The 62,492-nt window shown below is 39.9% G+C and overlaps 1 protein-coding gene across 2 annotated transcripts; it reads right to left on the bottom strand.

Moving 5' to 3' along the window:
* Nucleotides 1-3,564: 3,564 nt before the first annotated feature.
* On the bottom strand, nt 3,565-61,314 carry runx3 (runt-related transcription factor 3). 2 transcript variants are annotated; one of them, XM_015393062.1, is made up of 8 exons: nt 61,109-61,314; nt 60,722-60,821; nt 34,551-34,792; nt 33,838-33,994; nt 32,218-32,322; nt 17,097-17,243; nt 10,183-10,257; nt 3,565-5,686 (listed from the first exon to the last, which is right to left on the bottom strand). In XM_015393062.1, exons 2-8 carry the CDS (start codon nt 60,777-60,779, stop codon nt 5,202-5,204), a joined length of 1,269 nt encoding a protein of 422 aa, XP_015248548.1. In that variant the 5' UTR covers nt 60,780-60,821; nt 61,109-61,314; the 3' UTR covers nt 3,565-5,201. The 2 variants fall into 2 exon arrangements, with proteins under 2 accessions (XP_015248548.1, XP_015248549.1); XM_015393063.1 differs by lacking the exons at nt 60,722-60,821; nt 61,109-61,314 and having other exon boundaries at nt 3,568-5,686; nt 34,551-35,570.
* Between the last annotated feature and the right edge of the window lie 1,178 nt (nt 61,315-62,492).

The following is a 62,492-nucleotide window of genomic DNA, read 5'->3' as shown; positions in this document are numbered from 1 at the left end:
TACATGTTTGAGCCCTTGCCTCGCAACGCTGCCAGTTCTGTTAGCTCTATGCCTGCCGAAGACACAGACGTCCATCCCCGTGAACACTGGGACTGAAAATTATTCTTATTTCAACTGTTGCATATATCAGCTGCGACATATGAATCAAGATGTTATAACCAAAAAGATTTGATTGACAGATAACCATTGATATATGATTGGCCGAATTTAGGTGTACAGGCTGACGTATAACTAACTGGCCTGCATAAAATAATAAAAAAACCCCCACAGATTTTAAGACAGGATTCTTTAAATAGAATTTTTCTAACTTTTGGGACAATATCCTCTTATAAAGAGTACATTTATATACATGTTTAGGCCAGAATGTGACTTCCCTATGACTTTAAAGGCAGGTGACTGAGAGTAGAATAATGTTAATTTAAAGTTGAGGCTCAGGTTTATTTTTAACTTTAATTTAATGTCCAAACTTTAAAAGTTCATGTCTGATTAAATGTATTTAGTTTTATTTTAGTATTTACTTGCTTTTAAACAGGACCGGATAGAATGCAGATTCAACATTACAATAAATTGTGAAATACATGGTGAGTAAATAATTATTTAATTATAGTGTTTTATTGCCAGCTTTTGAACCCCCTCCAGATTTTTCAACCTTTTTGTTTTCTTTGGAACCTTACTTTAAGAAAACTATATTTTTAAATTCAGCATAATTATCAATATTTGATTTACGACAAGGACTGAAATGAAGGGTGGAATCACTTTAAAGGAAAATAAAACATGGCTGTGTTTTTAATAAGCTGTTTTAATCTGTGTGTGTTCTGGGTAATCCGGTTTATGCATCAGAGCGAGGACCGTTTTCCGATCTCACCATCAGTTTGAGGTTATTTTGGGGATCCTTATTTTTTTCCTACAGGGGACAAATTTGTGTTTTTTTGGAGATAATTTCTTTATTTATTTATTTTTTCTTTTACTCATACTTTGCTCTGTTATCTCTGCATCTCACAGAAGAAATAAAAAACAAAAACAGGCCCTTGATGGACTTAAGTAAATTGTGATGCACTTTTGTCAAATGTTTTTTTTTTAATCAATTAATTTGACATTTACAATTTTGATCGCTTTCATAACTTTGAAATTACTCTTTAAGTTTGTTGTTTCTTTCAATTTTGTGGTTTCTTGCGATAATTGTGTGTGAGGTTTTTCACAGGTCGGATGCATTGGTACACATCAGCATGACTTCACATGAAGCAAAAAACTTTTTCTTCTTTCGTTGACTGCATGTCATTAGTGTTTTTTTCTTGTTTTTTAAAAGGTGACTCACTCAAGATCACAAAAATATCCTCTCTATTTCAGTTGATTCATGTTATTACTTGATAAAATTAAGTATTTTCTTGTTTAGAGAACAAACCAAAAACTTTAAGCCGTTGTTGGTGTTAAAATCTGAGGTTCAGGTTATTTTCAACAGCAACATTAATAAATGTTTTGTTTCACACCGTCTTTATTTAACATGCTATGTTTTTTTTTTCTAGGAACCCAAACATATTTCAGGGTTTCACCTTTATACAGTGTGATTGTGTCATGGTAGGTAAAGCTTATCTCTCTGCTAACATCGTTCAACCTCTAAAACACTCTTTCTTTCTATGTCCACCACATATAGTGGCATTAACATAAACAAATCTTGCAAATTCAGTTTTGTTTATAAGATATTAGTTATCACCTCAACACATTTCAGTTTAAGTTTCCTGTTTATTTTTATTGTCCTTATTGTGCATGTGAAACGCCTAAAATTGTACCTTCTATCAATAGGCATAAAGTCATCTTGTCCAACTTAAAATATCATTAGAATGTCTGTGTTCTTTACCACCTCCTCCGCATTTTCTGTGCAATCCGATGATGGGGAATCACATGCAGAGTGAAAACTTCCTCTCCTCCTGCGTGGGGGTGTCATCTCTGATGGAACCTATCAGGCAGTCCATATTGTGGCCCACGGACCATTTCTGGATCAATTCTGTTTCAAAACCGCTGTTTCAGTGTGGAGCAAATTTGGCTAGTCTGTGCAAAGCATTTATGTGGGTGGACATCTTTGAATTTACCAGCATGAGAAAATTCTAAATTTAAAAAAAAAAGCTAAAGGGGAAAAATATGTTTTTCTTATTCACTCATTAAATTTTCTGGATTTTTGTGGTCCTACAAGCTATAAAATGAGTTTCTGATTGATTATAGTAAAATGTTTGTGGTGCAGTTCTACTTTGAATTGAAATATTTTGACCTCATCAAATATCAAAGCAACTTATGGTCCTATACAGAAGTAAACAACATTACTATAAATGTTATCATTTAATTCTTTTCCAGTTGCATAATGGTTAAACAGCATTTTTATTAAAATAATCGTTCTAAATTCCATAGTTGCTTAATATTATCTGAGAAAATGTGGAAAAACCCATTTGGTGTGGATACCTTTGTAAGGGGCGGTTTAATTACTCTTTATTATCAGTGAAATGCAGCTCTGAAGACAGAAGTGAGGCATATTTTTTTAATTAAAATGATTAAAAACTACATTATCTGCAAACTTTACAAGCACTCATATGGAAGCATTACTGGTTTCAGCACATACACATTTTTTCTTTAAATTAACATATCCGTTTAAGATGTACATGCTTTGAGCATAGAGAGAACCGAGGAGCAAAGAATGACTTAATGAAACGAAAGTGAAACAGGTTCTTTTAAAAAGAAAGTTGATGGAACATTGTGCTCTTTAATTAAACATACAAAATACGTAGCACTGACTTGTACACTGTGGCTTCATGGGTTTTGCATAAACAAGGACAATAAAGTTCATTCAACACACAGATGAGTTGCCACAAATCTCAACATTAAAACAGTTTTACAGGCAGTTTGTGTAGATCTTTGGTTTTCATTTCAAAAAAACACATCAGTATGTGATTTCTCTAGCTGCATGATAGTTTTTTCAGGTTTTTAACCAAGCAGAGGTTTAAGAAGGCTGAGAATACAACATGCTTTTTCTTTGGTAGAAAAGAGAAAACATTTGCGGAATAAAGCGGAAAACTTCTTGCATACATGTATCTCTTCACCTAAGCTCCAAATACAACATCTTTGGATCAGTCTTCACCCCGAGATTAAACCTCAGCTGTGTAGCAACTAGATATTCATCTCTGAGACATAACTATTGTCTTGTAACTTTCAGACACCTGATATGTGTTGTAAATACGTTAGCCCAGCACAGGAGAAAATGATCTGCACAGGCGTGTGAACAAATGCCAGAGCATGATCAGTAAATTAGAGCAAGAGGGACAGTCGTGACCACAAATGCTTCAAAGCATTGCTGATTATTTAGAACAAAGGGACCTGTGCAGAACAAGAGACTGCCCAGAGTGTTGGATAAAAAAGATCCCACCCTCGACCCCTTCTCTTCTTTCTGTCCCCTTAAAAAGGCCCTGGGGACAGTGGGAATGTGCAGACACGCCTGTGCTGCAGGATTGTCATTAACTTTTATTAATTTTTTTTCAAAAGGACACTTGAATTGTGTTTAAACCTGTGCAGAAATATTTCATATTTCACTCTGCACAATTTCAAATAACCAAATAAAATATAAAAAAGTAGAAAAAAGAAATAGTGCAAAAAAATAGCTTTTTTATTTATTTTGTAAGCGCAGGAAGGCAAATTGTAAATAGTTTCAAAGATCATGCACTGGAAAAATTGAAATCTAGATAAGTAATTTTTTTCTTAAAATAAGTGCATTTGTTTTTGGATTGAGGAGGTAAAACAGACATTTTGCCAAGGAAACAAGACAATTTACAATTAAAACAAGAAAACATAATTGCATTGTATTATATCAACGGTCTTAATATATAATTATCTTATTTTAAGAGTAAAAATACTCATTACCTTGGCAAATTATCCAATTTACCTACTCAAATTAAGGGTAAAAACACTTAATTTAAGAAATTTCAACTTATGTCTAGATAGTTTTTTCCAGCGTGGCTCTAGGATCTTTTTGGGCATAGTTCATTTGGAATAAAGGTTTTAGTGCACCAAAGCTACATTGGAAGGCAACAAAGTTACGTTAAAAGTATTTTTTTTTTCATAATTTAGTTGCAATATATTACAAAAACTCCAAATTCATACTTAACAAACATGGTATATATACTGCTTAAATGCTTATAAAAAAAAGGAAGAATGAAAGATAAACGATTAAGGATTTGGGGTATTTGCATACATTTCCCCAAATTTTGGCTCAAATAAATATCAAGAGTTAACCACGTCATCCAGTTAAAATAATAGAGGAAATAAATTCAGACAAGGTCTTTAAAACCTTTCGGGGGAAAAAAAGAAGTAGAGAGAGAAGTTGGAAAATTTCTGAGTACAGACAACAGGACTAGACTTATCTGCAGAAAATAAATCGAACCATATTTGCCTTTGACATTCCTTCAATTATCATATTTTGTCCTGCTCGAACGCGATACACTGATGAAACAGCAGAGAATTCATTTCTGAAACTTGAAAAAAGGCTTCTCTCTAAATAATGCAGCAATTGTTCTGAGACATTTCATCTCTAACCAAAAGGTGAATGTCTCGTTGTGGATAATAAATAGACCAATAGGTTCTGCAGAAGTACTCTGAGCACATGAAACAGCCCTGTATGCTTAGAAAAACATTTTTACATCTGATGCAAATTTTTTACAAAAATGAAAAGCTTAAAAGGACCGATTGCTACAGCAGTGCAGCCATGCTTTGCGAGGAGTCGGTCATGGAGCAGAAAACCAGTCTGACTTCTCTTCTGCAGCAGCCAAATGAGTTGCATCAGTTTGTTTGATGAATGTCTGCTGTGGTTTTCAGCTCATCAGCTGTACTGATTGTTTGTACCTCCACGCTGTTGTTCGTTTGACTTTGAGTACCTGTATACATCACGGCGATGGCTTTCTAAGTATTATTTACAGTCTCCGCTGAATGTCGTCTCCACTCATATGGCTTTAGGTCTTAGAGTACAAGTTTCAGCGCAGTGCAAGAGTTCACTCAGAAATTACAAATTGTCTTTAAAAAGTAAAAGCAATAGTCTTTAAAGCGAGAAAAGAGGCAAACATGCAACATTTTTGTTTTTTTTTTCTTCTTTCAGTGTTCGGCTTTGTTGTTCATCTTTATCTTTCCTTCTCCGCCTTCTCTTCTCCCGATCTTCAGCTCTTTTTCAGTCAATATGGCCTCCAGACGGACTCATCCAAGCGACCCGAAGCGCTCATGGCCGTCGGGGAGTTGCTGTGGCTGCCGTCCGCCTCCACGCCCTCACTTTGGGTGTTCAGGCCCGGGTTCATCAGGCTATTGTTCCCTCCAGTGCCCGTGGCCCCCGAGCACGACAGGAGCCGGGTGGGGGAGCGCTCCCCCCCGGTGTTCCCTGGCGCCACCATAGAGAACTGGTAGGATCCGGAGCCCGTACCATAATACAGGTAAGAGTTGGACTGGAAGTTTTGAGACTGGTTATTTGAGTACGGGGGCGGCAGGTAGGTGTGGTATCTGGAGGAGGCAGACATGCTCAGGCCGCTGATGCCGGTGCTGGAGGTGTTGGCAGGGGAAGGGAAGGCCCCCGGGTAGTAGTGCATACGGTGGTCTGAGAAGCGAGGGTCCGTCAGTGGGGACAGAGACGGAAAGGTGGTCCTCTGTGGGAAGAGATCTGTAGTCCCTGCGTGAGACACAAAGACAAAACTATCATTATTCATCCACGACGGAAAACTGCTGCCAACTCTGATGAAGCGGCAAATCAACCATTTCCCTTCTGCAAGCACCAGAAATCTCCATATTAATACACATTTCCAGAGCAGCAAACCTTTCTAAACCTCAATTCTGTGCTCAAATTTCCTCTGATAAACCACTGTATGGAAATATTTGCTCTAAAGTAATGAACTGAGACATTTTTGGCCTGCTAACAGTCATCAAACATTGACAGCACATCATCCCACAACCTCCTGCACAAGACCCAAGTCATGAAAAGGCCCATCTTGAAACTGCCTCTCACTGGCTGTTCAAAAGGAAATCAACGTACCCTGAGCAATGAAAAGGAGCATTGTCAGTGCTGACGGGTGCTTTGTATAAACACCGACGGCTTGTTTCTGTGTTGTGCAACATGTCATAAATCATGCTTAGGTGAAACAGGCAGACATTCACAATTAGATGGCTTGAAAAAGAGAGTTGGGAGGAGGAAGGAGGAGTTTTCTGCATTTGCCTAAATGTGTATAACAGAAGAGATCCTGTCAAAGTTAAACTGGAAGTGTGAGCTTACAGGTAAAGATCTGAATCCTTCAAGATCTTTACAAATGATTTAACAGCCGCAAAGGAAATGTGAATTAAATGAGAGGCTGTCATGCGTGTCGGAACACCAGAAGTTGACTTGGTTTGCTTAATTATCACTTACTTTGAAAACTTCTCTGTAAGATTGTAACACCAAATCATTTTTTTTCAGCTTAAAATGTCTGTATTGGAAAAACTTTTTTTGTATTAAATATTGTTCACCTTTTTTCTTAGAAAGTAAATTGTTTTTTTCATAAGCTATAATAAAAAAAAACATCAAAATGAACAGAAAGCATTTTAAATTTATTATACTGTGATTCATTATTTTATAAGATTAATTTTTTTTTTACTTAAATAAATAAACTTTCTAATCCTATTTGAGTTTTTTATTTTTATTTTGTTTTGGCCTGTACTTAGAATATAAAAAATAAAATAAAGGTATGACTTCCCATGAAATTCAGCTATTTAAAACTAATATAGACCAAAATGTTTTCTGGCTGTGAAGCATGGGCGGTTCTAGACAGGGGCCAAAGGGGGTCGATGCCCATGTAGATGTCCTGCCTCCTGTACCGAAGATATAATACAAAAATCAGTTCTAATGAAGTTCTAGGCACTGGAACAGACATGGTTACTGATAGGTCCTTTGGATCCATTTCACTTTTTTTCTTCAAAAAATTCAGTTTTACTAATTATTTAAAAACAAAAAGGTGACAGCTTCAGTGGTATTGAGATAGGATTCCAGTTTTTTACTGCTAAATGTTTTTTTTTTTTCAAAACAAATAAAAGAAACATAATTTTTTCCGGTTGATTTGTTCGTTTTTTTTTTTTTATTTTTTTTTTTTTGGAAACTTTTATTTTTACTTTAAGTTAGAAATATGTAAAATTCCTAAATTATAAATGTATATTGACCTAATATTTCAAATAATAGCTTTATTTGATCTTTTAGTTTTTTACATAGCTACGGGATTTTTATTTTGATTTTAACGATAATCCAAATGAACATTTTAGAGCTAAAAATAAATATTTTCAGTGGGAATAAATATCATTTTAATTAAACCTAATTCATGCAGCTCTCTTAATATATTTTAATCCCTTGGGATGTTTTTTTGTTACATGTTGGCCCCCTCTTGGCCCCCTGGTACATTTGGTTTAGAACCGCCAATGCTGTGAAGGTCATCTGGAAGAAGTTGAATTTAAGGGAAAGTTCCTCAGAGCGGCTGTTAGCTTCGGGAGCACCACCTGCTGCCATTTATTTATTTATTCATCCACACAGAGCTCAATCTTTACTTGTTAATGTCCGAATGTGGCATTCTGTGGCTCAATGTGCTCACATGACTGTAAGTGTAAAATAGAGATTTGGATAGCGGAGAAAAGAGAGCTTGTATTTATGAAACAGCAAATGCTTGTAATCTTTCACTCCGGGGTGGGGGGGTGGGGGGGTCAGAAGTACGTGCTGTATGGTCGTTTCAATCTTTCTATCTTTGTCTTGGGAACTGGGTCCATTTTCAGCCACTGAAAATAGAAAATGTTCCTTTGCAATTTCTATATCTGCTGATATACTAGCCTTTTTTTTTATTCTTAACACATTTTTTGCATTTTGTTTTCCTTTTCTTTCATCAAAGCAGAAAGTGTCGCTAGTGGGGGTGCTGTTTCTTTTTCAACAGTCTACCAGATTCAGCAGTCGGGTATGTATCTGATTTCATGCGAGGAAAATCCAAGACATCAGCTGCTGTTGATTCTGGTGAAGTGGAGTCAGATTATTTCCTACCGGACTCCCAAAAAGCCTTTGCTCCCTCTCTGCCTGTGTGTCTGTCTGTCTCTGTGTGTGTGTTCCTTAATCTCTCCCCGCCTGGTCTAAATTTAGGCCTAAAGGAGGGGTGGGGGCACCATGATGGCCGTGGCTGCTGCGCACCCACTCTGCTCAGGATCTCTAGCTTTGATTGGAGTTGGTGGAAACACGTTGCCTAAACTCTGGCTGGGATCGACTCCTGCATCCTGTCAGGGGAAACTGGATTGGACACTTATCACAACACCTTAATGGGTTTGTTCAGGCTCAGGCTCTTGGCTGCAAGCCACAAGGTGTCTGCAGACACCTTTAGGCTCCATGGTAAATTAGCTCCCTCTAGAGGAGAGAGAGAGCTAAACAAACTGTAACTAAGCAGAGCTGTGCTTCTTCTTGCTCCTGCATACCTTTTTGCATCCCCACCCTCCCCCACCCAGTGTAAGTACAGGCCTTGCTGTTGTGGCCGTGGTATCGGCGGTGCATCTCTGGCTGAGATGGTCCTCCCAACCGAGCCCCGCAGTAGTTGCCTGTAACCTCAGCTCCACAAACCCCACACATGATCTCCATTAGACTCATCTGAAACGTGTTGACTAAATTGCAGGGACAGGAGAAGGGATGGAACCCAGAGGGCTCCCTGGCACAGTCTGCTGTCTGTGATGTTCCCAGTCTGTGAAGTGGGTAGGTGGGAATCAGTTATTTTATTGAGAACATTGTGTTCCAGCGCTCCTTCTTTTCCTCCGCTGCTTCTAAGTTCTGCAAACTCTTAAAGGGCGGAGCTTTCCTCCTTTCCACATAGCTCAAGAAGTCCACTAGTCAACACTCAAGCGTGTAACCCAGATATGGATGGAGGTTTGTCTCATTTGCTTACAGGAGAAACTGATTTTGGTTGGCGGGTTCGAGACGATCGCCTCCCTGTGTGTTTGTGCATTTGGGCGTACGTGTGTGTGTGTTTCTGTCCGAATGTGGTAGGTGGCGATGGGAAGATGCAAATCCAAGCGCTCACCTGTGAAATGTTTACTCTGGCTTGATGCAAACTGTGACAGCCAGGGCCCGACGAATGGTGTCTCAGGCAAATAAGGTGGAGGGAAGGAAAAAAGGGCAAAGAGAACTCCAGATGGTGCAGCTACGTGCTGATATCCCCAAAGAGACCTCTCCTCTCCTCAGTATTAAATAATCAGACTGGTTTTGGCGGTTTTAACGGTGGATGCTGTTAATATTAGGAGTCACTTTTGATAACTATGAGTAGGCGGCGGCTGCTGCTGCTGTGCATACCAAAGAATCGGAGACTCAAATGAACACAAATGATTTCCAGGTGTTTATTTAAGCACCAAGCCTTCTCAGTCCCAGCTTCAAGCTGAATGCAAATGACAATCACCTCTGTGCTGTGGAAGCGCGGTCCACAGCCTCCACAGCTTCATCTATGCCAGCGCTTCATCATGTCACAGCAGAGGGGTTTTGCATGTTCTCTACTTGTGACATGCAACACGAGATATGGGAAGTGGAATTTGTGATTGTAGAAAAACCTGAGATTTTACTAATGTATCAACAACCAAGGTGACATGATTACTTTGTTTATTTGTTAAGTAAATCTTTTTACTCAGAGATACATTATTTTTCCCTGTGACTTTCTAATCGCTACTGGTCTTTTGTGTCTATAGCTTATTTCAAATCTTCAAAGCACCAGTTTTGAAAATCATATTTCTATGTTCATCAATTGAGAATGAGGCTCTTAAGCCCCGTCTAAAGGTCTGCTTTGTGTCTGAAAGTGGCTCCTCTTTACAGTGGGAGTGGATGATTCAGCATGTCTGGTGTTGGTGGTTTCTGGGCAAGGCACGGATTAAAGGCAGTGGGGGCTGCTAAGAAAGCACAGACCCGCATCGGCTACAGACAAAGGAAAGAAAGACCGAGTAGGAGGGGAGGAAAAGGGGAGCCTTGGCAGTGGTGTTGGTGGAATGTAATGGGATGTAGTAAGGCTTTTCTCACTAAATAAAAACAGATCTTTGCCCTTATGTTGCATCCATGATGGTTTATTAAAATCCAGCCCCTTTAAGCAGAGTCACACAGTTGTTTTAGTGTAGAAATATGAGGAGCTGATGTTAGTTTCTCACCTGGCCATGACCTCAGATCCTCCTCCACCTTACATGTCTTCAGAGTGGGGGTGTCCATCTGCTCAGGCCACAAACCTGCAATAAAAAACAAATGAACCAACAGATCAATATTGGAATCATCCTGTTATAAGTTACATGCAGTCATTTACTCAATTCCTGTTCATGCAAGATTTTCTTTGTAAAATTATGAATTAAAATAAACTTGTTATGTTTAATATTCTCAACAATAAAAAAATAAGACTTGAAGTAAATGAAAAGCCCAGATTTTTCTCAAATATGTGTCGGTTGTGATTTATGCTTATAGCCGGAAAATCATTGTATTTGGCTTGAGAACATACAACACAATCCAAGTACCCTTTTTATGACAGACTGGCCCAAACTGTCCTGACACATGGCGGTTTGGAGATGTTTGTTCCTGTCACCGGTTGGCATCTGCTGACTGAGCTGTGAAGACTGGGAAGAGAAGGGGTGGGTTTCTCACCACAGTGAGACCAGGCTTGGAAAAACACGCTCCATGGGTGCCTATGAGGTATTTTTGGGACCTTCAGGCCAGACACTGGAGGAGGTGAGATCTCTGAAGGGTAGGACACTCAGTTGCCTGTCCAGCAGAGCTGTCAGGAGGCGAAGAAGAGGTCAAGGACCTGCTGGCCCAACGCGTGGGACCCAGCTTCACACCCGGCAGCTACACCGCAGCAGGCTCAAACAGCTGGTATTTATTCAACGTCTCAGATGGTATATTTTCTACAAGATAACCTGCACAAAGCTCTACGGACACGCGGGCTGTTTAACTCAATTATTAGGCAGCCAAATTAATCCCAAAGTTTTCTGCTTTTTTGTGACCAGAGCAGGTAACCGTGATTGTAATCCCACAAGAAAATTCCCAATCTCTGATTGTGACAACTAGTTCTTCTAATGATGCCAAAGGGCAGAGTGTGGGGGGGTGGGCACTGAGCTTTTCAGCCACAGGTTGTGTAAGATCTTTGCTTCCTCTGGAGCCCCTCTACTTCCTTTGCAAATGTCCAAATCAGCACTCAGCCACCGAGAGGTCCCTCGCTACGCCTCACAATGGCAAATTCTTACACATAAATGGCCTTATTCAGAAAAGCTTGCAAGCAGCTGGTGCGATTCGCTCAAGAAAATAAACATTTCCTTCAAATATTTTGATTGGCCAGCAGACAACATCAATACCAGAGGCACAGATTACCCCTGTTAATAGGAGGACTAGCCCCCTAGGAGGAGCTGAGGAGTGGGGAACGGTGAAGTGTTGACTGCGTCACTAATTAGGCCGCCCTGGGATGGTTTCGGCGCAATTTTGGGGATGACAAGAATTAATCCCCCTGCTTTTGAAGTTTATGTGCAGATGAAAGGGATGGCTGAGATGTTGCTTGAGCCAAAATGGCGTCCCGTCCTCATGACTCCGGATCTAGCAACGCCTCTGAGACATGTAATGCATTTGGCGTAATGAAGCGTGTCATTGAGACACAGTGAATACTGGTCCTTGTGTTGACTTCCTGTTTCGCTCAGGCCTTAGGCGTCGCACAGGGGAGAGAATGTGTGTATGAGAGAGGAAGACAGAAAGAAAGACGCCAAGCAAGGAAAGCAGAGAGAGAAGGAGAGCGTGTTACAGAGGGGAGGAACACGGCCTTGGCTCAGCTATGCGGGATATTTGATATGTCTTTTGAGCCCTCACTTATAACGTGAGCAAAAACAAACACACAGGCTAAAAAATCCTACATTTTCGCTCCCTCGCCCGCCCTTCCCGTCTCTCCCCTGACTCAATAGAGACTGTTCATGGCATACATGTAGTTTCTGTAATTGCTGAAATGTTAGACTCAGCCTCACTCTGATGTGAAATTATAACTTACACAAACAGTAGAGCCTGGTTTAAAAAAAGATCTCGCTCACTCTCACTTCTCCTTTTTCGTAGATTTTCACCAAGTCGGTGGCTTCAAAAGATTTCTCTTTTATACACAAACATTTTTAGTTTGAAAATTGATTTCTGGGTCACGAGAAAAAACAAAAAAAAAAACTAACCACAAGTAAAGCTTTCAGACACCATGACAAATAAACTCCGTGGCAGCCGCTGGCATATTATGTAAATATTTAAGTGCAGAAGTAAAACACGGCGTCTAAAAGACTCCAGATTCCTTCTTCTTTTTGGTGATGCTATCGTCAGACCATTCTGCCTTGGTTTGCCAGAAACCTAACGAGCATGACGCCTTCTCTCAAACCGGCCTGCCGCTACCTGACTGTGCTAATTTCCTGCCCTGCTACCGCTTCTAATTGGCTTATCATGTCACTCTCAACGTGTGAATTAGTTGTGTGCCTCCCGGCCGAGGCGCCGGCAAGCGGTGCCCCCTCAAACCCGGGGGTCTGGCCGGCTTGTTTATGCGGAGTAAACAGTGTGGTCGCTGTGGACGAGTCAGGAGGAGGTACAACTGTACTAAAAACCTTCTCAAGTTAAGTCCAGGCCAGAGGCCACGGCGTTAGGATACAGAGTCCAACTGCCAAAGCACAGCTGCAGCAGATGAGTGCCAGTTCAGAGAAATGGAGCCAGAAGTAACAACATTTGGATTGAGTATCATACATGGAAAGGATTTACTCTTTCCTATGTACGAAGCCATGCAAAATATTCATACTTCTGTGTATTTGGGATTTCACATGATCGAACTACACAGAATAGAACATAATATATAAAAAAGAAATTTGATGGATAGGTTTTAAACTATATTCGGATTAAAATCTGTAAAAAATGGCATACCTCCTGTAGACTAGCTTTGGTCAGCTACATTATGTTTGAAATGGTGATTCTGACAGGGAAAATGTTTTTTTGTTTTTTTCAGATACCAGGAATGCATGTTCAGCAATACTAATACATATCAAACTGGCTTGCCATAGCCTGTTGTGACCACAGTAATTATTTCTTGAATGGTAGTGAAACATTTGATCTATTTAGGTGAAATCACCTGGCAGCAGGTGAGGATGAGGTCTAGAAAAATAGTTTTAATATATAGAACCTGTTCATCATCTCATGGGTTCCTCCTCATGTTCATTCAGTCTTCCATCACACAGTTAATACTGAGTGCCTGTTTGCAGCCGCACTTCAGATGTCATCATCCCAATAAATGGCTGTTATTAGCGGCTATCAGTCCCATAGAATGGCTTCAGATTGTGGCAGTAGGTCCAGTAGGTTGTTATCATCGAGTGAATCCTAATCCTAACCCTAAAGTAATTTTTTCCCCCCCTGTGGAATAAATGAATCTATTCATGTGTAATCTGACAATAATTTCAGTAGTTCTTCATGTACTGTAAATATAACTAAATAAAAAGTCAGATCGGGTGGAAAGCATTCTCCCGTTAGATGCTGCTACCGCTATGTTTCACTGTGGTGATGATGTGTTTGTGGTTATGTGTGGTGAGTTTTTTTTTTTTTTATGGGTTAAATGGCTCAATTCATGCGCTAAACAGATTTAACAGATTCTGCTACCTGAGCTGTGGATAGCTGCAGCTCCCCCAGAGTTAGCCATCTGCTATTCCTCATGTTGCTTTTTTTTTCTTTATTGCTAAAATTTGATTATCACCTTTAGTCTATTTAGTAATTAAGTGGGACAGTAGTTCCATTAGATTTTATTTATTGGTGTCAGAGTATCGGGCCACATTTTTAGGTTTTTGTTCAGAAAATTAAATTAAATTGAAACTGTTTTTTCCACCACTTCATCATTTATGCAGTAACCCTTGTTTGCCTTACAGCATGAAATCCCCATAAATGACAGAGGTTTGTGGTTCTATCTGGACTAAATGCAAAGCTTTTTGCAAGCGGTTGTTCAAATACGAGCATGGTTTGAAAAATGAATTGAAGCAGGATTGTATCAGTTCTGTAAGGTTTTAGCAGCAGATATTGATACCGTCACCACACATAGCGAGACGCCCAGAAAGGCTTTGGAGCCCTCATCAAAGCTCTGGATGGTGGAACGTTACGCTTTGGGTCTGATATTCATCTTCACAGGGGGAACACACAGGTGTTGGAACAAATAACATGTCAAATGACACCACCTCAAAAGTGCCAACACTTTCTGTTTGGATGATTAAATTGCTGCTGCGTTTCCTCTCCCCCCCTTCTTAACTGTTAAAGCAAGAAAAAGTAAAAAAAAAAACGTCTGTTAGAGCTCATGCCAGGAGCATGTTGAGTTTTGTCTGGAATAAGGTAAAAACTAAAATCTGTTGTTTTTTTTTCACTCTTTGAGCTAAAACACTTCTTTAATCATGCCTTCTGCCTTTCTTTTAGACTGGAAATACCTGTGTACACACACTCCAGTGCTGTCAAACTCACATGAACCTGGAGCAAGGGAAAAAAAGAAAACGATGCCACCCACAGATGCATGCGGCTACACATGTATCTCACTTGAGGTTTTGAAAACCAGAATAACAATTTAGTGCTTGATTGTCTGAGTGTCAGATTTGCTTGGCTGCACCGGGCGAACCACACATTTTCAAATACACACACACACACACACACACACACCCCTCTCCCCCGGCAGAGTATCATTCCACATGTCTAGTACGCTTACCTGTGGCCACCGAATAACAAAAACAAGCAGCGAATGCGGCGTCTGCCAGCAAGCAGGAATCCTGTCACTGCATGCACTGTAATGAGCTCTTAATTACTCCGTCTGTCTCGTGCGCCAACAGAAAACTTACACCATCTGTGTGTGTGGGGGTGTACCTGTTTAGCCATTAGACTGAGGACCATTTTTCCAATTTCACCATCAAATTGGGGACCAGTTGTTGCAAAGTGAGCACATTTTGGCAGTCCTCACATGCTATTTCGCAAATGGTTAGTTTTCGGCCTAAGGTGTCAATTGGTTAGGGTGAGGTATGCATTGGTAATGGTTAGGGTTTGTTTTAGGGTTAGGGCATAGAAAGGGTTGAAAATGACTGAAAATCAACACATGGTCCTCACTACGATGGGAGAACGAGTATGGGTGTGTGTGTGAGAGAGAAACGTTTTTATTATTATTTTTCACTTTTATTTTTCATGGTGCAACTCTGTGATTTAAGATTTTGCACAGATGTCTGAAGACGCGTCCTGCTGACAACAGAACAGACGGTATTTCACAGCCCAGACGACGGAATGAAGCAAGAAGGATTTGAAGAGAGGTGACACCATATTTTCCCTCCTCTTCTTTTTCTGGTCGTTCTCAGGGGGGAAAATGTAGGATAATGGAAAACATCTTTTGTAACAGCGAGGCGGGAATCCATTTAATTATAACTTGCTGATGGGTGATCTGTCATTCAGCAATACTCAAACAAACAGGCCTCGCGATTTAAAGTATCAGCGGAGCATAAGAGCCTCTGGCGTAGCTGTAAAAAGCAGAGACGTGCGTGTTGTTGATATGTAAACACCTCCCCACGTCTCTTGGTGGGATTTATTACAACTAGTCTATTTTTGTTAGAGCTTTGCTTCTAATTCTGCAGCCCTTGTTGTCCGCACGTACTGGATGCTGCTCAGCAAAGAAGTAGTAGGGAGGGCCCGGCCATCTTGCTTTTTTATTTAATTATTTTACCACTCTTGCCCTCGGGTGTGGGATATAAAACGCTAATACCACAGATTAAGGTGTGTGGTTTTTACGGCCCTTCCCCTCCTTTGCAGCTGTAACACGAAGCTCAAGGTCTTCAGCGTGTCTGACACTTCCAGCTGATGTTAACATGTTTTGTCGGCCCTCCGTATATATTCGCCGCGCGAGTGTGTGTTGCGACACAGCAGCCCTTTGAAGACTCGAAAGCCTGTGATGCTCTAATTCCCGTCCTAATCCTGCGCGAGGAGTCTGCCGTCTGGACTGTGTCTGCACACCTCTGCGCCCCGCAGATTCAAGACAGTCCTCAGAAGCTTAAAGCTCCCAGTATAAGCCTAGCTGCAGGGGACTTTCTGCTGGCAGACAACCCACAGAGCTTCTGCCAAAACAGAAAATTACCATCATAGTGGCAGCATTGTGCACTGTACATAAAAAAAGGAGCAAACCATTTCAGAGTTTAGCGGTTGCTGCTGTTTCTAAAATGACTGATGTGTTTTCATCCCAGCACAGAATGTGCAGGGAAACAACATTTGAGGTAACAGAAAGTAAGGACATGGGGCAGAATAGGTGAAGCACCCTGTGTTCCCAGCAGTCAGCTGTTAGATTAGGCCCAAACTGGTGACTCAGCGCTGCCTAAGCTTAAGCACAAGGCCAAACACTGTACGGCTGTGATGCACTGAGATAGGGCCGTGCCCACGCACAGCTCCCAAACAAACCCTCCTGTCCGCAGCAACACGCTTGCACAGAGGTAATGAGAATCATTAGGCAGCATGAGAACTTGGGAGTGGGCGGGAGGGGAGTGAACACATTTATCCAGCATGCTTCCAGATATCCCACTGAAGAGGCGCTGACACATGATGAGGAATGAAGACTCATCCTCAGCCCGGCCGTCATCCAGGCAGCTGTTCACACACACACACACAGCAATGATAACAGAAAAAAGAAATTCCTACCACCTCAGTCTAAGTCACAGTCTTCCTGCCACCCCCACACATTTGACCAATCTGAGAGTGACGCTAGTGCCAAGGTAGCGGACGGCTGTTACATTCCCGATGCTGTAATGTGAGGTTGAGTCGACTGGCAGGACTGGCTGTGTCACCTGGCAGTTGGTTCTGTGGGTTTGGGGGTTATCTAGGACAAACCCACCCCCGCCCCCTTGACACATTCACAGCCAACTCAAACTCAGTCTGAATGCCTCTTCCTAAACCCCTCCACAGCATTCCAGCTCTACATAGACTGTGCTGCAGATTATTTCAACCGGTTTCTCTGGGTGAGGAGATTATTTTTTGGTGCTGTGTTTTCATTTAGAGGAGGTTGGCTCTGAATGTCTTAAGTACCCACCTTGCGTGGTGCTGAGATGCGTCTGATGGATGGGGCGGGGGTTGTTGTTCACTGGGCCTATCCGCATAGTCCGCTGGTAGCGCTCGATTTCTGATAGCCGGTCAGAGAACTGCATCTTTGTGGTGTCTTCCATCTTCACTCTGTGCCCTGAAAGAGTGAGAAACATGCAACTTTAAATTTTTTTGCAAAGACAGATTTAACTTTTCTAAAGAAAAATTTAGTTATTTTAATATCAACAAATATTAGGAAGTTTACTTATTAATTATTAGATTAAAAAAATGACACCTATGCATCACATAGATTCTTTCCACGCAAAAAATATTTCCAGTATTTATTTCACTGGAAATAAGTAAAAAAAGTCTTAAATTAAGTGTATATACCCTTAATTTGAGTAGGCAAATTAGATAGCTTGCCAATGGAATGGATACTTTTGCTCTTAAAATAAGATAATTAGATAATATGCACTTGAAATAAGACCATGCAATTGTTTTTTTCTTATTTTAAGAGCAAATTGTCTTGTTCTATTGGCAAAATGTCTCTTTTACCTCCTCAATCCAAGAACTAATGTACTTATTTTAAGAAAAAAATTACTTAAATTAAGTTTTTTTCCAGTGTATGTATTAATTAGCTGTTATAAAGCTAATATATTAGAAAATAAGAGGTTTTATATGTTACAGATTTCCTTTATTCATTAAAACCCCAGACTCAAGTTGTCCGACACACATAAAAGGCCATTGCTCATGCTGGGAGTTAAGAGTGCTGCATCCAAGTATTTAAATGAAAAGTTTAGTGGAAGAAAAAAGTGTATCTCCTGCACCATATGGTGTCTAAACTGGAAAAAAAAAATCAAAATCTAGATAAGTCATTTTTTTATTAAAATAAATGCATTTTTTTTCTTGAATTGAGGAAGAAAGTGAGACACTTTGCCAATGAAACAAGACCATTTACATTTAAAATAAGATAAAAAGAATTGCATCGTCTTTCTTTTAAGTGCATATCATCTAATTATTGTATTTGAAGAGCAAAAATATTCATTGCATTGGCAGATCGCCTTATTCACCTACTCAAATTAAAGGCAAATACACTTAATTTAAGAAATTTTAGCTTATTTCTAGATTGTTTTTGCAGTGTAACGTTGCTGGAAACACAGATTTGCTGTTTAGATTCTTTAGATGTTTGATGCAAATCTGTTTCCATTTCCCTATATTGGCTTTTATATCAATGAAAATTCAATCGCATTAATATTAAAGCTTAGAGAGAAAATGCATCTGTTGGCTAAGAAATGGTGTCAGCGGCACAAAGTTTGCCCCCTTTCATTAATCCAAGATAAGCATTTGTAAAGAGGAAGCCACTGTTGCCATGTTTTCAGCTGCCAAACACAAAAATATTATTAGAATGTCAGCAGACCTTGAAATACATCGGCTAGACACTAACTAAATGTTGCTCAAGCTGCACCTGCTGCCACGTCATCGGCAGATAACGATAGTGTAAGTTGTTGAAAATAATAGCTGGAGGAATGTTTTTTTTTCCCGAACCTGAAGTCTAATAAAGTGTGAATAACTGCATTAGGCATATCTGCAAAGAGATGAGGTTAAATGATCTTTATCTTTACTACCTCAATTGAAAGGAAAGCAAAAAAGGTGACTACATCTACCCCTAATAACATGCCCTTCTCTCACTCTCTCACAGAGACACTCACAGCCCTTCACAAACACAAATTGAGGTCTAACTGACACAGCACTTAGTCATAAGGGAGCACCCAGACAAGGTTATGAGACCTACAGTCATCAGTCTTCAACAAAACAGAAAAAAAAAACATGGAAGAGGGAGATGCTTATATGCACATACGGTATAAACCTGAACATGTCCAGTGTGGACGTGTCCAGGAGGTAAAGACCAACTCCAAGAAGAACAAGTGACTCATTTCTGCTGCACCTACAAAACTAACCAACGCACTGAGTGCCCTTACCACTCTGCGGTCCTCTTTGGGGAGCCGTTCTGATTACGCGGACGGACGCATGTGTATTTGCACATGCACAGGCTTCACATGTGAACACACCTTAAATGTCAGTCGTGAGTGCGGATGCCTCTAATGGGGAGAAGAGATTTTAATGTAACTATCAACGCACCAAAACTGTGTGTGTCAACCAGCATGTATACATTCTGTGGTTTTCTCCCTGGCATCTCTACAGAGTAGCCTAATGTGGAGTAATGGCTGTATTTGAATATTTTATCACTATATAAAGAGGGCAGGGCAGACGGACCAATATGGATTTTGCCCGTCCTTTCTCTCAACTGACCCATGGGCAATATATCTTCGCTCGGAGGCTGACCCATGGGTAAAGTTTCCTCCTGTTTACCGCTCTGTCCATTTGTTTGGGCCAACCGCCTCCCTTTAATCTCCTTCTTAAAAACTATAGAGAAATGTCAAGCTTTGACGCCCCCTAGGACGTATTTTTATATTATAGTCTGCAAGTTTTAAAGGGCGTTCACCAGTCACACTGAAGAAACAATCTATAAATAAGTAAATATTTCTTAAATCAAGTGTATTTGCCCTTAATTTTAGTAGGTAAATAAGATGATTTGTCAATTGAATGAGTATTTTTACTCTTAAAATAAGATAATTAGATAATATGCACTTGTAATAAGACAATGCAGTTGCTTTTTCTTATTTTAAATATAAATTGTCTTGTTCCATTGGCAAAGTATCTCGCTTATCTCCGCAATTGAAGACAAAATGCACTTATTTTAAGAAGAAATTACTTGATTTCATTTTTTTAGCAGTGCAAGATTGTTATCCTGCTGATTTTCTTTTGTGACTGTGTAATAAAAGACAAATGTGCTGCACATTCTATGTTTACTGCACTTTGATCTTGTTTCTTTATACTTTCACTTATTTACCATCCTTGTCTCTAATACAACTCCATTATGTCTGCCACACTGTTTTTGTGTTTTGATGTCTTTCACAGATGCTACTAAAGAAATGGGAACAAGCTGTTTTTTTGATAAGAACTTTGAAAACAAAGTGCCTAAGGATAAAATAAAAAATGAGGCTTTTGTTAATTTGTGTTAGAGTGTCAACAGCAGACCAGTTTGTTACTCTGGTTCAGAGGAGTTTCGATTGTTATAAAGATGACTGAGTTCACTGAACAAGCCTATTTTCTGTTTTATGCAATAGTTTTAAATCAACAACTAGGAATTTTTTCAGCATCTTTAATGAAGCATTTCCCTGTCTAGGTTTAAGTATGTCACTTAATTCTACATTGGCCAAAGGATAAAAATCAATCCTTTCTCCTGTTATGTGCTTAACTAAAATAAAGATTAACATAACTTAAACTTTGTTTATAAGATTCTCTGTTTATCGAACAATCCTTCAGATTGAATATTTAGGATTTGCAACTGGATACAATTGAATACAGCTCACCGTTATCCAGTAGCACTACTCTAACTTAGTAAAAAATGCATCTTTTCCAAAATAAGAGCCTTAAAACATAGGCGAGCTTTACATATATATTATAAATTTTTATGGGATGTTATATTCGTCTCAGAAGTCATAGATTGGATGTTTTATTGAATTTTTCAGCTGCATGTTAGGAAAACTATGGGTTTTGCTGATTTATGCAGTGCTAACTACTATTAGCAGGAGGTTAATGTAGTAAAACACCTCATTAAAATATGCTCATAAATAGGTTAGTGGTTTTAACCCTTTATTAAAGCCTGAACCATGAAAAAATTGAAAGAAATTAGAATGTCATTGAACTTTCTGAATGCTGTTGTATAAGTTAAATTAGATCGTTTATATGCATCAAATTTGTTACATTAGGCAATTCCGTGTAATCTTTTATACTTTTTCTGTTCACTACATGTATCTGAATATTTAAGACATTATTTCAACAACAAAAACATTCCACTGATGATGCAGAAGTCTCAAAAACTCATGTATCAAATATGATACACTTACTTTAAAGGGTTAATGAGATCCATATTACCAGACTTACAGGTAATTGGTTAATATCTCCAACTTTCACTAGTAAAATAAAGTTTGGAATTACAGTTTCAGTTTTGACATCACTCTTTCAGAATGTCCAGCTGAAGCTGACGGCTACTGGGTACCGACTTTTAGGATGAGTTCACCAACAACAAGAACTTTTAGGTTGTTTCAATTTTGTGTTTCACTCCTAAATTTTCAACATCGGAATGATTCATAGGTAAGAAGTAGGTACCTAACCTTAACTAACCTTAATTTACAATGGAAAAAAGCTTTAAAAAACATTCAAAACTGTTAAAATGGTGAGCAAGACCTGAGTACTATATCTGACTCATTGGAGAAAATATAACAATGAGGGATAATGAGTGAGAATCTAGTAGTAGAGAACTCCAGGGTGTTTTTTATGTTCTGATCAGCAGCAACCTTGAACTTTACAAGTTTTAGAAAGACTCAGTTATGACTAATCTACCAGAGCAGGGGCTGCAGCTCTTCTGTTGCTCTGAAGCAGCTTGATTTCCTGAACATAATGACACCAAAGGAAAAGATAGTCTGCCTTTTTGACGGTTTGGTCTGTGCCGTTACTTGGGAACACCCCCTTCCTAGTTCTCTCTCTGATATCTCTTTATTCAAATCCTTTGCAGTCTTCTCTTTAAACTGTGATGGAAGGAATGAGGGCCGGCGTTTTCTGTGTGTGACATACAGAGACTACTGTCGGTTCCAGACCAGCGCAGTGCCAGGCAGGGGTAGCAGCCCTCCAAATATAGCCCCTATATGTGTCCTTGTGTAGTTATTAAGAGATTTACTCCACCTCAAACGGCTGAGGTCAGGGAAATGATACATCCCACTGCTCTCTGGCTGGCAAGAAAAAGCAGACGCCACAGAGAGGGAAAAAAATAATTGGTCAGTTTTTCTGTTTCCAGTGGTGGTCTGAGATGAATTGGCTCTTTAGAGATGAAAGTGATCATTCAGCCGCCCACAGACACACACACACACACACAAACTCGAGCTACAGATCCTATGGCCCAGTTCCAGCTGGCAGTGATGCACGCTGACACACGATGCATGTGGCGCGATGTTCACAGCATCCAGCAGGGGGTTTAGTGAGATGTTTTATTTCATTTTTATTTTTGGGAGGAGTGGGTGAGATTTAGATGCAAAATTAGAACAAGGCCTGGACCCTGTTAACACCACTAATCAACTGGTAGTTAGCTTAAAACCCTCTATCCATCCACCTTCTGTTTATTCCACTCTTTTCTTTTCTTTTTTAACTTCTGATGTTATTTGTTAAAACACTGTTTTCTTTCCTGTAACTAAAATAGGAAAGGATTATGGTTGTTATTTCCTTTAAGAAGAAATAAAAAAAAAATTAAACAAGTCAAAAATTCCTAAAATAAATGTATTTACCTTTAATTTACGTTGATGAATAAGATGATCTACCAATGGAAATAGTATTTGTACTTAAAATAAGACAATTTAATAATATAGCTGTAGAAAGTCAAGCAAAGAAGCTGTTCAGGGTATTTTATCTAAGCACCGCATTGGGGAAATTGGGTGTAAGGAAAAACTGTTAGAAATGAATCCACAAAAGCACAGGATAAGTGAAGCACAGAAAGTTTTGTGAAACCGAGGCTATTTCAGAGTTTCAATATGCATGGATGGACTAGGGGTTGAAATCAGCACCTCAAGAGCCAAAATACACAGGAAGATGGTAAACCTCTAACTCAACAGGGCAACCTTGGCTTCCTTTTAACACCTTAGCATTGTCAGGAGCTAATAACCTCCATAACATGTAGTATTGATGCAGTAATTCATGCAAAATCTGAGGCAAAAAAAGCAATTTTAGCATTTTAAATTCCATTGGATCCTCTACATGAATGAGGTTAACGCGTTCACCCTTTAGCCTGCGACCGCAGCTCTTCAGCAACAACCACCTGAGTTGGACTTTGACTCTACCGAGTTGAGGACCAGAGGGGTGCTCCACACCAGCCCCATTTTAGAGGAGGAGGGGGGGGGGTTGTGGTCGGATGAATATTTAATGTGTCAGGGTGCACTTAGGAGAGAATGTACTAGTTCTTTTTTTCTGTCTATGATATCATAACCACAAGGTAGAGCTGGGAGATGGGAGCCAATGCACATATGAGGCCTAAACACTAGCGCTCAATATGCATCCAGTGTCGAAAATGGATCTTGGAGGTTGTAGATTTACTAGCCTCCTCTCAGGGTAGTGGTCGCATCAACTAAAAGCATTATGGAAGTCTATGAAGAATAAATAAAATGCTTGATATAAAATGTCTGGTATTAACGATGCACTGAGAGGCGGTGGCTGTGTTTTTGAAGAAATGGGTGTGCCTTTCCAAGCCCCGCTTTGTTTCATGTTTTTTGATTCTTTTATTTCCTTAATGGTTCTCATGCCACCTGCAGACTAACCTGACAAGTCGCTTTTCCCTTTTACTGCAGCGTTTTGAAGCACACGGAGGCATGTACAGTGAAAGTGGTGAAAAGTTATTTTTCATACGCATATACACATTGCTCTCAAGTGGAGAAGCAGCCCAGACCACATGAACGGTAAAATCCTCCCAGCTTTCCCTCCACAAAGCCCGTATCAGCTTCACACAGAGGCCGTTTGCTCAGCGAGATGACTGCCAGCTTTAATCATGATGCCACATCTAAATGATCACTCAATATGATGTTTTTTTTCTCTACATCACTCATTTGTAACTTCTCCTTCTGAGTCTCTATAAAAAAACAAACAAAAAGCACGCACTCCTCTCCATGCGGGGGCACATTAAACATAAGAGCTACACAAAGCAAAGGGCGAGACGTGCTTTGGCTCCTAAACCTTCACAGAACACATTTAAAGCGTAAATATTTGCATTGACTGTACAAATGGACTTGATAGTGCATCAAACAGTAGGAAACTATGCCTGGACTGTAGTCTTCCATGCATGGCATGGTATGACATGTGAAAATGTAAGAAAAATGCACATTATACATCCATTTCACTCACACAGTGCATTTGAAAGGCAGTTGATCCTTACTAGCAGGTCATAGAAGCCCTTTGCTCGATGTGTTGTTTGTGTTGAAAACTTGAAAAAAACAAGAGCTGCATTCTTATCTTGCCTCTCAAAGCCGACAGCTCGATGTGGAGCGACAGTTGAACACATGCAGCGATGGGGCCTACTTGTCTGTCTGCAAACTTCCGTTTGCCCTCAACAGACACGGAGGACGTTTCAACATCTGTTGAGCAAAGCAGTGCACACCTGTTTTCCTCTTCCTCCTATCTAGCGGACCTGAACCCCCCCTTAGCTCTCCATCCCACCCCCCTGCTTTTTGCCACCTTTTTTTTTTTTCTTGTACTTCCCTTTTTTACCTCTATTCCAGACACCCTGCTAACAAAGCACCTTTGTGGCAGCCCCACGTTTGGCAAAGCCACCAATCAAAACGCCCGGTATTTACAAGAGGGGCAAATCAAAGTTCTTGTTTTGAGGCTGACCCTGAGGGATGTGGGTTTTACCCTTGGTTGGTGATTGTGGCTGTCTCGTCTGGGCCAAAGTGAGTCGATGCTAGCCGCATGCAGAAATCACCCGGCTTCACATTAATTTACATAACTTCTAACTCTTTCAGAATGCAGTCGCTGTATTATTATCGCAGAGGAAATGCTCACCATTTATTCTGCACATATTTAAGAGGCCAATCTCTGAATGCATTTACAAAAAGGGGTTTATGGAAACACTGTTTGGGCTTTCTTTAGTTATCTACATCTCATCCTGTATGGCAACAGCTCGGGGATTGTCTGCTCCCTCAGGCAGATGCATCACAATCTCTGGGGACATAAGCAGTGTGAAAATCCCCCTCATAGGCCTGAAAACAAGCCGCTCACAGCGGAAGTTGCTACATGAGACTGTTTGAGCAAAAGAGCACAGCCTTCCTTTCTGATAAGGAGGGGGATAAAGAACTGTGCGTGTGTGTGTGTGTGTGTTTTTGGGACAGAATCAGCTCCACACGAAGATGGGCCTATAACAGGAGGCACGTCCAGGCAAGCTGGAAGGGGTGCAGGGGTGCCAAAATAAGAGTCAATGTACCCGGATTCTTTAACAATACAGAATAGCCTGTAGCAAATTGAGAGCAATCATCCCTCCTTTGTGTTACCGCTTTGTTCTTCGTGTGTGTATGTGTGTGTAACTGTCTTTTACTGGAACGCAGGGGAGTGATAGAAGTGTAGCTGTTTTTCAGGCCTTTTGGCTCCTTGCCTGCAGACGTTGCTGATTTCCCAGTACTGCTGCTGCTGTTTTGGCCTTGTTGAGCACAGAAGGCCTATTTGGCTCCACTGACAGCTGAAATTAAAGCAATGAACTGCTGTTAGTGTGTTATTTTAGTCCTAATGCTGAATGGGGTTGTTGTTAGTGCATGCGTCTTGGCGTTTGCATGTTTTCAGGTTTGCTCTAAGCAGCGAGGTGCCGGGGCAAAGGTGGGGGCCCTTGCAGAACTGTGAGAAAGGGAAGCAAGCTGCTCGCTGTCACATACATCAATGCGACGCCAGCAGATGTGTGAAACGGCTTCATGTTCACACCTCCATGAACACACCATCGCACACAATAAAGTGCAACAAGGAGTGCATGTGCCCTTAAACGCACACATCACATCGTTTTCACAGAGTTCCATAGAACGATAACTGATATCTCAGGTGAGTCAGAGGACATGCGAGAGATGTAAATCTATTTCTTTTCCACTGACTGTCGATCCTTTCTTCCATCATGTTGTGTGAGGGCTGCAGCTGCAGGGCTGAGGTTACAAAACTGACCTCACGAATCCAGTCAAGGCTTTACGCCGCGTTTACCACAAGGATTACGTCCCGCTCCACTTTTGGAACCTTGCTGTACCTATTATTTGCTTGCTGTTCCTAACCATTAAGGACCAAAAAATAAATATCCAGACCTCAGAGTGGTGGTACACGCTGTCTTTTCCAGTAACCAACAGGTGCCTCATTCGCTTGAACCGCCCCCGTAGCTGCCCAGCACAGAAAACCATTTATTGTCATAATGCAGCAGCCTAGAAAAATGTTCCTCCACTCATGGGCCATTTATTTTTCTAAATGCAGATCAGAACTTTTATGAAATTACAGCTGAAAGGTCGTAATGGCCCCCTCCTGTATGGGTCAGGGTAAATAAGGAAGAATGAGCACACACAGAGTGGGCATTTTGCTTCCTGCGGTAGGTGAGTAAACAGGAAAGACGTTTGGCTGGTGAGCTTAGAGGAGGCGAAGGTAAGAGCTTCTCCTCTGATTCTCAGAAAGTATCTGCTTGCATCATAAGAGTAAAAAAAAAAAAAAAGCTGTCTGATTCTTCTCTAAATAATATGGTAATTTCTAAACAGATCCGACTTCTCTGTGTGATGCGTCAGCAAATAAATAGGGAAATTTTTAGCAGCTTGAAGCTGTTTTACGTGGAATTTAGCTGTCTGAAAAGTGGAAATAATGTTCTTTTTGTTCTGTTTCTACAGCAACATAGACAAGATGCCCGAAAAGGTAAAAAAAAATGATCAGTGTTTTATAGTGAAAACCATGTGTGTCACAGAGGGAGTTGGCCTGAAGGCCTCTAGATGTGGTTAAGGTGGCGACAGTGGTCAGAAAGCTTCCCTTTTTCTGTCTAATTTATCATCGTTCAAATAAATCCATCAGAAGTACTCCTGCTCACCAGTCTATCGCAGGTTAATACTGATTTTAGTGTTTTTTTTCTTTCCTTTTCCAATTTTAAATAAATTTAGATTATCTAACATATAGTTAACCATATGCCACAGGTTTATTTAAAAGGTTTAATTTCAAATATATCATAAAATAAACAAATTTAGAATATTACCCCAATATTTATCAGTTTATGAATGTATGCTTTTTTTTGTATTAGTGCTGAAATTCTTTAGCAAATCCAATTAAATAAAAGTTATCTAATTCAAATCTCTTATACTGCGTCATCTGCCTTGGGAACCTAATGGTGGTAGTATAAGAGAAAAATTAACAGCCTTGACATTTTGCATGACTGCTAGAGGAGACGCTCGTTTGTGCGCCGTCACAAGCTTCAAAACCACAGAATGTGGTGAATGTTTTAACGTAGAGAATTAAAAAAAATGCACTACTGCATTCCAGTGGATTTATCATATAGCCAATATTTGCTCTGCATCTAATCATTGAGGCTGTGCTGCATTTCTCTGCAGGGATCCTGTGTTTGAGAACCCGGCAACGGCCTACTGAAAGGACAGATTAAAGTTCTTCTATTGTCATCTGTTGCTAAATGGCACCAAGGCAGCTCCCCTCATGACTGAATCTCAAATTAGATGGTCATGAGTTCGATTATTTAGACTTCTGACTTTGGGGTCTGTAGATTATAGATGTTCAGGAAAGCACCCAGAGTCTCACACGGCTGTTCAGCCTCCCACCCCCCCTTCCCTGGCACCGATACACCTGTAGGCCTTTCTTTCAAAGACTCCCATCTCCATTTTCAAACATCAAAGTTGCCTTTGAGAGAACGTTTCGCACCGAGGGTGAGCCCTTTCATGTGATTTGTGGAGCATGGGCGTGGCACCATATATTAAGAGGGGGTGGTGATTCTTTTTTCTTTTTTTTTTTTCTCTTTCTAAGAGATGCACCTGGCAGGTGCATAAGCTGGAACACACGCAAATGCATCAACATGCTTGCTGTCTTTTTGTTTGCTTTGCAGAGAGACTGCAATATCATAGGAAAAATAACACAGCAAATGTCATTGTTTGGTCATTTGCATACTTTGTACAGTCTGTGTGCCAAATGCAAATAGACTCAACCCGCCAACCTGAACATGCTCACTCCCCCCCCGCCACCACACCACCACCACCACTATGAATCTTTACCCCACGCCCGCCATTCTCCTGCTGGAGCTGAGAGAACACACCCTGCCGAGCAAATAAAAGCACAAAAACATGAGGGTGCTCTTGTGATTTCTTTTTTCTTTTTTGCAGACTGGGGCCCTTTGGGGTGTATCACCTTCATCTGGGTGCAAACAGGTGTTGCACACTCAGTACAGAGATCATTTTTATTCTGAGACACTAACTGCCACCTTCCCCTCAGTTAATTGAAACAGAAGGTGCTGATAAGACAATTTCAGTTTTCAGCTCTGACTGTAAAAACTATTTTTATTTCTTTGTTTCTGTATACATGTTTCTGTACATGATATGCAAGTCATTACAATTTTTCAAGGCAACTTACGATAATATGTAATTTTTTTGGTATTATTCATAAATAAATTGATTTAAGGTATATATTTTTTATTTCTATAATTCATGGATAAGTATTTTCTACTCTAAGTCCATTTGAAATCAGTTTTATGAAGAGATGTTGCCATGGTAGCAACCACGCAAATCAAAACAATGCTCAGTAGAATAACACAATTAACAATAAAAAAGCGAGACCGCTCTTCAAGCTGTGGCAATCGCTTTCCACGATACTTATAAAGTCACTCATTGAATGAGCGTTATTTAAACAATGCACAAATTGAAAAATAAAAAGATAAAAACGTGCTCATTTGGGGAAATCACTTTGAGGCATGCAAATAACAGACACAAACAATGTGCAGATCTTTACTAATAAATATACTAGTGTTTTAGTTTACTAGTGTATAAAAACATTTTTAGGAGGCTGTAGATGTGAGTAAACATCACCATAGCAACCATAGACGGAGGAGAGCCTCCTGCCTGTTTATTTACCTAAGGAACATGAAACATACACACACACACATATATATATATATATATATATATATATATATATATGTGTATGTGTGTGTGTGTGTGTGTATGTGTATAAATAAAATACAGATTTTTTAAGAAATAAGCATTTTGCATTCTCACACTGCAAAAATTTGAAATCTAAAAAAGTTTTTTTTACTTAGAATAAGCGCATTTTCTCTTGAATTGGGGAGGTAAGTGAGACACTTTACCAATGGAGCATGATAACTTACAGTTGAAAAAAGAAAAAAAAAAAACAATATGCACTTAAAACAAAACATTGTCTTGTTTTAAGTGCATATTATCTAATTATCTTATTTCCAGAGTAAAAAAAATCTCATTCCATCGGCAAATCATCTTATTTACCTACTCAAATTGAGGGTAAATACACTTAATTTAAGAAATGTTGACTTATTTCTACATTGTTTTTGCAGCGTAATACATTAACTATAAACTTAGGATCAAGCAGAATCCCATAAGAGGGAAGTTTTGCAAATACATTTTTTTTTACTGGGATTTTAAAACCACTTTTAGACACATGTTTAAGTATTTTCCCTTGACTGGTATTTTCTAGACTTTAGAACCTCGACCCATTCCTACAAGCTATGAAGAGGATTTCTAAATATCCTCTTGCATGTTCAGAATACCTCCTTATATATATTTCTTTGTACCCTGAGCCTCACATAAGGTGAGTGTCTCTTAAGCCTAATCGGTTGGTAAATAGATGAATAATGATGTTATGTTTAGGCAGAGGTGTGAGAAAAAAAAGCTTTAGGAGTTAAAATAACTCCTGGAATCAGCATTACAACAGGAACTCTTTTATTTATTTATAACTTTATTTTTTGGGTTTTTTTTCTTCTCTCATGTTTGCTTTCTGCACGGCGTCCCTTGCTGTTGTCATCGGCAATTATAAGCTCTGTTTCCAGTTAAAGCATAGCCAACGGTAGATAATAAAGTGTGACAGATAGAGCTGGAGGAGGTTGTGTGTGTGTGTGTGTGTGTGTGTGTGTGTGTGTGGGGGGGGGGGGGTATATGCGTGTGCGTTTGGTGGGAGGTGCTGTTAAAATGACGAATGCCGGATGTGTGATGAGGAAATCAGCAGCAGAAAAAAAAAGGGACAAAAATACTTAGAAAAGCATACTTTCTGTTCAGGAGCAGAACTTATCTTTGTGTTTTTGCATCAGTGTGTTTGTGGTCTTACGGAGCAACATTAGTGAACTCAACTGCACCCGGTGTGTGTTTCTACCTTGCTGCTCAGGTGTTCTCAGAAGGCATGGCATTCTTTAAGTCATTGCCCAAGGCGAGCCACCGTTTCATTCTTGTCCATCAGGTTCTCCTGACTGGATCGGTAAACATGAATTAAAACATCCTCCCCCCTCGCTGCCAGCCCTGCTGCCACGGCTCGCCTGGAAGTCATGCAAATGCTGAGGGCCCCTGCACAAACTGCCTCGTGAAGCCATGAGCAGGACAGCCCTGCTGCCTGTGGAGAAGCTTTAGTCTTTCTGCAGAGCTCTTTGTGTGGCATTATAAACCATAAGCAGATAAAAGCAGTTGGGGAGAATATAACTGTCCCCAAAAGGATGTGATTCATAATAAGATAATGAGAAAATGCTGATAGTTTTATAGCGTCTGTCTATTTTGTTCAATAGCGGTGATAAAAGACTCTTTCGTGTGGCAAGAGAGGAATCTGATTATTCTTATGATGCCAATAACTTCTGAAAGGAGTGTTTTCTTCAACTCTGCTTCGACATGACGCTGAGAATGTTTTCCTTGTTTCAATATGTGAGCTCCTTTATATCATCTCGTGCAACTTTTATTCCTGGGCTACAAATTTTCCAATGCGGTGAAATACCATCTCAGGCCCGGATCTGAAAGCTGGTTCTGTCCAGCATAATGAACAAAATAAATATGCAGCTTTTGCTTGTTTTGTCGGCAGTTTAAATTGCTTTGGTGATGCTGCGGGGTGATTAGATGTTTCCATTGCTGTTTTCCCTTTTCCTCTGATATCAGATGGTTGAACTCATAAAGTCCTACTTTGTAAATATGAAAATTATATTTATCTAAATCAGCTTTAACAGAAGTCTATTTTTGCTCCTTCTGTGAATTTAGCTCAGTGTAAAAGTGTTTTTTATTAGAGCCTTAAATTCCTCCTTGCCTATATTAAACTGTCACTTTATAGCACCAAGTGCCAGAGTAAAAGTAGCATGGAGCCGGAGCCGGAAAGTGTCGACAGACAGACGGGAGACAACTTTAATGCACACAGTTATTTCAAACTGGGGTCTGCTCATCAGAATGCATTTATGCACCGACACACACGTCTTCAGAGAACTTCTCTCTTTCTATTAAACAGCAGAAATTGAAACCATGCATGCATAGTGTCCATTATGCAGCCAGTGTTCTGTTTTATACCTCTGCAAATAGCATCCAGCATGATGAGGGGGGGTGATGCAGCTCATATCCCCACTCATGTGACACTCCTGCGCTCTGTTTTGACTGGGTTAAATCCACCCTGTCCCAGTATCCACCTCCACACAAACCACAGCTATCCATTTGTTCGGAAAGACCTTTAGCGCCATAATAAACACACTCCCTTCATAGATACCTTCATAAAAAGACGCCCTGTCTTGTCTATCTTTGAGCCTCGCAACAAATTTATGCACGCACAGTTCTGCCCTCAAGTGATTGATGCATCTGAGTAACATTAAGCCCCTCTGTCCCTTCATATCGCCTGCTTCTACCTCACATGTGAAACGCAGCTGCGTGGGGATGAGGAACGGGTGCAAACAGCTTCAGCCCGCTGTGGCCCTGCGTTAAATCAACGAGCCACTTATGTGGTCAGGCAGGTAGGACCCTTCTGACCAGCGTTGAGAGGAAGGCGAGGAGGAGCGGAGCCACATGTGGCTTGGAGTCTCACTCAACTCCTCTTAGTGGTCTTTGGTTTTCGCCTTAATGTGCTGCAGTTTCCTCTTACCGGGCCTTTCCTGCACCCCTCACCAACACCTGCACTGCTGTTCTGCTTAGAACAATAAGGTGCTCTACCTTCATCCTCTAGAGGCTTCATATCTAACCTCAGTTTTAACCCAAACTGCATTTTTTATCTTAACCCCAAAAACCAAACCTGGTAAAAAAAAAAAAAACTGGATTTCTGCAGTAGAGCTAGTTACACAGCACTTACCGGTACACCTACGCATGGACACGTACCTGCCTTGTTCTTTGTTGGAGGTTTTTTTTTTTATATATCAGCTTCACATGACTCATGCACTTCTCTTATGGTGAGCAGATACTGACACCAACACACTCGCTCTGATAGAGTGGCAGTGCATCTCACCACAGTGTATACCAGATTTGAGATGTGTGAAATGACGTCTGTGTGAGCAAACTCACTGCGGGGTTCCCGGGGTCCGTCCACTGTGACTTTAATGGCGCGGTGATAGGTGGCCACCTGCGGCGGTCCGGTGAACACGGTGATTGTCAGGGTGAAGCTCTTCCCTGCAGCAAAAATAACAAAGCGTTTATATTGATACCTCGCTTATAGGAGATGCCTTATTCTAGTTAGGATTGGTCCCTAAAACAGATTGCATCATATTAAAAAGACAAATCTAATTGGAAAATATGCAATTGAACTTAAATCTGTGTAATTGAGACAAAGTTTATATCCAGAAGTATATAATCAACCAAAAACCAAACCAAAGCAAGATTACATTACAGTTTTAAGGAATTGCTTTATAAATAAACATAGCCAGATTAAATCCACAAATTACTGACTATATTCTTCTCTTATGTTTTCAAATCTGTTTCTTTTGTTGCTTTGACTAAATACATAAAAGAAACAGACAGAATGTCTGGTAGATTTTTAAGAAAGAACTTACAGCAACAGTTTATTGTAAAACACTGCAAAACCCAGCTAACTGAGGGGGTCCATGGGGAACACCTCTGCAACCCCCCTCCCACACCAGACAATCCTCACACACACACACACACACACACACATATATATATATATATATATATATATATATATATATATATATATATATATATATATATATATATATACAGTTGGAATATTAACTTTTTGTTTTTCCGTCCTGCATAGAATGAGAGAATTTGTGCCAAACAAAGGGAAAAGGCAATGCACCATCATGATGAGTGTGTGTGTGGCTGTTATCTTAAAAAAAGGGTGTGTGGGAGGACAGCAAAATCCCTTTATTGTAAAAATAAAACATGTGATCTACTGTTTTTATCTCCATTGTTGGATTTTAGTCGCAAGTTATTCACTTATGCATCAGATCACGTGATATTTGACATTTGATGAGGGGCAACTAAAAAGCGCGTTGATAATTAAAGAAATTCCTCTTTCACTTTGTGACATTCAAGCTTTTTATTTCTATTTTTTTTAAAGACAATTGCTTGTTTATGCCTTAACATTGAGAGGTTTTGATTTGCTTGATAGGGTATAAAAAAGTGCAGTCAGCAGGCCTGCGCTTTAACCGCAACATCCTGCAATAAGGCCCTCTGATGTGTGAATTTCTGCATAGAAATTAAACCCAACAATGACGATAAAGACATACAATTTTTAAGGTGGGTCAGCTGAAGACAAAAATGGGTTGTTGGGTTGCTTGATTATGCATCCCTTTCCACCTTAAGTGTGGATAATTATTTGTAACCCGTTGAATTTTTGAACATTATTCTAAGAAGTTGCATTTGCGCATCAGGCCACGATGGTTCAGGTGATAAGAATAGACATCAGAGTCAGATTTAGAGCAGAAGCTTTCTTAAAAATGAACTGATTCGTTTTTTTTAGAAATAAAAAAGATATTTTTCATATTCTGCAGGAGGGAGTTCACTTCAACAGACATATATGATCATTATTCTATTTATAATTAAATGAGCAGAAGCTTTCTCATCATGTTTGTCAGCAGGCCCCTTTATTTCTGTGTGCGCGTGCGTCATGTATGTGTGTGAAAAGGAGAGAAATAGGGTTTCAGAGGTTTTTTTTCTCACCTCGTCCGCTCCTGCCCACGAAGCGGAGGTCGTTGAAGCGGGCTACCTGGTTCTTCATCACCGCGGAGGCGTTTCGAAGCTCAGCCGAATAATTCTCATCGTTCCCGGCCATGACGGTTACCAGCGTCCCGTCGGGAACGTCTCCGAGCGCAACGACCTGAAGCGCGGGAGAGGAGAGCAGGCGGTCACCCCGGGTCACCAAAAAATAAAAAATAATAAAAAATAAAACCCAAACTTTAAGGAGAGTGCCTAAAAACAGACTCAAACTCTCCTCATATTAGCTCCAAAACGGAATTGACTATTTTAACCACAATTTCCAGCAATGTAATGAGTATCTAAATTTGCATGCAAGAGATTTCCTACAGCAGGCTATTCGTTTACTGCTGACATTTAGTTAAATGTTAATGTAAACATGTAGATTTGCATGATGCACATTCTATCTCTCTATATTCGCATTTGGATATAAAAAAAATATGGATAAAATATGCAAAATGTATAAAAAAATATGCATAATCAAATGTTGTCTTACAATGCGCAATAGTCAATCCCAGCTTAAACTGATATTTTAATAATCTAACTTTTTTTGCTTTAATTCAGAAAGTGAATCTCTAGACCATTTTATAAAAGAAATAAAATCCTTGGTTATTTGAAAGCTGTTGGGAAATCACTTTGTGTCTGATTAAATGAGAAATAATAAGAAGCATCAGTCTTGCCTTAAAAGCCACGGGGAGCGTCTTGTTGCACCGCCAGTGAGACGGCAGCACGGAGCAGAGGAAGTTGGGGCTGTCAGTGCGCACCAGCTCCCCGGCGTGGTCTGCCAAGACGTCCACCACGTTCCTGTTGTCTGGCCGCGTCCGCAGGGGCCCCGGGGTGGCCATGGGCCCGTTGCCGTCACCGATCTTACTGCAGGGGAAGGACGTGGAGGGCGGTGTGAACCGTCTAGTGGTGGGCGGCTCTACGGGAATATGCATCACAACAGCTTGGGTCAGAGCCACCTGACTGGGGTTGTATCAGAAACTTTTGGGAGGAGAAACAGTTTTTTTTTCTTCTTGTCTCTCTCTTCCAGACGCCGCTGGTCTCAAAGGATGGATGTGAAAGAACAGCGCAAAAAAAGATCCGCTGATCGAATAAAAAAAAAAAAAAAAACCACCTTCAAACTCTGTTTAGTTTGACGTTAAATAGTTAATTCCTAAAGTCTCATTCTGCAGAGCATCCGTGTTGTATATTTATCTAACAACAAACCGAGGCTCTCCAAACTCTGCGGGTTGGATTTTCTATCTGCGCTCTGATCTACCGCACACTTGAATACTTTCAGCCGCTTGTAAACAATTCATCAACACCACAGACTGTTTAAACTCCTAGCTGAAACACCAAACTGAGGAAAAAAATCACTCTAAATATTTTAGAACCACAAAAAAGATAATCCAGCCACGATCGGATAAAAAATTCCAGTCCAGTTTGTCGCGACTTTTAAATTATTTCAAATAAAACTATCACTGCCGAGAAAAAAGAATAAAAAGAAAAATCTACTCGAATGTCCCGGACGTTTACAAAGAATCAAGCTGCAGTTGAAGTCCTTTTTTTTTTCGTGCGTAAAAGTTTTTTTCCCCCGCTTGGTTCAAGGTAATTCTGAGGAAGGGAAAAAGGAACGGTTCCTCGTCGCTCCAAGTGGATTTCCTTCCAAAGTTATCCTTTGTGGGACGTAAAGAAGGAGCCGTGAGGCTGAGCAGACTGCAGAGTGCCGCGATATTACTTTTACACAACTCATTTTAGCGTTTGGTGGCTGGGTTCAGCCAATCAGGGCGCTGGGTTGGGCTTTTGCGCACCAATCCAGCTGCGCCCCTGCTTCTGCGGATCTGCCCCGCTGTCACACATTATCCTTCATTTATTGATACATATCTCTGCTCTCCTTTATATATTTATACATCTTTTTAAAATATAATTTATTATGGTTACTGCTCACACAGCTGTGAATGTAAATCAGTAAGATACATCTGCTTTACATGATATTTGATGAAATATGCATTGTGTTGAATTGATCCCAGATTTAGATTAAAACCTCAGAGTTATAAATAAAGCATATACAGTGCAACAGCTGATAATCTTATATTTTATAATTTATCCTAAGCTTCATTCTTTGTGCGTTCATGTATCTGGTCTCATTACATTGATTTATTTGTTTTTATTTACTTATTATCAGTTTTGCTGTTCAAATATTCTCACAGTCTTGCGGTTTTTAATTTCACTGAGTCATTTTTGAAAAGCCATCGGCCATGTCTGGCGGATCCACGCCTTTTCCAATTAAATACCATCTTTCATAAAGGAAAGTTTAGGAGCTCAGGACAGATTCTTATCTCCTTAATAACCTTATCCTAATTAAAGGTTGAAAATTAAAACAAATCGGGTAATAGTCTCCTAATTACCTCCACATCAAACACACAACTGATTTATAATTGCGTGCGTCTGCGCGCCTGGGGCGCAATTCATTAAAAGTGACATGAAATGAAGGCGCACCCTGCAGCAGCCTGTGAGCAATGCGCTCTTCTGACACTAGTTGGCGCTTTTGTCTTTTCTATCACCGTCTGCTCGACGAGTCCGAGTCACATATTTCACACTTACAGCGACAGAGAGAGAGGAACCTTTATCTGTGTTAGACAGTCGGAAATCTGTAATAATTTAGAATAAAACCAGACTGTTAAATAATCCTTTAATAATTTTTTATGCCATAAAAAAAACATTTCCATCAATTCATTAGATCAGACTTGATTTATTGCGTTTGGTTAAATTTGAAAGTGTCATTACAGTTTTTAAAATTGCGTGAAATGAATAAAACCATTTCTGCTTTAAACGGAACAACATTTCTAAATAATTTCCACATCTCTTTACGTTTTGGCGTCTTTTAATCAACAGTTATTTTTAGATTTTAATGAGTATTCCCTGTGAAATTAATAGGAATACAATTATGTATGTATTTATTTTTAATCCTCCGAAAGTTTGTTTTTAATGAAGGATTTCAAATTTCAGGCTTTTTTTTTTTTCACACAAATCAGGGAAAGCGAGGAATTTTCTGAACAAGTTTTGAAGCATCAGAAATGCTGAGAATCAATTAATATAAGTCGCGGTATGTGCGCGCGCGGTTTCTTTTAAGTTGACATCTTGCAGGAAAGGAAGGATGGAATAAATCAAGTGCATGTAAGCAGGAAGAAGAGAAGCCAAAAGTGGCTTTAAAAAAAACCCTTTATTTCCCCCCGTTAGTCCCATCAGGGATGCAATTTACTGGAGGAGGGGAAAAAATCTGAAATTATATATATATATATATATATATATATATATATATATATATATATATATATATATATATATATATATATATATATATATATATATACAACTTTTAACATCTAATAACTACTACTTAATGACTCATGAAAAGTAAAATACCTGAAACTTCCTAGCTGATGCTGTGCCCTCTAGAAAGATGTTGACCCATTTTTAAACTTAGATGTGGCCCTAAATTCAAATCAAAAACAAAAACATTTTTAGCTTTTCATGACAAAATTAATTTCATATATTTAAATAATTAAGGGTTGAGGTTAAAAAAGTGGATCTAGTTGTTTTTTTTTTAATTTATTTTTTATATATACTGTTAAGCGTTTTGACGAAAATTTAAAACCATAGCATCAACAGTTTGTGCTTTAATTTTGACCCAGATGCTTAGAAACACTTTCCATTTTTTAATGGTTAACATGTCATATGTGGCTGTTTTATTGCTTGAAAATCAATTTTGCAAAACAAATTACATTTTTGAAATGTAACTTCTTTTGAAAAAAATAATTTATTTTTACTGCATTATGATCAATTATAATTTGCTTTATGTTTTTTTTATAATTGCATCTGAGCAGCTGAAATTTACAAATTGGTATTTCACCTGATAAAGCTGAGTATCGAATGAAAAAGCTTCAAAATGAACAGCAGGACCACGTTGCCTTACTATCATATATGCTAATTTATAGAGAATATTTTGTGGATAATGCTGCGGTCACTGGAGGATGGCCATTGTCCCCCTGGTCCTTCTCTGGTGTCATGGAGGCTCAATGAGTAAGAAAACAGGGATTTTAAAAACAATGCAAAATACTACAAGCAAATTTTTCCAGAATGACTAGAAACATGGTAATATCACAGTCAAATTCAAATGTTCCAGGGGCAATGTCTTCTCCATTAAATTTACTTCTGTGCCCTCAGCCCAAACAGTATGGTAAGAATTTCACATTTTATAGACGATTTCACCAGAAAAAAAGGACATCCTTTGGTAAATTGCAACATATCAAACACAAACTCCCACATCATTAGGTATGCATATTTATTATTTCATACCTAAATTGCAGTTCCAACCCTTGCAAACATGCCTAAATAAATAGTTTTGGTGAGTTTAACCTCTAGCGACCCCTTGTAGAACTCTCTGGAGGGGTCCCTGCATCAAGTGACCAAATCTGCAACCCTTCTGCAATCTTAAAAAAAGAAGGACAGCATCATGTCCAATCATATCACCTATCATGCATCTATTTCAAGTACAGCTCAACTGGGACAGGGACAATGCTCGTGATATTTTAGTCGTCCTCCTGCCCTAGTTCATTATTAATATGTGACCGCATGCTCCAGCTTCACCCCACTCAGCTGCAATGTGCGCTCGGGGCGCCTGTCACATTTAGACCTCCGCATTTCAGCACGCAGTTTCTACGGTTTCAGCCGCACAGGCATTGAAGACGGAGCCCGCCGTGCCCCTGAACGATTTTTAATGATCCGAGTGGGCTGAACCTGAAATCAAGACAAGATCTCCTGGAGGACATGTGAAACCCCCGGACCCACCTCAGAAAATAGGCCTCGGCATATAGGTTTCTTACCATTAAAAGAATAAAAAGGAAAACAGATCCTACAGTTGCAAACCATGAGAGCATCACATCATTCATGAGTGGTGGTTTCTGTGTGAAAACTTGTGACTAAGGTGTTTTCTGCATCTGAATTGTCTAGCTAAACAAAAAAAACACAAAAAAATGCCTGCAGCAACAGAAAAATACAAAACTGCTTACAAGGTAGGACAAAAAAAGTCTTTTGTAGCAATTATAAGTAAAAAACAATCTGAGAGTTCTTGCACAGAAGCTCTATCTGTTTTAAAGCTTAAGGAAACCAAAGATACTTCAAGCTTTCATGTTTAATGAGTCAGATTGTGAGGACTAATATGACTGTGATCACCGTTAGCAGAAAAACCAGTGAAAGCCTTTGGGGTCTGCAATGTATACCTGCCTCTAAATGCCACCCACACAGCTTTCAGCGCCACTTAAAAGTCACTTTGAAGATGGGGACAGCCTCAGATACATGAAGCTACTTTTAAAGTTTCTTGTTTTTTTTTTTTTTTTCTGAATTTGATCTATTAGCTTGTGTAAACTCCCAGGCTATTTTCAGTTCAGACGTGGCACACATGAGCCTTTTGGATGGGTAGTTATTCATTTGGAAAGAAAAAAAGGGGACCAGAGGTAGGGAGAGGGGGGCAATTAGAAATAGTTTGAGGTTCGGCAATGACATAAGACAAAGATTTCTATCTTTAGAGGAGCTGTGGCACTCACACATTTCTGTACATTCACAAATTACAGGGCAAGCTTTGGCCCTCAACCCACCGAATACATTCCTTCCGAAAAGTGTCTGCTCGAGTTTCAGCCGGGGGTTTCTCCTCAGTGGAAATATGAGTGTTCTGAATGAACGACTCCTATGAAATGGAGTTTTATTCCTCTCGGATTAAATTAGCTCTTCTTTTTGGGGCTTGAGGTATTTTTTATTTTTTTTCTATGAATGATGAATTCTGCGGTGGCTGAGGAACGTCGGGCTTGTTTACCCTTCCCTCCATCTTTTTCTCTTTTTTGTTGAAACGCAGCTCGCTGTGAAGTGGACTTTTTTTCTGCTTGATATGACAAGAGTGTCTGTGATTAGACTCCCCAAGCATGATGTAAGTCACCAAAAGCCATTTGTGCCAGTCCCCTCAAAGCCAAATCATATTCTAGCGTCAGAGTGTTTATATACACAAGTATTTGGAGAAACTTTTAAACAACACTGAGTGGGTACAGACTGTTTGGGTTTTGGTCTTTCGTTGCTCTGATGGCTGATTCTTCCTCAAATTTTGATTACACAAAGTGTCAGCACATCACAATTGGCGGTCATTTTTGTCCATTTTGATGTTCAGACAAGAAAATAGGAAACACATTGAGCAATTTTGATCATATAAATTTGTATGTTTCTTTTTTCTCCACCGAGGTCGTCTGTGTTAGTTTTAATGATGGCAGGAATGCATCTGTGTACTCAAAGGTCTGCAGTTTTTCTCATGCAGCTTTGCTCTGTGCGTCCAATAACTCAAAAAGAAGAGTGTCAGTCCCCCTAATTTCAGATCCTTGAAGGCACCGAGAGCGTATTTTATCCCAGTGAAAATGAATAGAGCAGTGACATTTCCAAACCCAGTTCCTAATTACTATGTAAGCATGATGAGCTGAGATGCAGCGGTCGCCGTAGGAGACAATGAGCACATTCATCTCATGCATCTTTAATATTCGGCTTAGATTGTAAAAAAAATAGGTGCAGAGCTGAGGGCTTATTAAATTCATCTGAAAGAACTGAACGACATAATGGCTGCTGGGGGAAAACTCCAAAATGTGCTAAATGTAAAAGTTTTTTTTCAAAGTTTGACAAAACCCTTAATCTTCAAGATAAATCTAAAACTATTTACTAAAGTACCACATTTAATTACCAATTTAATTTATTTCAGGGCAAATGTAGAGTTTGAGGGTTTAAAGTCCAGTGGATTCAAATAAAATTTGATACCCTACAAGAAACCATTTTTTTTTCTTATTAATTTAAGATGATCTTAAGGTTGCATGGTGGAGCAGTGGGTAGCACTGTAGTTCTGGGTTTGGTTCGATTATCTACATGAGAGTGAATTCAGTGACTTTATGCAGTCTGCTAGGCTTCCTCAGATGGAAAGCTTTTTTACTAATCTGACTCTTTGATTTGATTCAATTGTTTCTATAAAACACCTTAAGATTAAATTTGTTAAAATCAGAGATGGGAAGTAACAAAGTACAAATACTTCGTTACTGTACTCAAGTAGATTTTTCTGATATTTTTACTTTACTTTACTACTTATTTTTATGGCGACTTTTTACTTCTACTCCTTACATTTTTACACAAATATCTGTACTTTCTACTCCTTACATTTTAAAAAATTGGCTTGTTACTTTTGTTTTGAATCATTTCAATGGAGTTACCGTTATTATTTTTCACGTCATCAATACCAAATTCAATCTAATTGGATGGGAATCTACGTTGCATTTGACGCACCACTACAAGATGAATCGACAGATTTGGCGGTATTCATTCGTTGCAAATCATTGCAGCTTGGTGGCGGTGGCGTTAGCATAGTAGTATGGACGACGAGATGATTGAAAATGAACACAACGGAGATCTAGTCCTATTGGCAGACATCCATTTAAAATGTAGGCAACGGCATGAAAAAAGTGGTTTCTACTTTTACTTTTATACTTTAAGTAAATTTACAAGCCTGTACTTTGTTACTTTTACTTGAGTAAAGAAGTTTAATCAGTACTTCCACTTTTACCTGAGTATTTTTTAACACAGGTATCTATACTTTTACTCAAGTACGGAAAGTGAGTACTTTTGCCATCTCTGGTTAAAATGTTGCACTATAAACAACTGGGGCTGCACGCTGTGGCACTGGGAAGCACAGCAAGAAGGTTCTGGGTCTTATTCCTGGCTCGGGGTTCATCTGCATGGAGTTTGCATGTTCTCACTATGCATGTGTGGGTTCTCTCCGGGTACTCTGGCTTCCTCCAAGTGTCCAAAACCATTTATGTTAGTTTATTTGGCTTTTTTAAATTGTCCTTAGTTGTGAATGGTTGTGTGTTTCTGTGTTGCCCTACGGCTGACTGGCGACCTATCCAGGGTGTACCCTGCCTCTCACCCGTAGACTGCCGGGGGTAGGCACCGGCCCCACCGCTCCCTGAAGGAATAAGCAGGAAAAGATGGATGGATGATCTTAGTCTGGCCATCATATCAAACTGAATTGTGTCTTCATATTTTTATTATTTATCTATTTATTTTTTTCCATTTTGCATCACCCTTTATCCCTGCTGAGGTCGCGAGGGGTGCTGGTGCCTATCTCCAGCTATCAACGGGCGAGAGGCGGGGCACACCCTTGACAGGTCACCAGTCTGTCGCAGGGCAACACAGAGACAAACAGGAAAAACAACCATTGACGCACACACTCAAACCTAAGGACAATTTAAAGAAACCAAATAACCTAACAGTCATATTTTTGGACTGTGGGAGGAAGCCAGAGTACCCAGAGAGAATCCACGCATCTTCAGGGAGAACATGCAAACTCCATGCTTACCAGGCCAGGAATCAAACCCAGGACCTTCTAGCTCCACTGCGCCACTGTGCAGCCCTCATTTTGTCTTCATATTATAGAAATATTAAGTTTCTGAGCTCCAATCATCACTGGTTTGATTCCACATTGATAACATTAAAAAACAAAGAATAATACATTAACTATCTGAACATCAATGTTTACTCTCTTCTCAATTGATGTCAGAGATTAAAAAAAAAAATCAGTTTGAAGCCTTTTCTTGAGGCTACTTTCATTATTGGAAGTAATTTCATGACCCCACATTTGCTTGGTGTTTCATGACCCACATTGGGGTCACAACCACAACTTTAGGAACCACTAACCTAAAGCGTCTTCCACAGTCGCATTGTTATCGTTTAGTCAAAGCTGTAGTCAATGTCTATAAACTCATCAATTAAAAATCACAGAGTAAAAACATGAATATTGCAGACCACATTGTTTTGCTTTAGATTCATACATTCTGAACACCCACTGTGATTCAAAGCCCTTGGGAATTTTTACGAAGGTGTCATTATGACTGTATGCTTCAATATTGTTTTTAAAGGTCAGGTTTTGCATCTCTAAAGGTTAAAAAAAATCATTTTGGTAAGCTTTTTCTCCCCTTAAAAGTATCCACTCACTCAGATGTTGAAGGATGAAGTTATTCCTTCATTTTCTTAATGTTTTAAACCTGTACCAGGCATCTTAATGCAGTCTCACAGCTACAGTGATCTCCACTGGTTCAGTGGTCAACATTTAAACAAGCTTGACCTACTTTTGTGACGCAGCCTTACTGCATTAGAACAGACCTTTAACTGCAGTAAGCAAATATGCAATATGTCTGGAAGATAAAAGTGATGAAATTCTTGACACAGCACCTTTCAGAGTCTAGAACACGAGGATGAAATAATCATGGTTTGGTTTTGTGTTGCAGCTCGTGACACGGCGATTAAAGTATAAATAAGCATAACGTCTGAGAGCATACTTCTAACCACTCTACGAAGAAGTACAGTTTGGCCCACACATTAATAATCCTCAGTGGACAATCATTGACTGGCTCTACAAGCCCGGAGGGGCTTTGTTAAAATAGCTGTCTGTAGGAGTAGAAGTAGAAGGGAAAATGCAATATAAAAAAAGGTGCAGAAGGAAAATATTGTTTTAGATTTTATCAGCTGTAAGCTATAGTGGTCTAAGCTAATGAAAATTAAGGGTTTAGGTATATTCTTTGGAATTAATCTATAAAACACAATTTCCTATTTTTCTCTTTTTTTAAACGGGTTAAATAAATTAACCTTTTTGAAATATTTGGATTTAGTAAAATGAAATTTGCATCTTTCTCTAAATTCCATAGAAATCCAATATATTATTAAACCAGAAATGCAATTATTTCCCTTTAAAAATGTCTGTATATGCTTCACACTGTCCAGTTTAATTTTTCATGCCACCCAGACTGTGATCTGCAGATGCTGTATGGTCAGACAGGCTGCTGTTAATGCATCCTGATCTGGGAGTGAATTCAGTGACTTTATGCATTCTGCTAGGCCTCCTTAGATTGAAGCTCTTTAAATAATCAAACTCTTTAATTCGATTCAATTGTTTTTTATAAAACACCTTAAGATGTGTTAAATGTTCAATGTTCAATGTGTTAAAATGTTGCACTATAAATAACAGGGGCTTCTCAGTGGGGCAGTGGGTTGCACAAGAAGGTTTTGGCTTCGATTCCCATTCTTTCTGCATGTAGTTTGCATGTTCTCCCCGTGCATGCGTGGGTTCTCACTGAGTACTCCGCCTTCCTCCCACAATCCAAAAACATGACTGTTAGGCTAATTTATTTCTCTAAATTGTCCTTACGTGTGAGCATGTGTGCGAATGGTTGTGTGTCTATGTGTTACACTGCAATGGACTGGTGACCTGTCCAGGCTGGACCCTGCCTGTCGCCCGTAGACAGCTGGAGATGGGCACCAGCACCCCTCATGACCCCACTTGGGATAAGCATGACAGATAAATAATTGGCGCTGCATACTGGATCACTGTGTAGCACTGTTGACTTGCAGGAAGAAGGTTCTGGGTTTGATTCCTGGCCTGGGGTCTTTCTGTAGGGAGTTTGCATGTTCTCTTTTTGCATGTGTGGGTTCTCTCCGGGTACCCAGGCCTCCTCCCACTGTCCAAAAACATGACTGTTAGGTTAATCGACTTCTCTAAATTGTCCATAGGTGTGAACATGGTTGTGTGTCTCTGTGTCGCCCTGCAGCGGACCGGCGGCCTGTCCAGGGTGTATCCCGCCTTTCACCCATACACTGCCGGAGAAAGGCACCATCTTCTTAAGTGGGAGAAAATGGACAGATGGATGGATAAATAAACTGAATTGTAAACTGACTTTGATTGATACTAAATAAAAATGAACTTTATTGTATCACTGATAGAGATTTTTAACATTGCATTAGAAGCTGTTTTATTTATTTTTATTTCTTGCACTGCTTAGAAAACAATTCTTCTTCCATTGTTCATCAAAATCAAATCCAATTTTGTGGCCAAAGTTGATTGAACAAAAGACGTCTCTTTTCAACACCAACAGTTCAGGACTTGTTTGTTGATGGTAAAGGTTGCGAAAACAGACGTGAGGCTTCTGATCAGGTCGTCGATCAGAACTAGAACAGAGTCAGGACCCTCTCCCTGTCCTTTCAGCTGCGGTAAAATAAGGCACTCCACACCCAGTGCAGGCAGGGGTTGGGAGGAGGGGGTAACTCCCCGTAGACCTCTGTGTCACGCTCGCCCCGCCCTCACATCATCCGTCGGGTACACTCACCCAACGATGACAGTGAGCTCCCTGTGATGTGGTTTGCAGGCCTGTTTATTCTTTTGGAAAACCCACTAAAAGTGGAGCTGGATGGTAAGCTCACCAAGCGGCCCCAGTGCCTATTATAGGAGCACTTTGGGTTGAGTTTTGATCTGGTGGGTTTGTAAATAGGGCTCTGCCTTGCTGCGGGGCACCACTTTTTGGCTATATTGTTTAGCGTGACCTGAAGGAAAGTTTCTGATGCTCATCATGATTTGAAACCTGGAGCCAAATCAATATAACGTTTGGCATTTCGGCATTTGTGTATGCCATCAGGACATCAGTATATAGTGTTCCTAATGGTGACGATGATGGACAAAGGATTCGTGAATGTGCCCTATGCTGCTTTTCTTTAAGGTACTGAAGGACAGATTGCATTTCTTATTCCCTTATTTACTCCTGAAAGTTAATGTAAGTTTTAAATCTAAATGAGACCCATAAATACGTCAACTCCCCCATTTTTTTTTCTTTTTCAGTTGTGGTTTTTGGTGTGAGCTATAATCATTTCTCATCTTTCTTTGTCTCTGGGTCTCTGTCTGTCTGTGTGTATCGACACACTTCCACACACAAATGCGCACTGTTTCTCTTTTTCTGGTGAGGGCTTCTGATGCAAGGACGGCAATCTGTAATCTGTAGTAATTGTATGTTGCAGAAAAACATTTTTCCGCTGTGGTAATCGCTGCAATATGTGCAGTTGCCTTGCCAAAGTGACAGCACCACCACCCCCTACAGACAAACACATAAGCCGTCGTGACTTTGCCAAAAGAGTGCAGCTAAAAGTTTGCTGAGTGCTCCTAAAGATGACACAAGCTGTAGCATTGTAAGTGGTCTGCAGACACACGTTGACAGCTTCTGATTGTACACATTTTAAATGTATTCTACTGATTCTACTAAATATTAATTATTGCATGGTTACAAAGTGGAAGAAAAAATCATTTGTAATCCTCAGATATTTGTTAGATAACATTTCTGTTCAAACATCATAATGAGGAGAAACACAACAGACAGGACAGGGCTTAAGGTGTGGATATGAGAGGATATTAGTAACTTTAAAGCTCTATGAGAGCTCTGGTTGCTCCATCATCAAATAAAAAGCAGAGCTGCAGACCTTCTAAGACATGGCTGTCACCCCACAATGAGAGACCAGGCACGGAAAGCATTAATCAAAGCACCATGGCAATGGAGGAGGAGTTGTTTAAATTTTGCAGGTTAGGAGATAGTTATAAACTCTGCTTAATATAAAGACAATAAAGGAGGAATACATAATACAAATGAAAAGTAGTATTCAGTGTTTGCAACTAGAACTCAGCAAACATTTGGAATAAGATGTTCTGATCAAACAGGACTGAAAGTACACTTTCTGGTGCGCATTAAAAACAATTTGACTGAAAAAACACTAACGCTGCATATCATTTATATATCATACTCTTGGGCAACAGGGTGACGGTGGCATCATGGTCTGGGATGCTTTTGTTTTCATAAAAGCGGGAAATGAGACAGAGTTCTAGGGAAGTCAGACGGAAGCTAAACAAGAACTAATACCAGAAGAAAATCAATTAAAAGACACAAATATTCCTTAAGCCTAAAGCATCTATATCTATAGCAAAACGATCTAGAGTGGTAACTCTTGAAGAGGATCCCAATTTTCAGATTATAATTTATATATCATTTTAGAAGCCATTTATCATTCATATTCTGGTAAACAGTGTTCTAGTTTTGTGCTGATCTGTAACATAAAATCTGGACTAAACATGGAGGTTTGTGGTTATAACGGGAGAAAATGTGAAAAAGCTAAATGGGTATGAATACTTTTGCATGTGCTGTATATATGCACCTGTGAGGCTGTCTGAATGCATTCACCTTCTGCCAGACATTTACAGTTCCTGTTAGTGACAGTTTAACTGCCATGCCCTGGTGCCAGAGCCCAGCTGCCACACACAGATCAGGATTTTAAATCTTTCACAGAAGCCACATCAATTCACTCCTCTCTTAACCTCTTTTTTTTAACTGCTAGCAAAAACTGCAAGCAGGTTATGTTCCCAAATCCTGTCATAATGAAGTTATCCTGGAGAATGGGGTTTAACTTCAGAGTTCCTCCTGCGTATTTGAAGTCTTGGCCACATTAAATGTGGGGGATGTAGTGACGGTCTGTGGCTGAACCATTGATGCATATTTATCAAACCATCGCCTGCCATTTCATCACTCTCACACCAGCAACTGCTCTGCTCTGTTGGTCTGTGTTGCTGCATAATGAAGTCACAGCTGCAGAGATGCTGAGCCTGAACCATGGTGTCTGATAAAGATGACGGCGTGGTTCACATCTCACCACCTCAGCAAGTAACCTCTCTGTCATACCATGGTAGCAGGGAAACCATTACCCAGTGCTTCAGCGGCCCTTTGCCCAGCAGTGCCCCAAAATATGTCAGCCCAGTTTGTAACCACACACACCTACTAAAAGGACAAGTAATGCTCCGAGACATTTATAGATGCGCAGCACAGACACTAAGATTGCAACCAGACTGTGTGTGCAAACCTTTTCCTCTCTGGGCTGCTACTCTGACTGCTGAAGCCATCCAACCTCCCTGCAGTTGAACTTCTCTGTGTCTCTAATGGAGTCTCTGTGTCAGATCAAACAGCCTCACTCTGACGCGGAGAGGAGACAGATCTCGGAGCTGGAAGCCATTCAGTCTGACAGCCACGAACACGTTTGAATGGCAACACAGCCTGCGTCTACTCTTCCCTCGCTCACACACAAATATAGTAGCGCCACCGTAGAGAGCGAAGAGGGGCTCAAGAGAGCTGGGGAGGAGGAGGAGGGGGGGGTACGGCAGTCTGTCAACTCGGAAAATAAGTTGTGAGGCGTCCCTCTCGCACAAAAGCAAAGCCCCATAGCTCAGACATCTCTCTGAATGAAATCGCATGTGAGCTGAATATTAGGAAGCGTGCATGGCTTCCAGCAACCACCAGGCCCCTATAGCCAAGCCTGTAAACCACATTTTCACCAGCAGACAATGGCTCTTTGTGCATGTTGGGTGGCTGTCCCCACTTGATTGAAGACCTACAAGTTTGAAAAGTTGTATTTGTTTGAAACCAATGAGAAAAAAAAAAAGTGTGAATTTTAAAAAACGTTGGCTAATAAGAGGGGACAATGTCAGGAGGGGTGAGCAGGATGGTCTGCCCTTATTTAGCACCACTGCAGGGGAGAACTTTGATGTGGCTGCCTGGGGAATGCTGTTGTTCATTCCTCTCTGCAACAAAAGCCACATGTTTTTACTTTTTTCCGACTAGTCCCTGTTACTTTGAACTGTGAAGAAACATGGTGGGGTATGTAACGCATGATGCTAAGGGCCTGAGCACCAAACATGCAAAATACAACTGTGTTGATCGCACCAGAGGCTTCATGAGTGTTTTTCACAAATACAAAATAACAGCAACAGCAGCAACAATATCCAGAAGTGTTAAAGTCTCAATGAGTTTTTGTGTGTCACTATACAGTGGGGGTGGGGGTGAAGTCAGAGGGTGAGTAATTTTTGTTAGAGTTATGTTAAAGATTGTCTAGATCTGTTTTTGATTAACTGTAATTACAGGGCATTTTATTTTATTTTATGTTTACTCTGTCTGGCCCCGTTGTGCGAGCAGGGTGCCGATGTTGGAGGATCCATGATGCATTGAGGATATTTTCACTAAAGCCGGGCATACACTGTGCCATTTTTTTCAGTCGTTGAACGCAGCTACAGCTCAAACTGTACGAAGAAACTGCAGGGTTTAAGAGTTCACAGCTGTTCACGATGTATGTTCTCAGACTGTGCGGCCCGACGCTCTGATGCGATCTATCTGCTTACACTGTACGTCTAAAAACCACGTGGGACTCAGCTCTGCAGTGGCAGCGCTACTCGGACTCATCTATCCGGGAAGCCAAACCAGTAGAAGACGAATATTAAGCTAACTAGAGTGAAAAGCACCTTGGCAATTTGTGCAATTTTGTGCTGAAAGCCCTAAAAAGAAAAAACGACGACGTATTTGGACAAATACATGGCTGAGAAAACTTAGCTACTGTGGTCTGTCCGTTTTACAGAATTTCACTTGCACACCCATCATGCTTGTGTTTGCATCTGAGAGGAAGGAGAAGAAGAAGAATCCTTGTTTGCACACTGAGCGATTTGCCCATGACCACATTACGATGGCCGACTAAATTTCAAACATGTGGTCGTGAGAGGCTGATCGTACCTCGTTACCCTCTGTACACTGCATGATGCACGACCAGACTGTAAGTCGGCCGGATTGAAAAATTCTCGCACGACTTGAATATCGGCGCAAAAAGGGCAGCAACTCGTACAGTCTATGCTCGGCTTAAGCATAAGCTTTGCTCCAAACCAAGGATCCCTGTTTTACTATAATGTGATGAAAAAGACAGAAAGTGATGATAGTGAGCTAACACTAACAGCAACAGCAAAATACTGTCAGTACTAATAAACTATGGAAGTATAGCGACATTGGAGGATTTATGTTGCATTCTGGGAGTAAATGTGGAGTCAAAAGCAAGATGCTTTCTCATTCGATTAAGTTGGAAATGGCGCAAAGAGATTTTTGATAGAAAACAAAAAAAAATTTGTTTCACTGTAGCTTGTGCAATATTTTACTTTTACCTGAACTTTCACATAAGATTTTAGATAAATCAGTCCAAGCTTTGAGTTTTAACAATTATTTTAGTATCCATTTTATTAAGAATGATCTGCTGTTTGGATGCATTGTTGCTTGGTCCTTGTTAAAGTACGTTACTATTAACTTCACCTGACATTTGCTTCATAGTCAAAGTGAAGCACTTCTGAAGCTGTCTGGTTTTAGATTAGCTTGACACAAGAAATGCAACAATTACAGGCTATATTCTATGTCCCTGCATATGGTGGCTGTTGCAGACCTCCCCCCCTAAATCTCAAATGCACATTTGTTTAACAGCCCCCCTCAGAGCACGTTTTCAGCCACACTTTTTCCTTCCACCTAACCTTCTACAGACATTTTGCACACAGAAATCTGGACGGTCAGCCTCTTTTACAATGACCACAATTTTGTGGCCATCAATAGCCGAGGGTTTCAGTGACTGTCTACTGAAGGCTGTGAAGTCAGCAGTCTTCCTTGCGATTGTGGAGGTAGTAGCATATAACCTGCTTCATAAATATCCCTTTTATTGGTCAAATTCAGAGTCATTTTTTTACATAAAACAGGATTTTAGGTTGGAATTAACTGTGAGCTAGAATCATAAAATGCTTGAAATATATCTTGCATCTTAGATCTAAAATACGCAATTGATTTATATTCAGTTTTAATTATATTTTATTTAATTTATTTATTTATATATTTTTTGATATTTATCTGAAGTATACAGTAATTTGCAGTAAAATACATTAAGAGTTTGCATTTATCATTAATGTGAATATCATGTTTAGATAATAACTTAAAAGAGATGTTAACCTTTCACATTTTTTTGGCTTTATTTAGTGAATGTTGAATGTTTCTTTTTAGTTTTTTCCCCTGATGTTTAAAAGTAAAAACTTTCCCCTGTGTTTTTGCACATCTAATTTAATTTGGTTGCAGATCCTTGTTCCATTGGTGCTCAGGCGTCTTTTTAGTGTTTCTTTCACACTCATTTGTGAGCAACCTGACTTAAAAAAAAACACTTTCAAAGGGTCAGTCTACCAAAGCTCATCTGACTCACTGCAGACTTCAACCAGATTGGAGCAATAGCTCGGTGCTGCTTTCCTGACAACTGTCCATGCCACTTTCCTTTGCAGACATGAGACAACTCTTGGAAAGTATTCTGCTGGCTCTCTGGGCTTCTCATCGTCAGGAACCAGGGGTGTGGTGGCCTAGACTGCAAGTCAAGGAGCTCTGAAAATCCCTCACATGCATAATATTGTCGAACCTTGTTAAAGTAATGTTTGATCATTAGATGATTACAAAACTCATTAAAAGAATTTAAAGAAACTGCTATAACAGTGGCAGAAGAAACGCACAGCTGGGCTTGATTCCCACTTTAAGATTAAGCTAACCCAGTTAGAAGCCTTTGCGTTCCCTTGGATTAGTTTTAATCCTGAAAACCACCTGCAGGTCCAGAATCACTGAAAGCTTCCTCTCATCACCTTTATAGCAAATGATCAGTGGCGGGGCCTCTGTACAAAGAGCCAAGCAGCCACGTGGAGAATTCCTATTAATGCAGGATTTTCCTCTTTTTGACTCAGAGCCTGAGGCGTCCATTGAGGCTCAGACTCTAATCCCTTGATTGCTGTGTTTAGGCCCTGCACGTCGCCGCTCCACGTCAAGGCGGCCGCAGCTAACGACGAGCTAATGACACAACGATGACAGGCAGCGTTTGTAAACCCAATCAGTAACCCCGGGTATAGCTGCCTGGTGATTAGGTTAATCAAACCTCATGTACGGCCTGAACACTCAGCCAGCCGTCTGCCCTTATGTCATCATGCTGATTGAATGGGAAAAGCTGCGTGCGTCTCTGTGTGACACAAACTCTCTGCTAGTTTGGCTTTAACAGAACTAGCTGTCCCACTAATCAGTTCTTTAAACTAATTGCAGAAATTAGGAGAATTGGACATTCCTTGGCCAACAAATGGACTTTAAGGAGAAGCATCCAGCGAGATTTTATTTTACGTAACAACCTGTCCAATTGCATAAGCCCGGCATTGTATTGTGCAGTTTGCAGCTGATTATTAGAAACTCTGCTGTTTAGTCACCAAGTGAGTAATTCGACAATAGTAAGCCATGGAGAGGACATGCGTTAGCCCGGACTAGCTATTAGGATGAGCTCAGATAGTATTTAGAGCTGGAAGATGCGTCATATTTCGTCATGATGACATGCACTTCTCCTCTCTGACTCAGCATCAGTTAACATGCCTGTCTTTGTGCATGAGCCCCATGCTGGGCAGTGAAAGCATGTTCATATGTCATGAAGCCTACTGTGTTCAAACTGGTAAAAGATTGAGATTCTCATGTCAGCTTTTATTTCTGTGTGTGCAGGTGAACTGGGAGCACTGCATCTTGCTTTATAGAAGCTGAGCAGTGCATAAATTCAAATATTTTTTAGAATAAATAAAAAAAATCCTTGAAGATTTTAATTATTTTTAAAATACTGGATTATTAAACACTGTTTGATGTCACTCCATTTGTTTTTTATTTCATAAGGGTCGTTTTTTTGAGCCTGTCAGTCAATAAAAGGAATCGAGGTGCTTCTCTATTAACCCTTTATAGGACAAATTATATGTTTTTGATCACTTGCATACCCCTTACAAATGGAGTCCCCCCCCCGTCCCACAGTGAGGTCTAGAAGCACAAGATCTATATCCAGCCATTCAGCAAAGATATTTCTACATTGCTGTACATCTTATTTTGGCATTTGACCGATAAGATGAGCCACTTAATGATATATTACCTACTGTAAATTAAGTTGGGAAAAAGTTAACAAGTCAAGAAAAAAAGCTAAAAAGCTAATTGAAAAGTTTAAAAGCTAATAAGCCTTTTTAACAATTATATTTAGGTTTATAAACTAAAGAAAGTAAGTGCCAGTGTCAGCATTGATGCCTCTAAGGTTATGTTGGAACAAAAACATATGTTTCTTTCACTCTCAGAGTGTTTTTCATGAATTTCTTATAGAAATTTAGTTATTTTTCTTTATATATTCGGGCAAGTTTGCGTTTCTTGTTATTACATTGACATTAATTTTTGCCATCAAAATATCCATATTTTTGAATGTTACAAAAGTAATACGGTCTTGTCCTGGATCCCTGTAACACTATTGGCTTGTAATTTTGATTATCAAAGTATTTCACTGAGCTCCCTATAAAGGGTTAAGTGTGTTTTGGGTTGTTGTGTCAAAGGCGTGTTTTCTGAAGTTTGAGGCAACATAATCTCTAAGTATTTTAATTTATTGATGATCCCTGGTATTTAATAACTAATTCAGCCCGACACCATAGTCTGAAAACCAGCCCTAACCTTCATACCCATCCATGTGTTTTACACTGTAGCATGGTATAAAATCAGCATTTAGAGCTCATCTCATAAACGATCCTCAGCTCCAAATCCAACAAGATTAAACTTTTTTTAAACACTACTTTAATGTTGTGCCATTCTTTTTTAGGCCAGCTGTTTTGTCTTTTGATAAATTTTAAACTCTTCCTTTACATTTTCTTTTCTTTCTACATTAAATAACTTATCTCATGCAGGTGTCATCTATTTGCTGCGGTAGTGTTTCATTCATTGGGTCTTGAATGATACATGATCTTTTCTATTTCAGCAATTCTTCAATTGTTTTAAATTCCTAATTTCTAGCTTAGAATTTTCTGCCTTCGTTCTCGTTTTTATCTCCGTATAATTAAAGGGCTGCTTTTCGCAACATCTGGAATGCCCCATTTTTCCCAGGTAACAAAAGCATTAGTCTCAAATAATAATAATAAGCACAACTAAATGCAGGCCTGACAACTGTCTTACTCTGCTGCATAAACTGTTTGAAGAAAATGACATTTAAATGTATGATTAAACTGATTCACACCTTACAGATCGTGGTTCAACGAGATTTGAAACTTACAGGGAATTTCTAGGGTGAGAAAAATTAGGGTGATGGCAAGGAGACCTAAAAATAAAGATGGACGGATTTTCAAGTAACTAAATTCACTCAGTGAAAACGCTTCCTGGATGGAGAGGGAAACCTCCTTAATCTTGGGGAAAACAAGCCCATTGGATTGTTTTTTAATAGTTTTGGAATAAGTATGACCTGGATCACACTGAGGATCTTCACCAGCACTAACTGAAAAATATGAGCTAAACAAAATTTGATATTTTTAAGCCTTTTTTTCTGGAGTTATGATGTTTTCCCACTAAATACTCATAAAAAGATAACATTTAAGATTAAAGGAAAGTATGTTTAAATAAAGGTACTTATTCTTAATCCGCTTGTTTTATTAATATCTTATTTGCAAAATTATTTTTTTCATTTAAATCAGTGAAACTGAATATTTATATTAAATCAATTCTAAATATTTTTTCTAAAACTGTCGGGGGGGTGATTCACTTTGAGCTTAGCACTAAAAAATTGTGTTTCTGCTGAGAGCTGTATCTGATGTTGTTGGTTATGTCGGTCTGCTCTTATTTTGAATGCAACTGTATGTCTGGGCTCGTGACTGCTGCGTCCGTGAGAAAAGCAGACGGAGTGACCTTCCTTCAGACATACGATAGAGAAGCAGCGGACGGGCCACTTCTGCTGCACAGCTGAGGGAGAATCCCTAGCATGGTGTTTCCTACAGAGCTGATACAGAAGTGAGGCCCGCCGCAGAAAGTACGAGCTCTCTGAAGTTTACTTCAGGGCAAAAACCTGTAATCAATTAAAATTTGATAGAAGTAACATTTAACAGATGGGAAAAAGGCAGAATTAGCATTTAAACAGGAAGCAGATTTGAACTAAAACAGCTAAATTAAAACTGGTTATTATTCAGAGGGTTGTGTGAAACTTCCTGTATTGGTGCATATAAGATGCAGCATCTGCCCACAAAACATACTTTGACACGTAGCCCTATATATGATTGCAAACTGCCATTTTCACTCTTCAGCTTTTGCATGTGCTGGAAAGTATTGATCATATGCAGAAATACAGCTCAATTTCCACCAGTCAGGATCATTCGTGTGAAACTCAGCAAACTAAAAGTGATACAAGCCCGTCTTTCAGCTGTAACTTCCCATCATTGGAGAAATACTCTCCAGTCGTCTTTCAGTCATAACACGAATGAGAATGATCAAATCGGTTAAAAAGGAAAGTACAATTAGGTGGCCCATTACTGACGCAGTTAGGAGCTCTGACGGTTACTTGTTCCCCCTGAAGAGTAGTTGAAGAGAGAACTGAAATCCCATTTTTTAAAACGCTGCCTCCACAAGAAAAAGAAAAAAAAAAAAACAATTCTCTGCAGTTAAAAAGTCTGTTTGAAGCAAGAGGAGAAAAAACTACACACACAAAAAAAAAAGCGTGTTTATAACAGCATCCACAATTAGCTGTATGTAAACAAGTTGAGCTGGGAAAAAGGAGAAAAATGAAGATTCAGAGAAGATCTTGTAGCCTGCAGCGTCTCGCATCCTATCATTATCTGCATTTTTCCTCCTCCGTAATTAGGCAGTTTCTTTATTGCTTATGGGAAGAAGAATCAGTTATAAGGATGTTTTCAACATGATAAAAGTTAGTTATAATGAAGTTAAGATTCAGAGAGGAGGATGTGAGAACCATGCTGTTTTGATTTTTTAATGGTAACAGACTGGTGCCTTTAGATCTTAGCTTAATTTTTGCATGTGATAAATTCCTTCTATTTTGTCCTCAGCCTTCAAAATAAAGACTGTCTGCTGATCTGTTTCTGAACATGTGGGCTCTCCATAAGTTGGAGTCAATTTATGTGCTGAGGACCACGCCGATGCTCGCCCATTAAAAGTAATTTGTGGGTTGGGATGCAGCTGTAACGTTAAAAACTGAAGTGCAAAGCAGTCGAGTCTGTTCTTGGTCACGTCTTGCTTTTCCACCTTCTTGTAGCGGCAGAAACCACATTAACAATGCAGGGAGGGGTCTAAACAAAAAAAACAAAAAACTTTTTTTCCCCTGTCTGAGTCAGCCCCTTAAAAAAACAAAGCAAACCTGTGATAAACTTTTAAATTGCTTGACTTATTTTCATCCCTGCTGGAAATCGCCAGAGTATTGACTTTGAGTGCACAATAATTTTAGGTTGATGCATAAATTAGCTCACAATGATGCTTGTGTTTTTTTCTACGGCCCCAGGCTTTACCGCTTTATAAGCCCTGAGACCATCCTGTGGTTTAGGGCGTGGGATTGAAACAAAATGAAGAATCAGAAAAGCAAGATAGAGGCTTTTCCTTAAATTAGTCATCCTTGATGGAAACCAAATGAATTTAATCATATGGATTTTTGTGTTAGTATGAAACCCTGTCTGCTCAAGCGTGAAAAACAAAAAACATTGAAAATGACCATCATTTTAATCGTATTATTCAATTGTACAGTTTTTTTTTACAAAATTAATTGTACTTTATAAATGTTTCCACACTTTTTCTTGCGATCATCCAAAAACGGCATTGTATTTTATGGGAATATTATATGACAAACTAAAACAGGATAATGCAACGGAAGGAAAATGATTTAGAGTTTTAAACTTGACCAAAAATGTTAATCTGAGTTTGTAACCATTCCCATATTTAACAAGAATCATTGGATCATTGTAATTAGAGCAACTCATGTTTTTATGCCATGTTTCTACCAGCTTTGCATATCAAGGATGGAAATGTTTGTCTATTCTTTTAAAATACTTTAAACTCGGTCAGTTTTTAGGGAGAACATCTCTGGATCTGTTTTTAAATTGAGTCTAAATGAATGGTTTTATGAATAAGCTTAAAATGGGCTATTTTAAGGCAATATTCCCTTTTAAAATATCCACTTTGTTCAGTGGTGTTATCTTTAGGAAGGCAGCAGGCTCTGCTTTTCTTTAAGGATTTTTCTGCAGTTTGTTCCATGAATCTTTGCTTGACCTTTGACTCTGCCCTGCTGAAGTGAACCATGATGCTGCCACTACTGTATTCCACCTTGGAAAAAATGTTTTCAGAATGATGCAAAGGTTTTAGTTTTTTTAGTTTAAGGTTGCTCTTTCCCCTGCATATCTTACGGCAAACTATTGCAAAATAATTTTTTTTCCTTCTTACATAAAACTCAGCTTTATTGTGAGCATTATTATTAGTTGTCAGCAGAATCTGACACCTGAGCTGTGGATATCTACAGCTCCTACAGAGGCACCACTGAGGGTGTCTTTGCTGCTTCTCTGATGAACATTCTCCTCCCTGACCTCTCATGATCTGGCAGTTCTGCAGTTGTGTTACTTTATTTTTTAGAAGATTCTCTCTGAAATGTTCTCAGCTTTGGATCTACCTTAATGACGTCTCCACAGTTTTGTCACAGACCTGTCTGTGTTTATTTAGTGTCATGCTGCTCTAAGCGTTCTGCAAAATACTGGTATGAGACCCACAGGGTCTCTATTTAATAATCAGTCGACTTTTAAAGGCAACTGGTTGCACGGGGTTATATTTGGGTCTACCAGACTAAATGAAGAAGACAGCAAATGTGAAAGCAAAAAATACTTTATTAATTCGTTGACTAAATTCAATGGGTGTGAACACTTTTGGCAAGTTTTAAATGCAGTGTTTTCATCCATCCTAAAGGGTAAACAAGTGGATCTTGCTTGTTATTTGCATCTCTCTCGTATTCTTTACTGTTTCTTTTTAAAGTAGTTCAGAGTTTAATTAAAATTCTTCATGATTCACTAGATTTAACACACATCAATTTCTCTACAAACGCTGCTTCACCTGCTTATATGGGTGTCTAATGAAAGGAGCAAGTTGAAAGAAAATCTTTTTCAATAGCAAAACCTGATTTTCCACTGTAGAATCTGGGCGCTGTGGTCACTTAGCGCCCACCAGAAACTCGTATTAACGCACTCTAACGTTTACCAATGCATTGAGCTCGTTCTTTTTTTTTGAGCCAGAACTTGGTGAATCAGAGTAGGCTTACATGATCCGTCAACCTCATAATACACCACTCTACCTGGAAGCCATCACAGTTGCAAACCCCTGAAAGTGTTCCCTATAAAGCTGTGATGACAGGCGGTGGAAGCGGCGAGACAAAATGAAAGGTAAATAAGTACCCAGAAATACGTTTAACAGACCTAATCAAGTCCAGAGCCTTCTCTCTCTGTCTCATGTGCCTTCAGAGATTTATAAATACCTATTATATTCTGCTAAATTGGAGACAGGGTTTCGCTGTTCTGTGGTCGTCATGAGTTTTCTATTATTTGCTTTCACTTTAAAATATTGAAACTCTTTATATCTGGTTACAGCTTTCAGCCTGCTCAGCCAGTCCTTTCATATTTGGGCCTCACACTCAGCGGGGCTTTGAGTTGCCTCCAATAAGACGTTCATTTAACAGAAGAGAACATACTCTTCTCCATATGACTTGGTAATAAATTCAGCAGCAACAAGCCATGTGATCTCACAAATTTAAGGACACTTTTGATGGAGCTACCGTACAGGGCCTTTTATTTTTTATTTGCCAGTAGTTGAAAGCATCATATCTTTTCCTTCTTAGCAAATGCAGAAAAAAAAAAACATCTTCAAACACAACCTCCCTGCTGGTGAGGATTTCTCTTCCATTCTGACTTCCATTCATTCAGCACAATAAGCCAAACACATAAAAATCCTTCCACCCTTATAAACCGGGGCTCTTTTTTTAGTCAGCCACAGAAGGAAGCTGGCTCCATTTCTTTTTTTTTTTTTTTTTTTAACACTTAAAAAAATAACCATGGATAAAAACAGCCTGCAGGGGGAACACAGCGGCCCTTCCGAGCAGATGGAAATGAGGCGACAGTAACCGAGACAAGGATATGACCCTCCACAGAGGCCTGAAATCTGTCGCTGCAAAACCCGGCTTTCCACCTGAGGCCAGCGCTTCTGAACTAAACTAAAAACAACAGGAAAAGTTATACGACTCAATTTCTTCTCTATGGGGGCAACTCCTTCTTTTATTTATTTACTTTCCAGAAACGCCGCTCTCTGATTAAAACTGTGTGAGGGTTAGCAGGTGTAGCCTCATTGTGGTTGTTATCAGTGGCTTGCAGCAGCTCCATGAGTCTGCATCAGATTAACACCTTGGCAAAGCACTAGTATGTATGTCTCCTTTTGTTTCTCACAACTCTCTAACTGACAGACGTTTAGCTTCTTCTTGTGCTATACAGAGTTAAATAGCATGAGAAAAGCACTGTCTGTTCCCTGGCGCATGTGTGTGTGCGTGTACGTGCGTAGTTGTGTGTGTTTCTCTGAGCTTTCAGCAGAGAACTGAGGTTTCTGAGGTGAGGCGTCCTCTAGCTTCTCACGCGAAGTGCATCTGATGTTGCACATCACACGCTTAGATGTGTGCGCTGTGAGACAGGTTGTAATTTATAAAAACAATTACTGAAATATCTATGAAATATATATGAAACTGTGTTTTCTTGCTGATAAAATTGATTTCCTTTTTTTTTCTTTTTTTTTATACGTTTTACCTTTTTTGAAATTTAAAAGAGAGCGTAACCTGATAAAGAAAAGATCAAAATCATTTTCAGAGCATGTATTTGCGCACTTGAACTTGATGCTCTTCTCGGTTGTGTTTCCTGACTTCTAAGGAGCTGAAAACAATGTTTCCACAAGCTTGTTTCTGTAGAGCTGCTTCCATTTGTTTCAGCTTCAAACTAAAAAAAAAAAAAAAAAAAGGTCTAATTGCTTTGCATGTTTGATGCACCCTTCTGGGTTGTTTTGCTGGCATGCGGTAGCCCCAATCTAAATCATATCAGACTAAATTGGTTTCTTTAATGTTTTTTTTTAGTTCAGATTCAGTCCCCCTGACTGGATGGATTTTAAAATGAAATTGCACATTCGCTGTCGATTTGAAAGCGCTGCCTCTTGTTTCCCTTCTTGACCCCCCACTGTCTCTAATCCAGCTTTACATCTTGAAATCAAACTCAGATCCTGGTGAACAAAAGCTCGATAGACAGTGTGCATGAAACCTGACGTTGGTGGTGCGCTGATGTGATGAAGGAGGGCACAGATCCAGCACTTATAAAGGAGTAAAAGCTGGGTGTTGGATGTTGTAGGGGGGGGGGAGTTGGAGCCGTGTCTCTGAGGAAACTATAAATGCCTGCAGAAGCTGCGAGAACATTGGAACATCATCTGCTGTCACTGACAGGATATCAGAGGATTGTTCTCACGTGAGGCGCAGATGCGAAGTCTGACTGCGTATATATGTGAGGCTCTGGAGATTTTTAAAGATAAACTCTGCAAACAATTATGAAGTGGTAGTGCTTCTCCTGTGGCTGTCTCTAATTAACACTGCTACGAGGCCTTAATTGGGAAAGGAGCTCCCCCCCTTCTGCTGTCTTTCTGTGGCTGGAAATGACTAAATCCTCCAGCTTAGATTAACAACTTAAGTGTGTAAAAGTGTGAGATGTTTATTTTTCTGGATATAAGGCTCGTCTCTTTCTCTTCTTCTTATGCTGTTTGCTAGTAAAAGCTGTCTGATTGCAACTGCCATGGTAACAAATGGTTTCTTCATTAAGGATAGCCAAGTGCACTCACCTCACCGCAAAGACCAAAAGTACCTTCTGGAAGTAAGGCACTAATATGTTTTTCTTTTTCTTTCCTTTCCCTGCTCAGTCTTTCATTGCATTGCCATGTTCCAGTAAAGCAGCCGGTCACATGGAGCCTCTGAGCTCGTATTCGCAAAGAGAGTTTCACTTGATAATGAATGTCTGTGGTGAGAATCCCATTATGGAGCTACTCGATCAAGCCTACAGAAAGCACAGGAGCTGAGAGGCCTTTAAGGGGCCATATCAGTCAAGTGCAAACCAGATCCTCTTTTTTATTTTTTCTATAATCTGTCTCGGCATATTAATGCTCAAATGAGAAAAAGAACAAAGCTGTTTGTCAACTATCTAAACAACTGAGGGGTTAGATTTGAGGGTGGGATCAGGGCTCACCTCTAAGTAGACTGCTGCTGTAGTTGGAGAAAGAGTCAAAGATGCTGTTGGATGCCATGACAGGACAGGACAGACCAGTGTCTCCAAGGTCTCCACCAACCTTTGGAAAGTGAACGAAAAAGAGCAGGATTAAAACACAAAAAAGAAATAGACGAGCGGGGGGAAGGAAGGCAAGCCTGAGAGGGCAGAAACTCCTGGAGCTGTGTTTGCAACCAAGAATCTTTGGGTTTTCTGACTACCACAGGAATCCCAAGCCACAAGCTTGCAGAGAGAGCAGCAGCAGCAGCAGCAGAACACGTTTTAACGAGAAATGCAGAAGAAAGAAGCAATGGATGAATGAGAAGGTGAGGCTGTTCTCAGGTGTCCAGGTGTGGAAGGTGGACTCACCAGGGCTGGAGATGAGAGGGGGCCCACCAGCTCAGGGGGCCGGCTGTTTGGCGGTCTGTCAGTCAGCAGGCCCACACTGCGAGGTTAAGCGGCTTGTCTGACAGCGTGGTCTGTCACTATTCTTTCTCTTCCTCGGTGGCGGTGGCCTGACTGGAGCTTCAGTGCTAGTAAAAGGCTACAAGCCACAGTCTCTCTGCATCCTCCTCGCCATCCTCCACACAGAGAGACAGACACACTCCCCTCCGTGAGTGGTTGAGCCCACGTCACATGTCACATGAGGTCACCGGGCCTCTCCCTCCCACCCTCTCCCTCCCTTCTTCTTCTCCTGCTGTCTTTTGACTTTATTTTTTCTCTTTTTTTTCTGTTTCTCCCTTTACTTTCTAAGCTTCTTCGCAGACTTCAAGTCCTCGTTCTCACTTTTAGTTGTTCGTCCAAAGTTTTGTAAACATTTCATTTTCCTCTCAGTTCAAACCCTGCAGGGGGGCCACACATTTGACCCTTTAAAACAACACTATAAGAACCTCTGAAAGACTAAAATGTAATCAACTCAAAACAGCAGAGATCACAGGCATGAGATTGAAAGAAGACTAAACTGAACTACCCTGAACTTGTTTCTGTTGACTCTGTATGCGAGTCTTGAGCTAGTTTTATGTTTGTCTGACTCACTGCACATCTGTGTTAGTAAGAACCGGTGGTTTTGGGCCCGCAAAACCTCCACCCTCACTTACCACTTGATAGTATCATAATCTTAGTCTCATCAGAAGCAGCTCTGCCTGTGCCTAGGTCTTCTTCACCCCCCTTTCTCTGGAACCCCTCATTTTCATTTATTTTACTCCTATTTTCTAACTTTGCCCCCGTATTTAAATATAACGAGTCAATATCGGTCCAATTAATACAAAGCTCATTTGGATTTGTGTAAAGATGCTTGAATTTCCTTTATATCTTTTTTTATAAACTTCCTTTTGCATGTATTGAAGTATTCGCGGCCTACTGTAGTGTCTTGCCCCAATTTAAAGCTCAAAGTGAGTATACCTGATTGTGGTTTTCACACTTTTCAGTTTTCTGGGTAGAATTTAAGAATGGAAGAGTTCTCACAGTCTCTCACAGACTCCTTTCACTGCTTGTGTAGCACCAGAGGATATACACACATCTTTGCTTCTTTTTCAATAATTATGATTCTCGAGGGAATGATTACCTAAATGTCAGAAAATGCACTGAAATAAATGAGTTTATATCTAACAAGTGGAATGAAATGCAAGGAAAGGGAAGGGTCTGGAGCGGTTGGCTCCACTGTCTCTGCTAACACTTTAAATGTGTAATTAAAATATTGTGGTAAGGAAGGGGCTGACCCTATTGGGGAAGTTTCAGTTTGCTGCATCACACA

The sequence above is a fragment of the Cyprinodon variegatus genome, unplaced genomic scaffold, assembly GCF_000732505.1.
Source record: "Cyprinodon variegatus isolate N-32 unplaced genomic scaffold, C_variegatus-1.0 Scaffold623, whole genome shotgun sequence".
In the NCBI taxonomy this organism is placed as follows: Eukaryota; Metazoa; Chordata; class Actinopteri; order Cyprinodontiformes; family Cyprinodontidae; genus Cyprinodon; species Cyprinodon variegatus.
This window is presented reverse-complemented; position numbering and strand designations above follow the sequence as displayed.

Bases quoted from the DNA above. Each gene is read 5' to 3' on its own strand.
- runx3 (XM_015393062.1), bottom strand. From the start codon at position 60,779: ATGGCATCCAACAGCATCTTTGACTCTTTCTCCAACTACAGCAGCAGT. The intron at 32,323-33,837 runs GTGAGAAAAAAA...TTTTTGCTGCAG, and splicing joins CGTGGGCAGGAGCGGACGAG to GGAAGAGCTTCACCCTGACA. The intron at 17,244-32,217 runs GTGAGTTTGCTC...TCACTCTTTCAG, and splicing joins CGGACCCCGGGAACCCCGCA to GGCACAGAGTGAAGATGGAA.